This window comes from Hyaena hyaena, unplaced genomic scaffold (assembly GCF_003009895.1).
Source record: "Hyaena hyaena isolate Hyena2069 unplaced genomic scaffold, ASM300989v1 scaffold_1132, whole genome shotgun sequence".
Classification (NCBI taxonomy): Eukaryota; Metazoa; Chordata; class Mammalia; order Carnivora; family Hyaenidae; genus Hyaena; species Hyaena hyaena.
Window position 1 is genome coordinate 125,621 of NW_024081763.1, and position 72,089 is coordinate 197,709.

The following is a 72,089-nucleotide window of genomic DNA, read 5'->3' on the forward strand; positions in this document are numbered from 1 at the left end:
GGTGTCCATCAGAACGCACATACTAACATCGCGCAGTAGGGGTGGTGATGTACTTTCTCGTTGCTGGGTCACCTTGCATGAAGAGCCAGCCCCAGAGAAGCAGATGATTTCCTTCCGTAGAGCCGCAGAAGGCCCCATATCCTCTCGGGCAGAGTCCCCGGCGTCCTGTCTCATGCACAAGTGAACAATTGCTCAGGGCGTATGCTGGAAGCAGAGGCGCAACGGAGGTTGAAGCGGAGGTTATGGGGGAAGCTCCAGGGGCTTTGCTCCTTGGCCAACCTTGTTCCCACCAACGGATTCCAGTGGATTCCTCCCTTCCTTCAGCAGCTCATCATCTCCACGAAGCAGGTGCCCGAGATGTTCAGCCAGCTGCCCGGTGACCCTGCATGCCGCAGCCACGTTAAGTCAGGTGCGGACACAGGCACGGGAGGGTCCTGGGGGACGTGCCCACCCTGCTTTCCGGAGCCTTCCGGGGAACCTCTCACGCTCCCCACAACCCCTTGCATCCAGAACCTGCTTGTAGCCTGGGTTCTGCCTTCCCACCCTTCGAGGGTGCTAAGGAGAGGTGAGAAGGGCCTCTATTTTGCTGGTGTGGGTCCAGACAGCTGCCATGGAAACTTCTGGAATCAGCAGGCGCCTCCCCAACCGTGCAGCTTCCTCATCATCACAGGGTGGGGCCCTCCTGCTGACCTGAGTCCCTGTGGCTCTGGGAGTTTTTCCTGCAATTTGCCTCCCGGAATCTGAATCTTCACTCTTCCCGGAGATTCCGTGAGCATTTAATAATTTATAAAAATTCCGTTTGTGCATCATGAGTGTACTGGGTTGAATGTCCCTCTCCCCGAAAGTCCCCCACCCTCATCACCTGTGGGTGTGGCTATTTGGTAAGAGGTCTTTGCAGGTGTGATGAAGGATGTTGAGATGAGGGGGTCATCCTGGATTCTCAGGTGGGCCCTACACCCGTGGAGCGTCCTTATAAGAGGAGAGGAGGCACGGACACAGAAGACGAGGCATGTGTGGACCAAGGCAGAGATGGCAGCCACGTGGCTACAAGCCACAGAAAGCCAGGGGGCCCTGGAGGCCGGAAAGGGCGAGGAAGGAAGGACACTGTGGAGACTGGAGGAAGCGCAGCCCGTTGCTCTTGGACTTGCACCTCCAGAACTGTGGTGGTTAGTGGGACAGCTTCTGGAAGCTAACACAAGGCCTCTGCTGTGGAGACCTGGCAGGCACAGACCGCGTCCCGGCCTCACAGAGGCAGCCAGCCCAGGCTGCGGCAACAACACCCTCAGCCAATGGCCTGGGGAGAGGCCAGCGCCGAGGGATTCGGTGCTGGCTTTCCCAGGTCACTGTTCCTGGGAGCCGTGGGTCAAAGCCCAGCACCGGCTCAGCACTAACGACCCGTGTGGGCCCCACAGCAGCCGCTGGTGCATTGTAGCACCCAGCACACAGCAGACCGGGCGCCTGTGACAAGGTGTCTCCGTGGACGGTGTCTTCTCTTGCCCGTGCAGCCCAAGGAAGCAGAGAGAACTAAATCTTGCCATCAAACAATGTCCTCAGGAACGTTCTGCATCCCTGTCCGTACAAACTGACTCCCTGCCTTCCAGAGTTGGATCTGGGACTGACCATCACCGCCTGCGTTCGGTGGCTCCCACAGAACCCCACAAACCGGGTCCCAGAGGCCGGAAGGGTCAGCAGACCCAGGGGCTGGTGAGGGCCCCCTCTGTCTTCCTCGTGCCCGGGCATGGGGACAGTGCCCTCATCTCTTCTTGTAGGGGCACCAGTGGCTTCATAAATACTCCCCCTGCCCCAGTGAGTAATCACCCTCAAACACCGCACTGGACATTAGGCTTCAGCTCATGGGTTTGAGGATGAGTGTGAGGAGGACTCAGGACTCAAACACGCAGCCTGTAGAACTTACATAAGCAAAAGGATGGCTGGGGTTTGCCTCAGTTATGCAAAAAGTAACAGCACCCCACCCCCCAAAGGCCCAGCCTTTCCACCAAAGATGCCTCCCATTGCTTCCTTAAAGCCATAAGCAACACTCAGGCAACTTAAAAAAAAAATAGTACTTTTCCACTCAAGTGCATTTTAGTTCTTCAAGGTTTTACAAGGACAAGGTTTCCCAGGGTGCTGGCTCTGCTTTCTGCTCCCCCAGTCCCACCCTCACCCGGGACCCCCCCAGGCTAGAACCCCCAACCCCACCCCTTGCTGTAGCCAGGTGACCCTCCCCGGCCCCTTCCCCCTATTCCTCGTCTTCCCACCCAAGCCTTTTGCCCGAAGTCCTTCTATACAGCAAGTTAATGAGTGCCCCAGGTTTGATCATATTTGAAAAAAGAAATTTCCAGAAGATCCTCAAGTGTCTTAAAATGTGTGATGTTTTGCTTAGATCTGGGGGGGGGGGGGCAAGCCCTTGATCTTTCCTCGAGAATTCCATCTTTAACAGCAGACACTGAAGTTTGTGAGGTTTCTCTCTCTGGTGAGCAGGGTCTGTACACAGCCTGATCACGCTCCGTCAGCCCAAACCACCGAAGGCCACGCCAGCCATTTCCACTGACCTGATCCGCTTTATCAGTTGGCGGTATGCCGCCTGGTACGACTCGCGTCTGAGGGTGGCGAGCATCCTCAGGCGGGCCGGCAGCAGGCAGTGGACGAGCCTGGCGAGGCCTGGCTCCAGCGTTCTGTCCCTTTGGGCTTGTGTTTTGTTTGCATCAAGAAACTGAGAAGACCCCCCCCCCCACCCCGATCAAGGCTCAGCGGTTCTCAGGAGGCGTAGTCACCTGTGGGGACAGACCCAGTGAGGGGAGAAGAGCAGATCACCTTCCCCGCGCTGGGTACAAGAGAGAACAGGACCCAGGGGGCGTCCTGGGCGCAGAGGTGTTGGGGGACTGGTCTGAGGAGGGGAGACAAGCCCCTCCGCTTTCTGGACTTTCTTCCCTGCCTGTCCTCAAACCCACGTTGGCCATCAAGACAGATGTTCTGGAAGACAGAGGCTCAGTGCTTGCTGGGGTGAGGCGTGGCTAGCGGGCTCCACAAAGAGCATCAGTGCCTGGGGGGTGATGCGCAGTGGGCTGGGGGCAGGATCAGGAACAAGCTCAGGTGTCGGGCTCGGGAAGAAGGTAGTTGTCCTCAGAGCCTGCCCAGAGCCGCCTGCCTGGAGAGCAATCCCGTAATAATCGTGGTATCCATTCATCCAATGTTTACATACGGGCCAGCCACGCGCTGAGCACTCCCCTGAGCACTTCATACCTGTAACCCCCCTGGTGCTCTGCAGTCCCAAGGGGCATGTGTGCTTAGCCCTCCATTTTGCAGATGGGGCAACTGAGGCCCACGGAAAGGGTGAGTACTTGTGGGCTGCTGAGCCTGTACTGACCTAGGCAGTCTGACTCTGGAGTCTGTCTCCACCATGACGCTGGTGCTTCGAGACTGCAGGGGACTGTCCCGGGGCTCAGGGTTCCCGGTGACCGTCCTGGGGCTCAGGGCTGCAGGGGACCGTTCCGGGGCTCAGGGACCATCCCGAGGCTCTTCTGCCGGCCCTGCCTTTGCTCAGCGCCGCCCAGATGAGCAGGACCCCATCCGTCACGTCCTGACGTTGATAAAGGTGCTGGTGTCCGCTGGAGGGAGCGGGGGGCCCAGCCGGGGAGGTACAGAACCACGTCTCTGGGGCGCGCTGGCCGGGGGGAGGCCGGAGCCTGCGGACACCTCCTCTCCCTTCGGGCCCCTGGGCGTGGCCCCGAGGCCCGCTGCCGAGTCCAGTCGGTCCAGCGGGGCCCTGGGTGGCTGCGCCCCTGCGGGGAGGTGGGATGAGCACCGTGCGGTGCCACCTCGGGGAGCCTGCCCTCTCTCCTGGCCTCTCCTTCCTTGTCTACACTCTAACCATCCAGTTTTGACTCCCTGAGGCCAGTGGTGCTTCTGGTTGGCCTCGGTTCTGTTTCCCAGGAAACCTGGAGTCTCTAACTCCAAGTGTCTCCTTTTCTCGGCTTGTCAAACTTGGTCCCTGCTTCCAGAGCCCGCGACCCCCTGTGGACACGTCCTCCCTGCTCCAGCGGCCACGTGGCTGGGCCGGAGCACCGGTTTTATTTTTAGGGGTGGCCACTGCCAGTAGTTTGAGGCTCCTCACCACACTCCTGGCCACTTGCTCTAAGCGCCTACCTCTCCTGCTTGCCCGCTGCGGCTGTGGGTTCTCCACCTGCCTGGCCAATCGCCCTGCTCCTCCAACATCCCTTCCTGCCTCCCCAGGCTCGGGGAACAAACCCAGAGAATGTCACGAGGACCCTCCCGGTCTGCCTGGCCGACCTCTGCGGACCTGCCCCACATACACTTGAACACGTCCCGCCATTTACCCGCCGGGATTCCTGACGCTTCCTGCGTGCGGGCCCTCGGGTGAGACCCAGGATAGCGAGGCCAGCAAAAAGGGCAGTGCATCAGGTGTCTGGAGCTGTCCTGACACGTGACCCTGAACTCGGTGGCTTAAAACAATATAAATGTGTTCTCTCACCCTTCTGGAGGCCAGAAGTCCAAGATCAAGGTGTGGGCAGCGTTGGTTGGTTGTTTCCGGAGGCCTCCAGGAAGAATACCTTCTCCCCGGCTCTGGGTGGCTGCCAGCCACCCCCCACTCGCCCGGGGTCCCTGGCTGGTGGCTGTGTCCCTGTGTCTCTGTCTCCACGTGGCCGCCTCCTGTGTCTCTGTGTGTGCACTGTCCCTCTCCTTCCTCCTGCCCGGACACAGGCCCCTGGAGTTAGGACCCACCCTAAATCCAGGAGAAGCCTCTCCCGGGATTATCTTTCATTTTGTTACATTTGCAAAGACCCTATTTCCTCATCAGATCATATTCACACCCACCGGACATTAGGACTTGGGCTTATCTGTTTCGGGGGGACACAATTCAACTCTCTGCAAGCGGAGTATGACTTTCGATTCTCGTGCGGGCTCCTGGTGGGGAGGGGTGTGGCTGTGCTGTTCCCTTCTCTGCTCCCCCTCACCCCCCCATGGCAGGGCACTGTCATCCCCTGCGGTGTTCAAGGCACAGGTCACATAGTGCCCCCTCTACGAAGGCCTGCCTCCCGTGTCGCCCCCTCCTCACCTAGCGGACAGTGAGGGTGCACCAGAACACCTGAGATGTCAGCCCTGTGACTTGCTCCGAGACGAGGGTGTCTGTGACACAGTGTGTTGTGAGCTCCATGAATGCTGAATGGAAGGGGTCTCTGTGCTTGGGCATGATTCTCTTTGAAGTTCTTCCTGCAGATTTTTTCCCCCTAAAAATGAAGTTTAGATGTTGGTTAAAAATAGTCGCATGGATGATACTCACTGTCTTAACCCTGAAGCATTTGGAGAAAGATAAAGATATATGGTAGCTTGTTCCTAAGTAACAGGTTATGTTTCCATTTTAAAGCTAATACATCTTTGCTCTTAAATCCAGCGATTCAACTTTATCCGGGAGAAACATCTTGAATGCAGTGCATTTTAAATGTTTCTTCTTTATTCAGCTTAATAATGTTGATGAAGAAAACCCCCAAAGGGAATACAAATGAAAATATATTCTGGTTCATGCTTCTCCCTGCCCGGTTTCTATTTATTTAAAGTAACCATCTGCAGGTGTAATGACCTGCATGTTATCATGATGTGCAAACATAAGCAGCAGTTAATCCCATATATATTTTTTTTATATTGAGAAAGTTTCCTGCCATCTTGAAAGCTACATCTGTTGCTACAAATTTTACTGAAGCATTGGTTGCTTATTTCATGGGTTACTAAGTCCTTGGCCTGGTTAGGATGGCCGTGAGGGTTTATGGGTAGTTCCCCGGGTGCCTCTATCTGCAGAAGCGGTCAGAGGTCACCCTTCCTCACATTTGTCCACTAGGTGTTGGTGTCCTGCTAGGTGTGTGTCTCCTATCTGGCCCCCAGACAAGCAGAAGGTTCGCATGACCTTATGTGATCGCTCTTCCTGGAAGAGATGGAAGGGAAAGTATTTCCACCTTCTTGTCTCTGGTTTCAGGAATAGACACATATTGTCTTTCAGTGGTTACTACATACACATAGGACGGCGTATCGGTGTCTGGATTCTCCCCTGTACTAATGGAGATAGTCTGTCTCACAACTAAGTTGTGTGACAACACAACATAGGATTCAGACGTTACTGTGTTCTCTCACAATCCATCTTGAGGCTTTTCTAATCTCTATTCCAGTCTAGAACTGCCACAAGTGCCTTTGACACCTGCCTGGATCTCTAAGCAGGAATATTCCTCCATTTATTTAACACGTACATACTGAAGACCATTTGGTTATGAAACTTTTGTTGATACTAATGAGTGCATCCCTACTAGACAAATGCCCTGTCTCCCATATACGTGAATGTTTCTGTAGGGTAGAGTCTAAGAAATGGATTTGGGGAGTCAGAGTTGATGCGCAACTCAAATTTTAGACCACACTGCCGATCACTCCCCGAAGAATTTGCACTAGTTGATTCTCCCGTCGGCAAACGATGGTGCCTGTTTAATTACGTGGTCACCAGCACAGTGCTTTACCAAACGGTTCATAGAGAAAAAGTCACATATCTGAAATTTTAAAAAAAATTTAATGTTTTTATTTTTAAGAAAGAGACAGACAGAGCATGAGTGGTGGAGAGGCAGAGAGAGAAGGAGACACTGGATCTGAAACAGGCTCCAGGCTCCAAGTTGTCACCACAGAGCCTGATGTAGGTCTTGAATCCACCAACTGTGAGATCATGACCTGAGCCAAAGTCGGACCCTTAGCCACCCAGGCGCCCCTTCACTGAAATTTTAATTTGCAGCTCTCTCTGGGTGAGGCTTGTTCATTTATTTACCAGTTCGTTAATGTCAGTTGGGCACCGACTGTGTGTGGGTGCTGTTCTAGGTGCTAGCGACCCAGCCCTGGACACAGCAAGCCCCACACCCTGGGGTCCTCATGGAGCAGGTGTTTTAGTCAGAGAAACAGGCAAAAGGAAAGTAAGGAAGCAAACAACATGCCTCTAAGATGGTGCAGCTTCTGTTGAAGACACAGAAAGCAGGGAAGGGAGTGAAACAGTGAGGGGCTGGAAGGCTAGAGTTTTAAAAGGGAGGGGGCTGGGCCCCCGAGCAGTGGACAGGTGTGCAAAGCCCCGCTGGGGGGAGGGACGAGGCATGCAGGTGCCGGGAAGGATACCCGGGCGGTGCAGCATGCGCACGGGCTCTGGGACGTGCTGCACTTGCGTGGCTGTGTAACAACCCCAGACGCAGCAGAGGGAAGCGGCCGTCCCTGTGATATGCTCGTGGATCCGGGCAGTCAGGAGTTCAGACAGGCTCTGCGCAGGCGCTCCTGCTGTCTGGGGGCTCAACTGTGAAGGGCTGAGTAGCTGGGCTTACTTGGTTGGGGGTGAAGTTCATCCACAGGCTTCTGCTCACACGCGGGCACCTGGGCTGAGGGAGAGCATTCCGAGAGCAGGTGTCCCCAGAGCACCAGGTGGGGGCTGCAGGCTCTTCATGACCTAATCTTAGAAATCTACGCTGTTGATGAAGGGAGGGGAGGGACACACTTGGGGGAGGGGCATGAATACTACCTCTTCATGGGAGGGGGGAGAAGGTCACATGGTTATGTGATGCATTAGGGTTCTCCAGAGAAACAGAACCGAAAGGATGTGTGGATTTGTGTCTGTCTGTCTGTCTATCTATCTATCTATCCATCTATCTGTCTATCTCTATCTATCTATCTCTATTTCTTCTATCTATCCATATATCTATCCTCTATCTATCTATCTATCTCTATTTTTCTATCTATCCATATATCTATCCTCTATCTATCTATCTATCTATATTTCTTCTATCTATCTATCTATCTATCTATCTATCTATCTATATTTCTTCTATCTATCCAGATATCTATCCTCTATCTATCTATCTATCTATCTATCTATCTATCTCTATTTCTTCTATCTATCCATATATCTATCCTCTATCTATCTATCTCTATTTCTTCTATCTATCCATGTATCTATCCTCTGACTGTCTATCTATCTACCTACCTACCTATCTATCTATCTATCTATCATCTATCTTTATCTCTCTATATATCAATCTTTACCTCTCTCTATCATCTATCTTTCTTTATATCTATCATCTATCTATCAGTCTCTATTTCATCTATCTATCTATCTATCTATCTATCTATCTGTCTATCTATCATCTCTATTTCTTTTATCTATCCATATATCTATCGTCTATCTATCTATCTATCATCTATCTTTATCTCTCTCTATCATCTATCTATCTTTATCTCTCTATATATCTATCTTTACCTCTCTCTATCGTCTTTCTTTATATCTATCATCTATCTATCAGTCTCTATTTCATCTATCTATGTATCTATCTATGTATCTATCTATTATCTGTCTATTGTGAGAGAGAGGGGGAGAGACAAATTTGGTTTAAGGAATTGGCTCACACAATTTTGAGATTGGGAAGTCTGAAATCCAGAGGACAGGCTGCCAGGCTAGAAACCAAGGAAAGAGCTAATACTTTAGCTCAAATCTAAAGGCAGTCTGAAAGCAGATTTCCTTCTTCCTTAGGAGAACCTCAGTCTTCTGCCTGTGAAGGACCTCAACTGATTGGACAAGGCTGACTCACGAATAGAGGATAATCTGCTTTCCTCAACGTCCACTGATTTAAATGTTCATCTCACCTGAAAAATACGTTCACAGCAACATGCAGACAGATGTTTCCATGAATATCTGGGTGCCGTGGCCTAGTCAGGTTGACACATTAAATTAACCTCCCCGGGCGATATGGTTGCTGTCATCTTTGGGAAATACAATCTTCCACATGGTCTTGAGAGAGAACAAGAGGCCAGGGTTGCTAGAGTCGGGGGTGAGGAGGGGATGTGACAAGAAGGGAAGATGAAGAGGCTTTGGGGACCAGATGCCCGGACGTTGGAAGCCAGTGGGCTCCGGTTTGACTCTGAGGAGGGAAGCCGATGTGAGGGTTACATCTGGAAAGGATCATTCCAGAGACCCCGTGGGGAGCAGTAGAGAAGCAAGCACAGGAGGGGCTCAGGGAGGCATGGCAACAATCCAAGCTGGCGGTGACCATCGTGAGCAGGGGGTGGGGGGCTGGGCCTTCCAGAAGACAGCTTGCAGGATGCACTGACATGTTAGATGCACGAGGACAGAGAAGGATCAGGAAGAGTCCATGTTTCAGGAGAGAAATGGAGGGACCAAAGCAAGCGTCTTTTCATATGTTTTGGCACCATTTTAACTTCTCGTTCTGCAAAATCCCTTATTACCTGCTGTGCCCACTTTTCTCTCTTGCTCTGTTGGCCTGTTTCTTTTTTTTTTTTTTTTAATGTTTTATTTATTTCTAGGAGAGAGAGAGAGAGACAGCGTGAGCAGGGGAGGGTCAGAGAGAGAGGGAGTCACAGACTGAAACAGGCTCCAGGCTCTGAGCTGGCAGTCAGCACAGAGCCCGACGCGGGGCTCGAACCCACGAACCGCGAGATCATGACCAAAGCGAAAGTCGGACGCTAAACCGACTAAGCCACCCAGGCGCCCCAAAGTTGGCCTGTTTCTTAAAGATTTATTGGAGCTCATTACATGTTAAGAAAATAAACCCTTCTCGGTGAAATGAGTTGCAAACATTTTTTCTAGTTCTCCATTTGTTTTATAACTTTGGACTTTTTTCTTTTTTTTTTTACTTCTTAGAATTAATTTTTTTGCCCTCTGCAGTCTGATTTATTCATCTTCCTTTTATGTTTTCTGGGGTGAGATTCTCCCATCCTTTATGGGAATGAACAAGTAAACAAGATAGGAGGCCAATTTCCTTGCATAAGAATGTTTTCTTTTTCCGGTAGGCTTGGAAAACAAGCCAGGATCTAGGAGTAATAATGATTTTTAAATCACAAGGTTTTAAGCACAATTTAAACCGGCATCTTCACCATGTCTTCTGAAGCCCCATGAACAGAAACAGCTCTGTATTTCTCAAAATTAAATGAATTTTGATTCCTAAGTTTCCTTTGGACTCTTGGTTCTGATAGTGATTTTGGCCAGTAAATGACGCAGGCCACAGAGAGGTCGGGTGACAGAGAAGGCACTCTGTAGGTGTTTGATTGGTTCTTGAACAATTACGTTGAAATCGCTTTTATGTCTCCATATTGGCATTCTCCATATTTGAACCTTTCACTCCCATAGTATTTTGAACTGTAGTTAATTACACTTGACATACCCCCCGCCCCCCATTGAGTATTGATGAATTCAGCCTTATGAGACATATAAAGTATTCATTTGGGAGTGTACACTTTTCAAGCACAAATACTGCACAGGATTTTACCTTTTCAGACCCAGATACTATTTACGTGTTGCTTACTTGTTTCTCTCTGGCTTGGAATTGTATTAAAAAAGTGTATAAAAGCAGATCTTTATTTTTAAAATCAGTTTGGGAAGAATTAAGTTCCACTTTTACTCCTAATATGTTAAATTCAGGGTTTCCATTCACAACCTGAAGGCCCATGATCAGGTCATGGAAGCTGGGAAACGCCTCTTGCTTTGTACTGACAGGGCTTGGATTCGATCGCGGTTTCCAGTCTGCTGGGTGGTAAACGCACGCTTATCTGCACCTGGTTCTACCTGCAGGTCCTGACGCTAGATCCACGGTCCGTCTCGGCCATTCCCCAGGGTGAGGGGACTCTTCCCGCTCTTTCAACATCAGGGCTGGCACTACAGCTTCTCACACCAATTCCTAGTTCCTCCTGGACTGGCCTCTGGGGGGAAGACTGGATTCCCAAGAGACTGTGACTTCTGTCTCTCTCCCCCTGCCTCTTCTGGCTTTTGGTGCTTGCTGTGAAGAAGCCAGCCGTCGCTGTGAGCTTCCCACTGCGATGCCTGTCCCCCAGGCCTGACGCCAGCCTCTGATCAATGCCCCACAAGGGAATGAATCATGCCAACAGTCATGGGAGGAAAGGCCCCCTTCACTCTTGACCCCTCGGCCGCAGCCTGTGAGACCCTGCCCAATGGGACTAAGCAAGGCTGCACCTGACATCTGACCCATAAAAAGTGGGAGATAGTAAATGCCTGTGGCTTTAAGTTGCTAAGTTTGGGGCGATTTGTTATGTGCAGCAATAGGCACCTAACACACCTCTGGCACCCAGCGTATGGCTCAGGCATCCTGCTGTGGACAACTCTCCCTATGCTCCCTAAAGCACAGGCTAGCCCTTACCTCCTCAGGGGGCTTCGTGTTGGAGACTTGGTTAGATGTGAATCTCCATGCTCCCCGCACCCTGGCTGAGCGCTTTGGGATGGGAGTCATGGTGCTAGAAGATGTCTGCTTATTAAGAAAATACAACCTCTATGCTTTGGGTTCATAGCTGTGTTCTAAGATGTAGCAGTGAAGCTGGGGTAGGAAAGAGGCTCTCGTGATGTACCTTCTCCAAACACAAGACTTCCCACCGGGGTTCTCGGGAAGCATGCGAACATTGAAATGTTGTTGAGGCCGCCATTCAGTGACCTTAGGGGAGTAATGGGAAATACCCTGTAGAAACACCAATGGTTAGTTTCAGGAAGGTGTCTAAGGCTGGCCCTTTCCAACCTCCTGTGTGTTCGGCCCCAACCCCCACTGGTGCAGGCTCTGTGTCCACTTCCACCAGACCCCACCTTCCAGCCACAGGGTCCACCCTGGGTCTGTGATGTATGATCCTGGCCTCCAGCCACGGCTGACTTATTAGAGCCAGACAACAGTGCTAGTGCACTTCTCTCAAGAGGGAACTTGTCATTGCAGAGGTAGAGGCTCAGGGAATTGGAGGCCCTGGGGCTGGGTCGGTGTGTGATATTGACACAGGGCACGGCCCCACTTTCAGCTGAAATGTAGAGCTGAATCTGCTACGTTCTTCTACAAGAAGCAATTTCTAGGGATTTGGGAATGAGAATATGCTAGAGACGTTTGTAAGGACAAACATAGCCGAGAATATGCATAGGACCTAAGCTTTGTGTCAAACTCTACTCTTGAGCCGAACAATGCCAGAAATGAATAAATCCACCTGCGGTGTTGACACATTGATTAAGCCTAGAGCATGGTTTCCGCTACTGGAAATCTTTGGAACCCCTTACACCTCGTCTGTCTGCTTCTGTGGGATTTTCTTGGCTACTGTGAGCCTCTCTATATTCTCTGCCCTGCTACACTTTTATCATCCCTCCGAGAGGTAAGGTATTCGTTTGGTGTTTATTTGGTAGCAGGTGGATTTCCTGGACCCTTTCCATCTGGATGGGGCAATTCTCTCTCCTAATTGGATGGATGCTTATTCTGGATTTGAAATTCATTCTCTGCTCAGTCTGGCTCAGTTAGCGTGACTGCAGGGGCATTAGTAAATGCCTCTGTGTGACCACGTAAGTTTACGAGGTATCTATCAGATGCTGCTTTGGCTGCATGAGGCAGACAGCTGAGTACAACAGCTTGACCAGAGGTTTATATTTTCTTCATGTAACAACAAGCCTCGAAGGAAGCAGTCCAGGCTGGTGCTAAGCACCATGGGACCAAGCGCTGTTCCCAGTGCTTTCTGTGGCTCTGTTCCTCCATCCTTAGCATGTAGCTTTTTTTCTGATCTCAGATGACATTACAGCCATATTCCAGGCCAGGAGAAAGGAGAAAGGCAGAAGGCATTTGCCAGCCAAGTCTGTCCTTCTTGTTAGGAAAACAGCTGGATTTCTTGGATGTTCTTGGTTTACACGATTATTCAGTGATGTCCGTGTCCCCTGCAGGAAGATCTGAGACATGGGAGAAGGGACACTGTGTGCTCAGTGCCTACTAGAGTTGCTGGGGTGCAGAAGGCACTGATACAGGCATTAAGGGATGAGAGGTCAGTAGGTCTTCACCTTAGGGTTGTGGTCGATGCCAGAGCCTTGGGCTGGGCGTCTTGAGTCCACGAATTCATTCTCATGCAGCCAATCGCTGAAAACTCCCTGCTTCCAGTGTGTGTGTGTGTGTGTGTGTGTGTGTGTGTACGCACACATGTGCATGAGTGTGTACATATGCAAGCATGTGTATATGTGAAGGTGTAAGCATACGTGTGTGTGCATGTGAGTATGTGGATTTATGTGAGCATATGTGTGTTCACCTGTGTCGGTGTCTGAGTGCGAGTGTGTCTGGGCATGTGTGTGGTGAGTAAGCACGTGTATGAATGTGAGTGTGTGCGTGACTCTGCCTGACTTGGAGCTGATGGTCGGCTCACGCCCCTTGCAGCGCTCACAGGGGAAGCCTTATTTGTCAGGAGGAGAACGGAAAACCTGGCACCGGATCATGGGGTGCTGCCCCCCTTGGTGGTGTGGGCCGAGCTCCGGAGGCTGCATGCCGAGCTGCCTCTCTCCCTGACCCTGCGCCCTCCGTGGCCAGTGTCGCCCCTGCACCGGGCCCTGCTGACCTTGGCTGCAGGCAGATGTGGCCACCAGGGGACCTGCCCCACTCGACACACTGCTCTTTGCTGGGCTGTGAGGCTGGCTCGGCGCTTTGGCCTGAGCCGAGCTGACCCACTTCGTCTTCTTCTTCTTCTTCTTCTTTTTTTATGTTTATTTATTTATGTTTTGAGAGAGAGAGAGAGAGAGGGAGAGAGAGAGAGAAATCCCAAGCAGGCTCCGTGATTTCAGTACAGAGCCTGACACGGGAGTCAAACCCACAAACTGCGAGATCATGACCTGAGCGGAAACCAAGAGTCAGATGCTTATCTGACTGAGCCCCCCAGGTGCCCCTGAACTGATCCACGTCTGAGCGTGGTCTCCAGGGCAGGCCCGGCTGGGCCCCCCGCCTACACCGCTTGCCCCTTACTCTTGTCTGGAAACGCAAGGGCGGCCGCATGCAGTCCTGGCCTGAATCAGACTGCGTGGGGTGTGTGTGTGTGTGTGTATGTGTGTGTGTGTGTGTGTGTGTGACTACTGTTTTACTGCAGGCGCCCTGCTGCCACCTGCTTGTGACCCGCCAGGGCCCATGGAGCATGGCTGTCTGTCCTTCCACAGCCTCATGACCGCCGGTCCCTGGTCCTGGTACCACGGCTCGCGGCAGTGGGGAGGGGGCTCTGCCCGTGGGCAGTGGAGGAGGGGCCCCCAGAGTGACCGGGACACGGGGACTTGGTGGCTCTGCAGAAGGTCGCCGGGGTCTCATGGTCACTCATTTATCCAGGGCCGGGAGACCCCTGGCTTGTCGCTGTCTGGTTCCTGCCAAGAGCTTATTTTGTGTCTTATTTTGAAAAAAAAAATTGGTGACCTGTTTTGAAGAAACGGTTCAGGGCGCTACAACCAGAAGACGCCCTTTGTGCCTTCCAAGCCACCTGTTGGTCAAGCAAGCATCTGGGATGTTTGTGTTGACGTGGACCTGAGGGGAGAGGTTTTGCTCCCTTCCCCGTATCAGTTTTATGCTTCACGTAGAGTATTTGCAGTGTTTTCCTTGGATAAGGCCATGAAATATGATTAAAAAAACACATAAAAATAGAGTGTCTACCTCAAGTGGGAGATAAAGCAAGACAGTGTGGAACTCTCTGGAATGGTGCTGGGTTGGAGCAGACACACTGACCCCTTTCTCTGTGCTCCTGTGACCACAGCCGACCCAAGTCACAGGACCTGAAATGCCTGGGTGACAAGTCTGACCTTCTTTTTTTTTTATGTTTTATTTATTTCTGAGAGAGAGAGAGAGAGAGAGGGAGAAAGAGAGAGTGTGAGCAAGGGAGGGTCAGAGAGAGAGGGAGACACAGAATCTGAAGCAGCTCAAGGCTCCGAGCTGTCGGCACAGAGCCCGACGCGGGGCTCGAACCCACCAACCATGAGATCATGACCTGAGCTGAGGTCAGACACTCAACTGACTGAGCCCCGCAGGAGCCCCAAGTCTGACCTTCTGAAGTGACTCTAGTCCCTCAGACGCCCCTCTCTGGGGGTGGGGGTAGGCCCTCCAGCAAGATGACAAGTCTGGGTTCCAACGCAGACACTGGTGCCCACTGGGAACTGGAGACATGAGTGTCACAACCAGCTCAGGGACTTCCCCTGCCTCCGACCACTGCGGCCAGTGGCGCCCATTTGCTTGACCCCAAGATGCTTTCTGTGTTCACGGTCACAGGGTCACCGGGGCCTCTCTCTCTTCTTCCCCCGCACCCAGCTGGCAATAAATGTCTCTCTTCTCAGCTCCCTGGCACGGTCCCCTTTCGGTCAGCCTGCCCCCACCCTGTTCTCAGCCACCAAGCCCTGGACCTCCAGAGACCTCCCTTCCTGGAAGGCTCAGGGTGCTCGAATTCTGTTAGATTCTTCCGTAGGCTTCTATCTCAAGCAGCAGCTTCACTTTTGTAGAAACCCATTAAGTTCTTAGCGTGACACTAGAACTTTCCACATCATTTAGAACCCCTCCCCTGTGGGCCCGGTATTTTTATTGAAGCTGAGTGGGTAGTGGAGCCAGGTAGTGGGAGGCAGAGCAGTGGGCTGAGCGCCCCCCAGAAGCCAGGGCTGTGCCCCCTCCCCTCAGTGGCCTGCCTGCTCTTCTTTTGTTTAAAGTTTTTTTGTTTGTTTGTTTGTTTATAGAGAGCACAAGTGGGGGAGGGGCAGAGAGATGGAGAGACAGAATCCCAAGCAGGCTCGCACCTTCAGCCCAGGGCCCTATGCGGGACTCGAACTCATGAACTGTGAGGTCATGACCTGAGCTGAGACCGAGTTGGACCCTTAACCAACCAAGAGTTTGTCCCAGCCACCCCCTGCCTGCTCTTTCTGATGGCAAATCAGTGCTTCGTATATGCAATACTCCGGATGCAAGGTTCACTGGCTTCAATCTGTCCTGATGATCTTGGAGTTTGTCTCTGCGGGGAAAATGATCTCATTTTAAAACTTTAGAAGAAGTTGGCTTCTTTTGCAATAAAGTTAGACTTTGGTAAAATATTTACATCATAAAATGCTACAGATGTGAGGGGCTCCTGGGTGGCTCAGTCGGTTAAGCATCTGACTCCGGCTCAGGTCATGAGCTCGTGGTCTGTGAGTTCAAACACCACTTCACCACTTCAGGCTCTGTACTGACAGCTCAGAGCCTGGAGCCTGCTTCAGGCTTTGTGTCCCCCAGTCTCTCTCTGCATCTCCCCTGCTTGCTCTCTGTCTGTCTGTCTCAAAAATAAATAAACATTTTTTAAAAATGTTACAGATGTGAGTTAGGAATAAAAGAATGCAACTTCTTCACAGAAATTGGGTTGCCTGTGTGGATATTTGGACACTGCCTATTCAAAGTGTTTCATATGTGTGCCTTTCCTCTGCTTAAAAATTTTTTTTAGTGTTTATTTATTTATTATTATTTTTTTTTTATTTCTAGGAGAGAGAGAGAGAGAGAGAGACAGCGTGAGCAGGGGAGGGTCAGAGAGAGAGGGAGTCACAGACTGAAACAGGCTCCAGGCTCTGAGCTGGCAGTCAGCACAGAGCCCGACGCGGGGCTCGAACCCGCGAACCGCGAGATCATGACCTAAGCGAAAGTCGGACGCTTAACCGACTAAGCCACCCAGGCGCCCCTAGTGTTTATTTATTTTTGAGAGAGACAGAGACAGAGACAGACAGAGAGGGGGAGACACAGAATCCAAAGCAGGCTCCAGGCTCTGAGCTGTCAGCACAGAGCCCAAGGTGGGGCTCGAACTCACAGACGATGAGATCATGACCTGAGCTGAAGTCAGACACTCAACCGACTGAGCCACCCAAGTGACCCCCTTGATTCCTTTCACTGGAGAAAGATACTAGAAACCAAGATGTGGGTTTCAGTGTGTGGTCTTTTTCAGAGGCAATTTTTGATGACAGATATTTTGTATCTTTTCTCCAGCTGATTTTAACAATTTAAAAAAAATTTTTTTGGAAAACCATCATTTTTCCCCCTGACATTTTAAATTTAGAAGATTTCCTTGTATGAAATATTTTAAAATTATTTTTACAATGTTATTTCCAGCTGTTTTAAAATTGAGATTTTGGATTATTTTAGCTCTTCACTGATTTCTTCCTTTCAGCTCATTAACTTCTGATGTGATCTTGACTATTTCATCCCTCCAGCTTCCTTGGAACTGTGCTTTTCCAAATTTTAAAGTTTGTCACTTAAACATTTTTTTATTATATTTTAAAATATTTTAATGTTTATTTACTTTTGAGAGAGAGAGAGACATAGCAGAGAGGGGCAGAGAGAGAGGGAGACACGGAATCCGAGCAGGCTCCAGGCTCTGAGCTGTCAGCACAGAGCCCGACACGGGGCTCGAACCCACCAACCGTGAGATCATGCCCTGAGCCGGAAGTCGGACACTTAACCAACTGAGCCACCCAGGTACCCCTAAAGTTTGTAACTTTTGTGAGCAAATGCATAGTTCCCATAGATTTTATTCTTTCTCTTTTAACAGTGAAAACATTTAAAGAAGTAAAGTTGTTTTTGAATACAACTTTGACTACATGCCCTAAAGGTTGGGTGTGCTACGGCCCTAATGAAAATGACAGACAGTTTTAATGTGTACTTTTGTTTAGCCTTCAGTCAAAAGTTATTTGTGAGGATGTTTTAAAATCTCTGGAAGGAAGTGTTTTATTTAAGCTGTTATTAATATGTAACTTCTTCCTATCTTTAGATGAGATCATGTTTTTGGTACTAATTCTGTGGATGCGTATATGCTGATTATCCTCTCCCGGGAGTCCACAGAATAGAGCATATTAATAAATTCGCAGGGATATTGTGTATATTTTCTGTGTCCTGGCTTCAATGCACTTGGTGTGTTTTATACCACGTTTCGTGTCCTACTCTAGTTTTGGTGTTTTTAGCCACATGTTCTTTTTTATTTCAATCTCCTCGTACAGAGTTTGAGGATATGCTATGTGTCTCTTGAGGATTTCATGATTTTTCTCCTTCTATAATGAATTATCACCTAAATCGATGTAAGTGCTCCTCATAGTCACATGGAATTCATTTTGTCTTGAATTCTACTTGCTCTGGAACTAATTGTGCTCTCATTTCTTTTTTGTAAGTGTTTTCCTGACTGATCTACATTCATCTTCTTATTTGTAATTATCTGCCTTATTTTATTTTTTGTCTGTCTTTTGCAAGCAAAAGTGATCGTGTTTATTAACCCGATCTGAGAGGGTTTTGTCCTTTATTTAGGTGGGGGTGGGGGTTGCCTGAAATATATCGTCATTAAGAATATGAAGAATGTCTTCTGCTCCTCCTTCTTCTCCTTCTCCCTTGAAAGAGGAAGTCCTGCCCCAAAAGAAAGGTGACAGTGAGGTCCATATTTTCTGTTCCAGCTCCCAGGGGAGATGCCAGGAAAGCACATGTGCCCAGGATGCAGGACACAGGACCTGGGCCTGCTGATCGGCTCTGCCTGGACGACTTTGTGTCTGAGGAAGTGGGGACCTTAGGAAGGCACTTTCTGGAAGGGGAGCAGCCACGCTTGCTGGTTTGGGCAGTGACGGTGGTGGAGGACAGCGTCTGAAGTGCTTGTGGTCACCAGCACGGGGTCTGTGCCCTGGGCCCAGGGTGTGGGGGGAGGGCAGCACTGGGATCTTCACAGGGCCTGACCCTGGCTGTCAAGTCCAGGCTTGACTGGCTAGCTGGACCCCCGGTGGCCTTTCTCAAATTCCTTTCTGGCTTCAGCTGCCTAGTGGGGGGGAGGGAGGTTTCCTACAAGTAAGACCCGTCACCCAACTGCCTAGTGGGGGGGGGTTCCTATAAGTAAGACCCGTCATCCAGTCTTAACAAGGAGTTAAAGCTCTAAAGCCTGTAATGCGCACCTGTGCCTGTCAGCGGAGTGGGGGGGGGACGACTGTGGGGGCCCCACCCGCGGGGTGTCGCAAGGTCCCCCGGCATCAGCAGGCGACAGGTGTGAGGGTGCGGGTGCCTTTGTTTCGGGCGCCTGGAGCCAAGTCACAGGGTCTTGTTTTCCTGGCTTATCTGGTGCATCCACGACTCCCGCCAGACCGCCCCCAGGCCACCCACCCATCCGTCCGAAGTAGAACACAAAACGACAATGACACATCTACATTTTACTTTTTATTTATTTTTTTAAATTTATTTGAGAGAGTGAGCGAGCACAGGGGAGAGAGGCAGAGGGAGAGCAAGAGAGAGAATCGTAAGCAGGCTCCAGCTCCCCTGACCCTGGGTCACCACCCCAGCCGAGGTGGCTGGACCCACGGAGACAGCCAGGCGCCCGCACAGCTACATCTTAAATGTGACCTTCAGGTCGAGCTGCACCAGCCTGTGTCTCACCTCAGACCTGCGCGGCTGCTGAGTGAGGGCTGAAGGTCAGTGTCCCTCCACAGTGTCAGGGTGGGGAGCAGAACGCCTTCCTGCCCCTGGGGCACCGGGGCGACCGCGGGGGGTGGCCGCCCATTTCCCGGTGGCGAAGGGCCTGCGCTCCGGAGCAGGGCAGGCGACACTCGGGATCCCTGCCTTGTTCTGTCCAGAGGGCGGTCTGCGCGTGTTCTCTGAGACTATCCGGTGAGATCCCTGCCCGCACTGGCCGCAGGCAGAGGACATTTCCCCAGGTCAACATGTGGTTAGGGTGCCGGGCCAGTTTTGGTCTCTGTGTTCCTGGATCCACAACAGTGCACAGTTCTAAGGGGCATTCTTGTCCTTTGAGTCGGTCCCCAAGGACGTGCTAGCAAATGACCACAGATGCAGTGTCTTCGAGCAACACATTTTTATCTTAAGTTGTGCAGGTCAGAGGTCTGAGGTGGGTCTCACTGCACTAAAACCTGGGTGTTGGCTGGACTGTGTCTCTTTCTTTCTTTCTTTCTTTCTTTCTTTCTTTCTTTCTTTCTTTCTTTCTTTCTTTCTTTCTTTCTTTCTTTCTCTTCCTTCCTTCCTTCCTTCCTTCCTTCCTTCCTTCCTTCCTTCCTTCCAACTTAAGGGAGAGAGCAAGTGGGAGAGGGGAGAAGGAGAGAGACAGAGAGAGGAAGAGAGAGAGCAAGCCAGGGAGAGGCATTGAGAGAGAGAGAGAGAGAGAGAGAGAATCTCAGCACAGAGCTTGACAGAGGGCTTGATCCCACGACCCTGGGATCATGACCTGAGTCAAAATCAAGAGTCAGACACTCAACCCACTGAGCCACCCAGGTGCCCCAGGACTGTGTTCCTTTCTGAAAAATCCTTGCCTAACATGGCAAGCTTCCCCATGTTCTGGGGTCAAGGCTACTCCTTCATCTTCAAAGCTGGGAACCTTGGAATGAGTCCTTCTTACTTGGCCGCCCATCTGCTTCTGTCTTCCGATTTCCTTTTCCATTTTTGACCTTTGTGGTTACATTGGCTCTGCCTGGATAATGCATGATGATCTCAGCTTGAAGTCTGCTGATTAGCAACCTTGCTTTCATCTGCAACCCAGATTCCCCTTTTCCGTATAATTGAACATATGCAGAAGTTGTGGGTGTCGGGACATAAACAGCCTTGGTTGGGGGCATCATTCTCCCTACCAGACACTTGGTGCTTAATGCAGGCGTGAATCATGGCGGCTCTGCTAATGGTGGGAGGAGCTATCAGGATCTTGGCGAGCATGTTACTATATGAATGCAGGGCTTCCCAATTTGATTTTGAAGGGGAAAGCACACTTGGCACTACCGCCTGCCCATAACTGCAGTGCTCCAGGCTCCTAGCTGCGGTGGTATTTGCGTGAGAGTGGACTTCATGTAGAAGGCTCCATCATGGACCCAAATGAGATGCTTTAAGAGCAGTAGGGCCAGAAGTATCTGCAATTCTCAGGGACAAACAGTTCACTTCACACCCGTCTTTTGTTTAATTTTTGAATTTAAAATAACTTGACACTTACAGAAAAGTTGCCAAGATAGTAAGAGTTCCCATATAACTTTCGCCAGCATCCTGTCTTGCAGAACTGTAGCACACTTACGAAATTGAAGAAACTAGCGCTGGCCCATTACTATGGGCCAGATTGTAGACTGCCAGATTTCATCAGCTTTTCCGCTGGTGTCCTGTTCTGTCCCAGGATTGAACCCAGGATCCGTGCTGCATTTGGCTATCGTATCTCCTTGGTCTATTCAATCCGTGACTGAGGAAAGATCCTCAGTCTTTCCATGTCTTTAAAAAAAATTTTTTTAATGTTTATTTATTATTGAGACAGAGAGAAACAGAGTATGAATGGGGAAGGGTCAGAGAGAGAGGGAGACACAGAATCTGAAACAGGCTCCAGGCTCTGAGCTGTCAGCACAGAGCCACGTGGGGCTCGAACTCACAAACAGTGAGATCATGACCTGAGCCAAAGTCGGACGCTTAACCGACTGAGCCACCCAGGTGCCCCCCTCTCACCCCCCGCATTTTTTTTTTTTCTTTAGTCTTTCTGTGTCTTTATGCTCCTGGCGTGTTCCGAAAGTCGTGGTCAGGAATTTTGTAGAACGTCCCTTGAACTGGGTTTGTCTGGTATTTTCTTGTCATTCGGTGGAAGGTGTGCGCTTTGAAGAAGGCCGTACCTTTCGATCTGAATGCTGTGAATAGACAGGTGTTGGCCTAGCCTTTGTTACAATCACCCACAAATTACACGTTCCTTTGGATTATCTCCCAGCCTTTTGCCTCCGGCAGAACCTGACTGTTTATAATCCTCCAGCTCAGACGGCCCTTCCCTCCAGTGCACTCGCTGGCGCGCACGCACGGCGTGGCCACAGCCCGAAACCTCACATCTCAGACCACAGCGTCAGGGGGCACCTTTTTCCCAATAAAACCTCCTGCACTGCTGCTTCTGTGCTTTGACTCCTTCTATGCTTGGTGGCCCCCCGCCCCCCAATTCTGGACCTCTGGTTTCATGCCTTCCCATTTTCTGAGCCTAGAAAGTGACCCCAGGATGGGAGTTATCATCGGTGATGCCGGCCTCTCTCTGGCTTTACCGGTTTCCTCTGGGCTGGTTCACCAATCACCTGCAACGCATGCTGTCGCTGGCAAAGGCTTGGCCTTCTGGCTGCCAGCCTCGCTTCCCCTGGGGGAATTCAGTCATCCTTGTTCATAGGATGCCAAAATAAATAATAACCTTGCTAACCGGCCCTGCTGAAATCAGAAACAAATGATCTTTCTCGGTTGCGATATGATACTTGTAACTTTCATCTGTTCCCGTTCAGGTCGCTTTTAATTCCGAATGCTTTGCCCTTGCTCGGGTCTGTACGTGGATCTCAGCTACACAACCCATCAGGTTGTGTAGGGTCAGCCAGCACCTTCGACTCGCTCTCAAAGCCCTTCCTCTCCTGCCCTGGGTGTACTTGGGGCCTGGCGCACGCTTCCTTCCTCCTCCCTGACCTGAAGAGCAGGTCTGTCCTTCTCTCCGCCACCACCGCCTCCGGCCAGGCGCTCTGCCCCTCTCTGCCCCCTTCCTCGGGGCCCAGCCTGAATCAGTGATCCCTTCCTCTGTCCCTTGCGAGTCTTTCTCTGCTTTCCTGCAGACTTCTACTCAACAACAAAGATGCTCACACCCATTCTGTTCTAGAGAACGTCTCCAGCCCGCTGTAACCCCCCCTTCTCACTGGGGTCTCCAAATCACGAAAGTATGTGGGCCTCCAGGATCCCACTCTATTTATGCCCCGTATTAAAATCTGATTCGTTCCCTCCATGCCTGCAGAGCTCTTCAACCCAGTCGCTACACGCAATGAATCTTTTCAGTCTTGCTTGGGACGCCCATGACGCCCGCTACCTACTCCAGCTCTGCTTCCGCCGCTGGCTCAATCGCTCTGCAGATGCCGGAAGAGAGATTTCTAAGCATCCCTGCCAGGTCCCTCCTCTGACTCAACGCTTTCGGCCTGGGCTCCCCATCTCCTTCAGGGTGAAATCTTAAGAGTCTTAACGTGGAGCGGGTTACTTAGCTACTGCCACACGAATGCTTCAGGACACAATGTCACAAAGCATGGAGGCTTTCACCTGTGTCCTGGGGGAAATCTCCGCTGGTCGCTCGCAATCCAGATCTGTCTTTCTCTGGCCTCGATATTCTTCCTCCACACCGGATCCTGTTCTCCAGACAACACCTGAATCCTGGATAAGTCGCCTGCTCTCTTTCTTCTGTGCTTTGCACGTACCCTTTCTTCTGCGGGAGGCTTTTCTCCTGGGGGTGCTCTGCTCACCTCTGAAAGCACCCCTACCTTCCAGGCTGTGGTAGGTGCTCATACCCCACGTTCCCATCAGGCCACTTTTCCCCACTCTCTGAGCACTTTTATTGGCGAATATTTATTTATTCTTATTCTATCTCTTCCAGCAGGTTGCAAGCTCCTTAAATTCAAGATGCTTGTTCTCAACTCCTCGTAGAGAAATAAGTTCGTCCTAGAGGCTCAGTACGTACTTGTTGAATAAATGAACAGATGTGTGGATGGATGACAGTTTCTGAGCAGCCATTTCATTATCCAGCTCATGTTATGAAATTCTAGAACATTACATAATCATATTTTAATAACTATTAAAAAATCACGCACATTCACAACCATTTACACAGCAATGATTTTTCTCTGGCCGCCTTTTATGACCATCCTTTGCTTCCTTTAATAGCTATGCTGATTTAGATAAAGTATGGTATTTCCCCTCACATTTTGGATCAACTTGATTTATTTTCTTTCAACAACATCTATAGTGGGTGACAATTACATGGAGGCTTTGTTATTTTTGGGTTTTTGCCTCAGGCACAGAGCAACTACATTTCACCTATAAAAGATGAGCTCAAAATAAATTCCTTATTGCAATCCCCAAATTAATTCAAATACCACCCAGTTTTGACTTAGCATACTTCAGAACCTGTGTGAATTATTTTATCATTCTGAAAAACGAAGTGTAGACAATTCTTTAAGCTGATCCCAGCTGGTGCTAAACTAATCACATACAGTTGGATGTATCAAACTCCGACATTTGTTTATGCCCAGATGAAGGACTTTGGGGATGTGAAATTAACAAATCATAGGCTAGAACAAATACATGGGCTTTGAATGTGACCGGAAGTCTGAGTGGCATTAGCCATTTTTAAATTCATGTTAAACTAGAAATTTAAATTTGTATTTCTCAAATATGGAATAACTACATTACAGTTTAGGGTGTTTTTTTTTTTCCCTTACACTGCATCCATTCCACACACGCTTTTGTAGTATTGGCTGGATGTTGGCATGAAAGCCAAATCCTGTAAGCCCTTCCTCATACGCTTGTATGGAGATGCCCTATGGTTGTCTGTACTGTGGGTTCTGTCTCATCGCAATGAATAATAAACTCAACTTCTTCAGCTACGGGTGTGTTCCTAGGGGCTCTTAACTGGAGGATATTGGCAGCATTTAACAGAAAACCCCAAGTAATAGTGACTTAAACTGTAAGGGTTTATTTCTCTGGAGAAGTTGGGGGTGGCAGTCCAGGCTGCTGTGACAGTATCTGCATTTCATCAGGGACCAGTCTCCTACTTGCTTACTGTCAGCATGTGGCTCCTATTACCATGTACAACTCATGGTCCCAGAGGCTGCTGGAGCTCCTGCCATCACATCTGCATCCTATGCAGCAGGAATGGGAATAGGGAGGAGGGAGAAGAGAGTTCCCCTTCTACTTGTGTCAACCTCTTTTAAGAAGACTTCCCGGAAATCTTCCACACACATTCGCTTATATTTTTTGGCACAGCTTAGTCACATGACCACACGTTATTGCCAGGCAGATGGGACATGTCGTCTTTCAGCTGGACAAATTGTCACCCCAAATAGCGTTAGGATTCTGTTCCTAAGGGAAAAGGGAGGAGCAGACACTGGGAGGACGGCAGCCATCTCCGCCACCGAGTGTTTCTGCTTTTTATGGGCAAAGCACCTTCTTTGACTAAAACTGTACCTGGCTTCTAATTGCTCCGAGGGGTTAGGTGTCCACTGTTCTCAAATGGCCGCACGAGGATCCTGTGTCGCCAGGCGCAGGTCAGAATGCTCTTTCCAGGCTGGCTTTCTTGCCCCGGGGCTTGGACACCTGCTGCCTGGTGGGCACCCCACCCCCGCGCTTCTTCCTCTCTGCATGTCCCACTGATTGTCCTGGGCCCAGGGCCCCACTGTCTGCCTGGTGGGTGGGGCTCCAGGGGGCAGGGAGAGCTCTGAGCACCGGGGCTGGAGCCCGGGAGAGGCCCAGTCCTTGCTCCTCTGCCCTGAGTAGCATGGAGACACAGGAAAAAACCTCCCTTTCATGTGCGGGGGGTGGGGGAGGGGGGTGAGCCCGGGAAAAGTGAGGTTGGAGGTGTAAGGAATCTATAGGGCCAGGGGGGACCTTCTGCAGGAGTATACGGACCCTGCGGTTGGCGTGGAATTGCACTATGGCCAGATCCCGGCCCCTCTGCGCCTCCGGACCTGATGTCCCCTTTCATCCAATCTTTTCTTGCTCGTCTGAGCAAGGAAGGCGGGACAGAGGATCATGAGGTGGGGGGTCAGTTTCAGACAAAGTATCTGTGGAAAGCCTATGGAGAAAGTGGCATTTGAGTGTGAGCCTGAAGAAAGGAAAGGAAAGAGCCTTGTGCATGACGGGAAGAGTATTCCAGGCTGAGTGAACAGCTGTGCAAAGGCCCTGAGGTCTGCACTTGATTGACATATCCAGGAAACAGGAAGGAGACAGGAGTGGCAGGGAGTTCAAGAGAGTGAGGAGTGGGAGATGAGTTCTGGGGGTGGGGGTGGGGGTCAGCTCACATGGGGCCTCGGGGCTCTAGGTATAAGGACCTTAGATGAGATGGGAGAACTTGGGAGGGGCGTGTGTGTGCACGCACGTGCGTGTGTAATCAGTTTGTACCTTTTTCTGTCTTTCTTTAGCAGAGCTCCTGCGAGATGGAAATGTTTGTTAAACCCCAAATTAAATTTGGGGATTGGTTTGTATTTTCTCGATTATTGATGAAGGGTTGATTTTGGTGATCCCAGAACAGAGTACGTTGTTTCTTGTAGAAGACTTATTTTTCTTCACTCAGCCTTCGAGAGCACGAGGGCATGTTGCTTGGAAGGCTGACTCCAAGTGACGATTCCCGTGTAGAGACCCCGGGCCTCCACGTGTGGACACGAAGGACGAGACTGATCTCGCCGTGAGGTTCAGGTCCGTGGACCCATTCTGGATTCGCACTTTTCTGCTCCCTGTCCTTTGCGTTTGGGTCTTTGACCCAGGTCACCCTCGCCTCCTCTCCTTCCCGTCCCCCCAACAGAGACTCAAAAGAAAGCCGCAGGTGGAGAATAGAGCAGAGGAGGGGAGATGGCACTTCTCCACACAGCACCCCATCGGGTCGCAGCCTGCTTCTGCCCGGCAGCTCTGAGCCGGATTTAGCGGCTGCCAGCACAGCCTGCCCTTTGGGCCCCCTAAGTGAGGGCTGTCACCGAGGGCTGTCACCGGAGGCCGGGTGGTCTTGGGCTCAGGGCTTCGGCAGCAGAAGGCCGGGTGGGGGGGGGGGTGCCCAGAACACCTGGCCCCGCTGCAGGGAGGGCGGCCGGCTGCAGACAGAAGCAGGACTCGGGTCTGACAGCAGTCAAGTGACCCAGAGCGGTCGCTTGGGCCTTGGGCCCATTACGTTGAAATAATGACAATTAGTGTGGAGGAGGTAAGTTAGGACAGCGACCGCGCTGATTGGGGAGCAAATGGAAAGGCTCAGAAAGAAAGCATTTTCTCTGCACGGCTCAAAGAATTCCGCCGTTTGATCATGAACCCTCCCGGCGCGCCACCCCGAAACTACCTCCCCCCCACCCCCTGCGCATCGGAGCCCCTCGCCCGGTACTGTGGGCAGGGGGCTGTGCGATACACAGTCAGTAAATCTTAGGACTTGCTTTAAAAATTCATATCCACATATAACCTTCTGATTAAGATAAAAACAACCATTTGTCAAACGGGTGAGGTTTTCAAGAAGGTGCCATTCTTTTTTTCTTTTTTACTTTTTTTAACATCTATTCATTTTTGAGAGAGAGAGAGTGCACGTAGGGGAGAGAGCCCGATGTGGGGCTCGATCCGATGAGTGGTGAGATCATGACCTGAGCCGAAGTTGGACGCTTAACTGACTGAGCCACCCAGGCGCCCCAGGAAGGTGCCATTCTTGATGATTTCAGACATGGGACTGTTTCACCGAAGGAGTCTGTGACACAGGGCACACGCCACATGGTAAATGTCTCCGTAGGTATCTCCCGGGATTGGTGTTGATGAGTGACGATGGCCAGGACGGCCGCAGCTCTTGGTGTGTGAGCCTCCATGGTGAGATGTCACCAAGAGCCAGAGCAGGGACCGGACATATGCAGTTGGCATAGTCATCTTGGTGTGAAGAAGGTGAGCAGTTCGCCCATCTGCAAAGAGCCTGGGTCACGCGTCTGGCCTGGTATTCTGCAGCTTTCATACGCCCCAAGGACACGCACTAGTGGAGCGGGGCTGACCTCTTATCAGGGCTCTGGGGACTGTGTTCTATAGTTCTGATTTCTGTTAAAAGCCAAAATTGACATGCTGCTTGCTTCCTGAAAACATAAGCAAGATGGTAAGATTTATCTGGATTTGAGGAATTATACCAATTTTTTAAATGTTTATTTATTTTTGAGAGGGAGAGAGAGAGATGTAGGACTCGAACTCATGAACTGTGAGATCAAGACCTGAGCTGAAGTGGGGCGCCTGGGTGGCTCAGTCGGTTAAGCCTCTGACTTCGGCTCAGGTCATGATCTCATGGTTCGTGGGTTCAAGCCCCATGTCGGGCTCTGTGCTGACTGACAGCTCCGAGCCTGAAGCTGCTTCGGATTCTGTGTCTCCCTCTCTCTCTGCCCCTCCCCTGTTCATGCTGTCTCTCTCTCTCTTAGAAATAAATAAAACATTAAAAAAAAAAAAAAAAAGACCTGAGCTGAAGTTGGAGACTTTACCGACTGAGCCCCCTTGGTGCCCTGGAAATACAACAAATTTAAATTGTATATGCATTTAAAATAATATGTGAATTATGCATATGTAAAGTCTTAATCCTTATATATACTGCATTACCACAAACTTTGGGCCTTACAACAATACCCCAGGGGCACCTGGCTAGCTCAGGAGGAGCATGTGACACTTGATCTTGGAGTTGTGAGCTTGAGCCCCATGTTGAGTATAGAGATGACAATAAACTAATTAAATTAAGTTAAATAAAAGACCCCAATATCCCATTATTATGTCGCAGTTTCCTAGCTCAGAAATCGAGGCAGGCTGGGCTGCGTTCTCTGCTCCATGACTAGCAGGCTGAAATCAAGGAGCTGGCCAACCTAGACGCTGATCTGTGGCCTGGTGGGAAAGGAGACCTTTCCAGGCTCTATTGGGTGTTGGCCAAGTTCAGCACCTGTGGCCGTAGGCCTGAAGTCCCCATTCCCTTGCTGGGTGCTGGCCAGGAGTTGCCATCTGCTCCTGGGGTCCTCTCAGCTGCATTCTGGTTCTTGTACATGTGTTTTAAAACACAGTATATTAATAGAAAATTTGAAGTTCAGTTAAGCCATCAGATCAGGAGATAATTCCTGTTGAAGAGACACTTTGTAGCTCATAGCCCCCTAGAGGCAGTGGCGTGCCGCTGCACCCGCACCTCGCAGGCCAGGCACCAGGGTTCCCCAGGAGGCAGAGGGAGGCAGGGAAAGTTCCAACAACAGCCTTTATCCTGGCTTCCAAGGGAAGGGAAGAGAGAGGTCGGGTAAGCATGCTCAGGATTGGCTAGTTTGAATCATTTCAGGACTCTGGGGCATAGGGGCTGCCAGTAGTTGTTGGTTATCTGGCCCAGGGGTGATTGGGGCAGGTGGACAGAATGTGAGAACCTGATGGAAGAAGTTGGGGTGTGGGCTCTGGATGGGTTGGTTTGCATTTAGAAGGCACTCTTCGGATGAGGTGTTCAACATCTTTAGGAATTATCTAATTCTGGAAGGGTGGTCCCTTCAGGGCCAGCAAGGCATCAACACACTGAAAATAAGACATAGTTAATACAGCCCTTCCATCGTCCCGGCCAGTAGCCAGTATGGCACTCTCTCATGTTCAGTTCTTTCCGACCTTCCCTTGTGTCACTGCCAGAGAAAACTCTCTGATCTCCGGGGCTCACCTATTAAAGTGGATCTGCCGGGATAACCTCCCTTCTGATTAACTCAAAGTCAACTGATTAGGAATGTTAATTACATTTCAACATCCCTTTTGCCACATAACCGCACAATCATGGACACCATACCTCACAGTCCTGGGGATGAGGGTGGGAAATTGGAGGGGGGCATCTTAGAATTCTCCCACATATATAAATTATGAAAGTAATGTCTCCTCTTTGAAGAAAACTTGGAAAACCAGAAAACTACACAGAGGAAAGAAACTAAGCATCACTCATGATTTTTTTTACTAATGTATTTCCTTTGAGTTATTTTTTACTGCCCATATTTTCACAGTTAAAAATATAATATTCTCACAGCTGTATGTCCTTTGAATTTCATAAAGTCTCCATATTATGATAAATTCTTTACAATAATAATTGTCAGCAACCACAAAGTCAACATGTACTAACTAACCCATTAATGTTGGATATTTAGGTGATCTCAAAGGTTAATATTTAGGACTATTTCCCTAGGAGAAGTTCCTAGATATAGTATTACTGGATCAGAAGGCATAAACATTTTAAATCTTTTGATACATTCCCAACAGCAGAATATGTTCCCTATCAATATCCATCCATCAATCTTTCTTTCTTTCTTTCTTTCTTTCTTTCTTTCTTTCTTTCTTTCTTTCTTTCTTTCTTTCTTTCATTCATTCATTCCTTCCTTCCTGTCTCCCTCTTTTTCTTCTCTTCTATCTTTCAATATTTATGTTTTCAATACATTATATAAAAGTAGGAAATATATTCTAGTTTCACTTCTCTTACCTAAGAAGAGATAAAAACTCATCCTTCATCATTTGCACAAAACCATGTAGTTATGAAATTCCTTGGAAACCTGTTGGAATACTTATCATCAACTGACTTATTATAGGATCATCAGAGATGGAACCCATTTAAATGACTGGGTTTATAGCGGTCCAAGGAAGGGTTAGGGCACTGGGTTTGCTTCTAATATCCCTATATCTGGTTCCTGGGATCCCTCTGCTTCCTGTACATCCAGCAAGGTTCGCTGTGGAATCTCACACAAGTCAGCTCTGACAGCAATATCCCTACTTTAGTTTGATTAACACCCAGCTCAGTATTGTTTGTTCCTTCACCAGCCAGCTTGTAATTATCCAAGGTAACCGACAGGTGAATTAAGAAATCTTTATCCAAACAGGCATGCAGATAAGAATTATCTTCTCCCCCTAATTCTGGCAGCATATAATTGTAGTAGGAGTGTTGTCACGAAGCCAGAAGTTTACTCCACACAAAGGATTTAATGTTTGCTATTTCAACTCTATTTGGACAGGATTTTAGTGGGAGAGCTCTTTAAATCAGTGATCTACAGACTCCTAGGATCAGAAAAGACAGTAAAGGTGGTCTTTGAACTTTTTAACAGATATTTTCACATTTTCTTGGAGAGGAGTATGTGAAGTTTCTTTTTTTTTAAAAGTCTATTTATTTGAGAGAGAGTGTGTGGGAGGGGCAGAGAGAGAGAGAAAGAACTCCAAGAAGGTCTGGAATGTCGGTGCAGAGCACAATGCAGGGCTTGATCTCACAAACTGAGATCATGACCTGAGCTGAAATCAAGAGTCAGATGCTTAACTGACTGAGACACCCAGGCGCCCTGTAAAATATGAAGTTTTACTGCTGACTAGAATTAGAGCATTTTAACCTACTTAAACAGGTTTTTCTAAATAGACTGACAACCATTTATCTATGATACTTATAGGATATTTGTCTATGATAATTACAAGTGGTAAACAATTTCTCATTATAAAGTTTTGCTCAAAGTCCTAAACTGGTGGATATGTAACTTCCTAGAAGGTAATAATGTCGGCTCTGATGTGGGAAGTCCCCTCTGCACAGAACCAGCCTGAGAAGTTCCAGAAAAACCTTCTTAGAAAACATCCTCACTGTATGGAATCTCTAACCTTCTAAAGACTTCATTATGTGGAAGCTGCAAGGTTTAGCTAGAAGTGAAAGCCTTGATGAAAGCCTAGAAAATTCACAGTAATAACTAGCAGTACATGATTTCTGGTCCTTCCCACTTCAATTGCCAACTGTTTCCATGTGCCTTTTTCAGAAACTTCCATGGTTCATGACTCTTATTAGCTCTCTCAGCAAAGACGGTGCTTTGAATTCACCACGTATGTCTGAATAGCAGATATATATATATATTTTTACTCTCTAGAAGGAGTTCAGTCCCATTAACCATTGAGAACCATTGATAGTTCTCTTCAAGGCACCAACTGTTATTTATGCTAAAATTGATCAGTGCTCTATCATGGAGGAATGAATGGACACACATTTTATCGATTTAAGGTTTCTATAGCTTAGCCTGTTTCATGTATTACCATGGAAACTTCCTTAACCTAAGGCTCTTTGAGACATATACTCCACGCTGGCCCAAGGCAGGTTGTACCTGAATGAATATAGGACATTTCTTGCTTACTCCTTCATGGGTCTTGTACTTAAACCCACTAATTTTGTCCCTGCCACACATAATTTTTATATTGTTCTAGATTGTATCATAGTAAACTATTTTAGGTTGAAGGCTTAGAGGATCAGTATTTACATTCTATGTCTCTCCTTGCTGAATTAGGAACAAGCCGGAAACAAGTGTCCAACCACTGGGGACCAAACTTTGTTACCAACAACCTTTTTGAGTTTTTTATGAATTACACTTTTTTGAAGATGGACTATTTTAGAGGATTTTGCAAATGGTATCATCGTACCTGGTGTAAATTTACAGTGTGTCCCTTTCTTCAAACTGGACTAAATCAAATCAAGTTTCATGTGATGGAATAATGCAAAGCTGTTTCTGAGTCTTTGAAGTCACTATATTGTTTTTCTTTTTAGTTTTTGGTATCTTACAGTTTTTTTTAAGTTTTAATTTTTAATTATTTTTTTATACAATGTAATTAGATCTGTGAGTGAGTGGACTTGCTTTCACACTCCTCGATTCTACTTATCCACTCATCTGGTCACTAAGTTTTCCTCACTTGAGGGGACACCTTACAGTGTGTTAGAGAATGGATCAGATCACACACTTTTGCGCAGGTGGGCAGAAAGTAGACAAAGGAGAAAAAAAGGGCCTTCTTAGGCCATCCAGTCTCTTCTCTAAATTCACCAAGGAGAGAAACCATTTCACCTCCCCTGGGACTCGATGAGGGCAGGGTGGCTCTGGACAGGACTGACACTCCCACCGAACTCCTTTTATATTTAAGCACAAGGACAGGAGAAGCAAAGGTCTTCCTGACAGTTGGAAGGGGGTTTATGGATCAGAGAGTTACTGGAATGTTTTCAGGAAAGCAACATTGGAGGTTTTTGTCTATAAACACAGCTTTCACGAAAAGCTGACTTAGTCCATGAATTCTCTGAGATCTTAGCATTTCCTTTTTCTCTTTTTCCTGTAAGCCTTGTGGATATATTTTACTCCTTGTTGGTCACACCAGCACATGAGAGAGTGAGGTCAGGCTTTGCTGTGATAATGTTGTGTAGCAGGGAAACTTGAATATCAATGGCTTCCTGGAGCAAATCCTTTGTCTTGGTTAAGGAAGCCTGGGTGGCTAACATTCCCAGGGCTTGACTGCATGTGGCTCCAGTCAATGCTGGGTTCCATTCTGCACCAGGTGTTTTCTCCTTCTGGACCAGTGACCTCCTGGGATGTGTTTTTTCATGGTGGAAGACAGGATCTCAAGAGCTAAGCAAAGTCATGAGGTGTCATATCAAGCTCCCAACTGCATGGTGCCTGCTCATCTTCCATCACCAAAACAACCTGTGTGTCCATGCCCAATATTCCCCTCACCTTCCGTCATCCAAAATGACCCGTGTGTTCATGCCCAAGATCCCGCTCACCTTCTGTCACCCAAAACGACCCGCATGTACATCCCCAAGGTCCTGTTCATCTTCCGTTATCCAAAACGACCTGTGTGTCCATGCCCAAGGTGGAGAGGGGACAGGAGAATGAATATTTGCATGAATGAATTTATAACAAGGCAATCAGCCACACCAAAAATAGAGCTTCGGCTGGCCAAAAAGGAAGCAGGCGGGAGTGTGTTTGGTGACCACTTCCGTTGGTTGGCTCTCTCCTCTCTTGCTCTGGAGTCAGATAGAACTGTGTGTAAATCCGGGCTGCAGACCTGTGAGAAGGACAAGGTGACTCTTGAGCTGTAACTCAAATAAAGTCACAGGGGAAGTGAATGCCTTTATGCAGACAAGGCCATGCCTTTGGGATAGCACAGGTGCACCAGCTCAAGGAAGGAGAGGAGCCCGAGAAACAAGGGAGAGAGCTGTGCATGCATGGATGCCTGGGTCTATTCTCATTAGAAGAAACAGCTTGTTTATTAACTTATGTAACAGACCCCAGAAGAGGGGGACGTTCAGGCACTGAGGAGAGCAAGCGACTGCACATAGATTTGCTGTCCCCTCATCCTTGTGGAACCCCCCACCCCCAAGGAGACTATGACTGGTAGAGAGACAGGGAAAGAAATGGAAAGAGGTTTCTGAGTGAAGGGGGAAGGGAAAGCGTCCAGGTGCCAGGCTGGGAATTGCTCTTGGAATGTGAAGTGAAGAGGGGGAGGGGAGGAGAGGTCAAAGCAGGTAACAGAGAGGGACATGCTGTTTGAGACAAAGATGATGACTTTCCTGTGACCCCAGTGTCCATACCCGGGCACCCCCATGCCCTCCCCTGTACTGGCCTGCAATGTAGAAGCTGGAAGGGTGGACAACAGGCTTAGCGGGTCCCAGGAGCATAGGGGGAATGTGTGGTCTGGACAGTCCTGAGCTGGGTGCTGGAGGCAGGAAGCCAGAGAGAGCAGCTGCAGGAGGGTAGGGGACTTTAGCAGCTGCCCAGGCTCTGCACTGAACCCCCCATCTGTGCTGAAGGCCAGCCACGGTGCCTCACTCCATCTCTCAGCTTCTCCTCTTCAGGGACTGCTACATAGTGTGCCAGGCTCAGTAAAATTGGGAGGCAGGACCACTTGTTCAAAGATAAAGACAGTCAAGACGACAGCAGAACATGACACCAAGGACAGGGGCGTCTATGCCCCAGGCCCGGTGGCTGCAGAGGTCAGGTGCCCAAGAAGCCGGCTGTGTCCCCACTCTGTGTCTCCACACTCCGATCTCAGACTACGCACTTGCCACGCCTTCAGGTCCCTCTGCCTTCTGCAAAAGCCTCTTCTTACCTTCTGTGTTGTTCCTGGCTAGCTTCCATTCCAGAATCAAAATCCATTTCTAAGCCAACTCTTTCTGCTTTCTCAGGACTCTCTTCCATTTTCTGGGAGTACTCTTATCTTTTCATGTTTAGACTATACATTATGTAAGGTTGTTGAGTGAATAAATGAACAAAGAAATAAACAATGAGCCTTGAAGAGTCAAATCCAATGAAATCGCTCCCAGGAGTCCTGCCCCCCAGGACACTCGAGTGGGTGCTCGCCTCTTTCCCAGAATCAGGGGCGCATCCACATCTCGTCTCCTGTTGGCGAAAGCAGCACAGCTTGGATGTGGCTGTATGGCTGGTGGTTGGTTCATTCATTAACTCATTCGTGCCAGACACATGGGGCAAAATTAACAATTTATTTTTCAATCTTGAAAAAGGAAGTGACTTGATATTTACTTTTAAATTTTCCAAAAATTTTCCCTTTGGTTTCCTTCTGAAAAATCTTGGGTCTGTTTATAAGAAGAGATGAATGAAGCCGAGTCATTCAGACGAGATGAACACAGCAAGAGTGGAAAAGTGAGGATACTGCAAATACCGGCTCATAGCGCTTCTGTTGGATTTGGCTCAGAACTTCTTGGTAGCAAAAGCAAAGCCAGGGGTGGCACTGTTTTATGGATTTCTAATTGTCAGGTCATGTTCAGATCAGTGCAGACGGGTGCCCCATACAGTTCCCATGGATGGACGCAGCTTTCCTAATCTTGTCTCGACTACCCAGGCCTCTCCACAAGGATTCCAAGGGAAGCATGAACACCCGCACAGGGCTTGGCTTTTCTTCTTTGATACTTCAGCCCCACACTACCAACTGGAATTCCTGAGAGCCAGTTGGGCCCATCGAGGCCATGTGGGCACCACAGCCCAGGACCACGGACAGCGTCTGCTCATCAAGAGCCGATTCCTGACTCTTCCCCTCCTGGCTTCCAGTTGGGAAGACAAGGCCAACCTGGGGGACAGGCAGAGCAGGAGAGAACTTGCCTGTAGGGTGGGTCTACATCATCCATGAGGTCCTTTTCTGGTTGAAGCCCTGGTAAGTCACATTGGCCAATCTCACCTCACTAGTTTTAGGTAGATGGGCAATGGGAGAGGGAGTCTGGCCCATGAGAGGCACTGCCTGTTTTTTAATTAATAAAAGCTGAGAGTATATTACTCAACTGTAGTCTGCAGTCTGCAGTCTGCGAGGCTTGTCTCTGGGGGGATGAGCTCATGTCGTCTGGCTATGCTGCTTCCCGGCCTTCGGGGTCAGCATAGAGCCAAAGCTTTCAGAGCCCTCGTGGCACAAGTGGGCAGCATGTCCCCATGCACCCCTCTGTCTTCCTCTGTCTTCGCATCGGCAGGCGACAGACACAGTGAGGCTTTGTGAGGAGTTGGGCGGTGGCTAATTTAGAAGCTCTGAGGGGAGATGTTCTGAGTTGTCAATTGAAGGGCATCCAAGGGCTTGGATTTCAGAAGTGTAAGTACTGGTGTTTTATTGTTATATAAATTAAACAGACCCATCTATCCTCCCCACGGAGGGTCAGTCCACTAGATATACTTGCTGGTTTGAGGAAAGTGGGTGGGCAAAGCAGGTAAGACCCCTAATGGATGAAAATGAAGCTATTTTCATGTTATGTACACCCAGGACAGTTAAAAGCTTTCCTTTCAAATACAGAGAATGACCTAGAATGAAATAAAGATCTAAGCAAAGATATATATATACACACACACACACACACACACACACACACACACACTTTGAAAAAAGTCTGTGGTTAATAATCCAATTGTTTATGACTGAAGCAAAACAGAATAAATAAGTGAAAAATCTCAGCAGGTTTTTATGAAAAAATACACATAAGGGGCTCTTCCTTAATCAATTTGAAACAACTGAAAATAAAAATAATATATTTATGTATAATATAAAATAAATAGCAACATGATACAATCTATAATACATATTATATATGACATTTTATCAGATCATTATAATGTCATATTATAATATCTAATGTAATATTTAAAAAATACCTTTAGGAAGTAAAGCCCTAGTGGATTTGAAAAACCCAAAGTAAATCATAGAAGGTTCAAGAACTTGCAGGCAGGTGTAATCTGCCAGGTAACACTCTTCGCCACCAGGCAACACAGACCAGTGGTGGACAGCACTTCCAAGTTAGCATGGCTGCGTTTCCCCCAAATACTAGCCTGATGACCTTGAGCAGATGACTTCACTGTGCCCTGTCACTGTTATGGGTGAAGTGAGGATCAAAAATGTCACCTACCTAACAGGACTGGTGTGAAAATCCAGGGTGAACCGTACCTGGCATGTCGTCAGCTCCCTGGAATGAAAGCTGCCGAAGCTATATTTAAACCTGTTCCAGAATTTGTCTACACGCTTAGAGACAAGGTTGTCTGAGGAATCCACTTACTTAAAATGCATCTCTGCTTTATAATCTTCTGGCTGGAAGCACATCATTGCATTTGAATTTCGAGCTATACCTTGAAATAAGCATTGTCTTCCTTCATATAACTGAACGGAGTATGGTGTTTGCTAACAAATGGTGGAGAATTATTATATATGCACATTTAGGAAGAAACGTCCTGGGTCTACTTTGGTATAATTAGGTAAAAAAATCAGGAAATAAAATATCAAGTGTTGCCCTGACTGCTTTTGAAGTCCAGGACTCAGCACTGAAGGTGGTAAGCCTGAGCTGAAGGAGCCACTAGAAATGACGTTTTTATCCAATGCTGAGCATTATATGATTATTTTGAGGCTAGAGAATAAGTGATCAATCAAACTGGAAATAAAATTCAGTGCAATTTAATAAGCTCACATCTTACTGCTGTTGATTTTCTTCTTTTTGTTTGTTTTTCCATAAAAAAAAGTACTCTTTGCAGCTGGCCATCGCCATCTGTTTGGGGCAGTTTGAGAGATGCTAATTAAGAGGAAAAAGATTTGTCATCTTAAGGAATACTGACAACTCTTATGATTCTCAGCGGAACAAAACCTGGTTAGAAAATGGTCTCTTTTTTATTCCTGTTTGTTTGATGTCTAATTTTTTCTTTTTTTTTTTTGATGTGCAAGCAAGGTACTGGCTTGTTCTCATAAAGGGTGCATACCTTTCTCAGAAGGGAGCAACTTGGTTCTAAGAGTTTTTATTTTTTCACTTCTTGTAAGTTTCTCATTTTGCTCAGTAGCCTGACCTATTGCTGTGGTCTAGTTTTTAAGAACATTTTTATTGTAGTTATGTTTATATATATAATTCATATATAATCATATATAATAAATATAATTATATGTCATACTTGTATATGATATATAATAATGTAAAATACTATATATGTATATATAATTTACATATTATACATAATCATATATCTATGATAGATAATATTATTGTTTCTGTATTCTATTATATATAAATTATACATTCTATACAATATATAATATATATAATTTCATTTTGGTTTTATATATATGATTTGCCATCATAACCAGTGTTAAGTGTACAATTCAGTGGTGGAAATTCCATCCACCCTGTGGTACAAACATGACCATAATCTGTTTCAGAAACTTTTTTTTACCACCCCAGCCATGGCCTGTTTTGGTAGGAGATGGAATTCACCGTGATTCAGTGCACTGGGCTGCCTCCGAGTGTTTTCCATGTAGAGTAACCAACGGGAAGTGGAAGATGAGGTCCTTATCCTGAAAGAGCTGGATAGCAACACAAACAAGTAAACAACAGGGCTGGGCAGAGAGAGCCAAGGGCAGAGGGTCCCTCAGATGTCAGCCTTTGGCAGTGCTCTGAGCCAGTCTGCAAGGCAAGGGCCTTGTGGGAAATAGTGGGTTTCCTCCCTTAAGTTTTCAGAAAACCAAGTCAGCTTTCTGCCCTACAATCCCCTTTTCTCATGTCATATGCCCCCTTGCCCCACAACAGCCGAACAGGTGAAAGCAGACACTTGCCCTTGCTGCTTTGGCAGCCGGCCACAGGCTGTGAACCTCTTCTCCAGCCGTGTCCTCCTGGGGACCACGGAGGGGGCTCCCGCCTGGGCACTGCGTCTTTTTCACGGTGTCAGGGAGGAGACTGAACAAAGAGGCCTTGCTCTTTAAGGCCGATTGTTTGCTTTTTATCCAATGTGGTTAAATTATAACCTAGCCCTTCCTCAGGGAGCTCCATGAAGTTTCTAACAGAAACCATAGGAGACCATCTGCCTTTTATTTCATCAGTAAACAAACCTATTAAAAGTGCATTTCCCCCCTCAGGCCTATGGCATTTGAAACGAAACTAAATCAGTTAAAATCTAAATTATTTAGAAAGTAATTTAACCTTCTTTGGACTATTTGAATTCATTTAGTTCATTTAAAAATAAGGCTTCAGTAAGTATTCTGATATAACTGATGTTCAAATATAATAAGGTCAGTTGATACTAGTAAGGACAGAGCCAATATTATTCTCTTGGTAAGAGTCTTTTCACCCCAGAAATTGTCTGCATTTAGAAATTTTATATTACATAATATATTATATATAATTAATACACAATTATACATCATATTAAATTTTATATTATTACTATTACTGTATCATTGCTAATAAATTATTAATATGTTAGTGCTATTTGCTTAACCCAATCTTATTAAATTTTGTAAAAGAAAACAACTGAGAGAGATTTTCTGCTCACAGAGAACTGATTTTCTGGGTTCCACATATCAGCTTGGGTAAATATCTGCGGCATAACTCCAGGGAGAAACTTACCATGGACATGAGTCTGTGGAGCTGATATACATGAGCTATTATTACTAGGGTGCTAAATTAGAAATGACTGGTAAACTTTAGATAAATTTCAGATCCATAAACTCTAAAGAGAAGAAGTTAGACATGAAATGATGATTATGCTGTATTGTTTAGGCTTCTGTTGTTATTTTTGTGCCTTCTTTCCTATATCACTAGGATGGGCAGAGGGGTTGGGGGTGTTGAGAAGTGTGTTTTGGACACAGACATCTAGGGAAGATACTGATAGCGACAGGAGCAAAACAGAAGCAAAGAGGCACAAAGGCATGGGGACCTGGCACGCCAGGAATGGGAAGGGAGAAGTCCAGCACCCAGGAGGAGTCATCATCCGTAGAGGGGCCCTTGAGTGGTGTCAGTCATATTAACAATCCCCAGACACGACCACACCACCGCTTGTGGACAAAGACCACCATGCTGGGCTCTTCAGCTCCTTCTCTGGCTGATTCGTGGTCATGAGCTCTCCTGTCTATCACCTGACGCAGGTGATGAGGAAACGGAAAGGACTCAGGTGGATCTATGCCCAGGGCAATAGTAGGGCAGAGACACCAAAACTTGAAACAGAACTTTTCTTCCAAGAATACTATATTTGGCTTTAAAAAATCGATGATATTTTTATTATTGAAGGAATCAATCAGTATTGGTCTTTAGCTCATGGTTTAGTACTATTTTTATCACTGCATGTGTGAGTCAAAATAAAAATAACACTCAGTCATGAGTTAAAGGAAACCACAATGATTACCATCCTGACGACAGTGCCTCAGGGGTCTGCGGGCTGTAACTTGGCACTAGAAGGACCAGTCAGTGCCAGGCTGATCTTCATGTTTTCTGAAGTGCAGTGTTTGATGCAATGCAATGTTATGCAATGTTATGACTGTTCCGTCTGCCAATATGGCCAATCAGCTGGCCCTGAGAGATTCTCTTTGCTTGTCTCTCTTTAGCAGTGATGGGGGATATTGGCAGTGCCACTCTGTTAAATGGCCACTCCCAAGAGTGCATGGTGCCTTTGTCAGTGGCTGTGGTGGCCTGCTGTCGGGGCTCATCTATGCTGTCACAAGGCACACTGTGATGGTGTGAAAACTAACACAGCATCAGGCTTCAGCACAGGGAGGTGGCTGAGGACTGTGGGGTCTGCATGGCTGTCATTGCTTGGGTTCTTTGGAAGCCAACCTTGTGCTAACACTGGCAGCTGAAGGTGCCAGAGAGCAGAGGTTGTGCGGTGTTGGCGGGACTGGAAGGGCTGCCAACAAGAGACGAGGAGTGTTCCAGATTTCTCTAGAAGTTCCAATAATGTGTGGTTATTTTGTGATTGTCTCCATTGTCCATTGACCACATCGCCGCTGGCATGGCCTGGGTGCATCAACGGGGAACAAAGTGTATCCTAAGGCTGAGATTCTCTAAGGCTTGTCCAGATTTACAATGTTGTTTTTCATATGAAGTCATTCAGAGAGATACGTACTTAATTTTTCAAAACACCCAAATAAGAAGCTCTCAGTGTCTTTATTGATCCCATTAGAGCTCCTAGATTTTCTTAGCTATAGCGTGCATTATACCAAAATGGAATGTGTTAGTCAGGTTGTAACAACACAACATCTTTGCTAACAAAGACATACAAAATTGGCCAGAGACCTCTTTCTGTTGCTACAGAAGAAACATTTCCCTACAGAAGTCAAATTTCAGTGAGTAGGCTTGATGGCTCCAGGCATTTGGGCATACTTCCATGTGTGGTGTGTTTGTGCGTGATGGGTAGTGCACAGTCTGGGGAGTGGGGGTTTACTAGGGGGCTTATAATTGACAATAACTTACAAAGTTATTCCCACAAACCCCTGCACTTAATATTTTTGGGTCCAGTGAGTAAGCAGACTCATGCCCAAAGCCTTAAAGGAAGAAAGTGGGATAAAAATGAACAGCAACAATAGTCACCTTTTTCGGAAGCCTTCCCAGCTGTCAAAGAAAATAGTCCAACAAAAAGACATTAAAGAAATATAAAGCTAACATTTCATAACTGAAAGTGACAGATTGAATCGATTCAATTTCTTCTAACAGAATTCAGTGGGAATTTAATAGTTGTTGGATTTAAACCACTGCGTGGTTGCTAAGTGTAACAGACTCATTCCTCCGTCCACCCCATTCTGTACCACTGTCTTCAGTTGGATGTTGCCAAGTTGGGTCACAGACTTATGGGAGCTGGTCAACAGAGGGTTCTGGAGGTTCATTTTTGACAGATGCTAGGCCATTTTGTCTTGGCTTTCATTTAATTTCTGTGTCTGGACTTTGCCTTCTAACTAGGATGGTGTCTTAGGGGAGCACCCTGGATAGCCTGTGGGTGACATGACCCTCAGCACCCTGATTGGCCCACTGAGGGAGAAGGGGGTGGTCTGTCCCATCACAGTGCTGACTCCAGGCAGACCATGTGTCCTGGCCTTCAGAGCTCATGGACCACACGAGGTCCTTTCTGGAATGAGCCAGGAGGCAAGTCATAGGTGCTCAGAGTGCCAGTTGCAGAGACTGCAATGTACCATTTTTGTCTACTGGATTTTGCAGAGAGGGTGCCCTCTATGTCAGGAAGGGCTATCCTTTGTGTGATGTAGAGAGCAGCTATCCTGGTGAGCACAGCAAGGGAATCATGGTGCTTCTGGAATGTGTCCAGACAGCTGTGCAGAATGGCTCAGGGACTGAGGTCATGTGATGACCCACAGAAGCACCATTGGAGCCTGTCCCACGGGCAGTTTGCTGCTGCCTCTCATAGTACGATGAACCCACACTCCACGAAAGATCCACAGCCATGGCAACAGAGAGAAGCAGATCCTGTTGTCCAAGGAAACCCATCACTGTCTGGGGCCATGGACCTCCACATTCTCATCTCTCACTTCTGGTTGACAGCCACACCCCACACAGGGGCAAGTGGCTTGGATAAGCTGTGACTCAATGGGACCAGTCTTCTCTTGAACCACACGTTTCCATGCCAGAGCATGTCCTCGGTTGTTTTAGGACCTCCCACTGTCTATAGCTTGGTAGCTATTTGGGGGGACACGTTGTCAAAGCTGCACAGATATCCTACACTAGCTGGCTCAGGAAGGTAAAGAACAAGGAAATCACCATTACCCTCCTCCTGAGACGACAACAGCCACAACCACTGAGTAATAATAGCCAAGGTCTGCTGAAGATTCCCACATGCTGAGCACTTCCCAAGGATGGCCTCTATCCATCCTCATGGCGCCCTCAGGAGAGTCTCTACTGATGTTCTTGCTTCTAGGAGAGGCTATGGGGGCTGGAGAGGTGGTGGCTTCCCTGAATTCAGCTCGTGGAGAACAGGATGAGGGTGCACCTGAAGTCAGCTCTCTGCTTGTCAGCTGCTCACATTTTTCTCCGTGACCAAAACACCTTGAATGCTGGGGAGCCTACAGTAGACAGCTGAAGGGATTTTGCCATACTTTTGCAGGGAATCTATTTCTCCAGACCATTTCCAGATTGTCTATACCTCCCTGCCCCCTCCCCCAAGTTTCCCTTTACGAAAATATTTAGGAATACTGTCTATAAAGGAGATGCTTCTTCAAGACTCCATATCTCCTCCTCAGAAACAAAGTTTGTCTTTCTGTCCCAAGTTACAGTTCTGCTCCATGCCCATTTTCTTTCTTGTAAGAAATGATGACATTTTTGCTCTGTGTTACAAATATTCATTTCAGTGTCTGTGTCTGCTCACACAGAGAGGGTGGTATTATGTTTGGCTTTATCTTCTGTGGTGACACGAGTGTGCCTTTGACAAAGTGCTGAACTGAACCAAGTCACCAGCTTACACGTTGGAGTGTTTCCTACTATATCTGAAGCTTACGAGTTCCATCATGTGGAGAAGTCCTTAATGATCTCTTGTCATGATCTGGATTTTCATATAGTTGAGGTTGTACTGTATTTGCTCCTACTGGGCTCTGAAAAGTACCAAAACTAAGGAAATTTTGAATATCTTTGAATCAAATGGAGTGTGAATCAAAAGGCATGTGGCACCGCTCCTGGTTCAGGTAGTATGGACATCCAAGCTTCCATCTCACTCTCGAACACTTTTGGAAGATGCCAGGACACCACTATCTAGGTCAGGTAGGAGAAGGTGAAGGTAACCATGTCCTGGTGAGTTAACCTTGATCTCAAGGGATTTGTCTTGAGGAGACTTCTCACTCACCAGTTCAGGCAGGTGACTCGGTAGGGTGTGGGAAAGGCTACAAAGAGAGAGAGCAGATGATCATGAAGGCAGCTGGCTTTCCCTACATAACTGCATCTTGAGGGCATCCACCTTGCATGCACGCATGGACGTACAGGGTGGGTAGGAGGTGACACCTCACAAATTCTCTACTGGATTCTTCTGGGTGGTTTCCTTGGACAAGCAATTTTGGGCTTTTAGGGCTCAGTTAAGCAAATGCCCCATTCTGTTAGGTCCAGGGACACTTCTTTAGAACTTCTTCTCCAACTTGCCAAACAACACTTGGGAAGGCAGCAGTGCTGGGGACCCCATGGGTGCCTCCTGCTTTGTGACTCAGTCTCCACTCCTCTCAGACTGGGGAGAAGCTTGCTCTTTAAGAGGCTCCGGGGTGCCTGGAAGCTCTGTCCTTGTCACGCAGTTGTGTCTTAACGCCTCTGCCTTGGTCTGTGGGAGAAACTTAACCATGCGTAATCTTGCTCCATCTTCCAAATGAATTGTAAGTTTTGCTAGTTTCCTCTTTTCCTTTTATTTTTTCCCTCTTTTTAAAATGACAAACAGGAGGGAGCAATTTAGAAGGCCCATGAAAAATGCTTTTCAATCTAAGTCATTCAAGAGCAGAAACGTGTTCAAAATACATGGTTTTATAAAAACGTTTATATAAAAAGGAAGAAAATACATTGCATCTGGAACCAGGCATGGGCATTGATTAGAACTTGGCTGAAAACTGAAGATCTGGGTCAAGGAGAGACATGCAGCAAATACATAGCCACCTCTCTGGCTGTATTAATTTACCTGCAGTATTTCCTAGCTGCATGAAATGCAGAGAGGCACTGGGCCCTGTGGTGAGCTGGCAGCGGGAAGTCTGGATTAGTGTCCTCTGGTTTCCAGCTGCCACACGGAAGGGTCCTCCCATGACGCTGGCCTCTCTGGCCTGCAGATCCTGTCCCACACTCATCTCCCAGAGCCTGACCTCACTCTGAGAAGGATCATGCTCGCTGTTTTTGCTAGTGTGCCTAATCCTAGTTTGGTATTTTAGAAACTTCTCACGATCAACATTGCCTTTAGAGCAATCATTCTTAGAGTGTTTTTGGAGCATGACACATCTGAAAATGTCATGAAGCCTGGACACCTTGTGCCCAGAGGAAGGGCACAAACATCCAAATGGTGGGCACAAACCCTGCTTGAGATGAAGGGGTCTGTAGGGGTCCCCAGTCTGCAGAGGTCCCCAGTCTGGGATACTGTGGGGAATGTCAAGATGCTCCTGAAAGTCAGTGTGAGGCTGAATTCAGGAGTCAAAGCCCTGGAGCACTCAGGCCTGGGTCTTGGGTCTGGGCCCCAGACTGAGCTCACTCTTTCTCAGGGAAGTTTTGTTATAGGGCTTCCTGCTCTTCCTCCTACTGGGCCATGTTTGGAACTTGTCTGGTTCACTCTGCTTGTTAAGTCAAATTTAGGGGAGCAGATGTTGGGTACATAGTGCCCTCCTTACCAACGAGTTCTAGAGTTTTTATGCAAGTAACTCAGCAATTTGTGGATGAATAACTCTGCCTCCCACAGAGTGAGGTGCTAAGTCACTAATGAAAAGGTTGGATTATCCATAGCCATTCCTTAGGAGGATGAATTCTTATTCATTAGACATTTGTCCAACTAAGGCTACTTAAAGACTCAAAAGAGGCAACATGATAAAGATCTACTTCTCTTCAACAACAAAAATGTCCTTGCTTCCCCGGAAGTGGTGGGTGGGCATTTGCATTGTCAAATCACCATGATTAGGCATGCTGGGTTTAAATAATGAGAATTATTAAAATACCACAGTGAACCCCTCTCTGTGTAGCATGATTTAGTAGACTCTGGTAAGTAGCATGCTGTGTTTCACACACTATTTTAACCCTGTATTGCATGGAAGTCTTTTTGGGTTATGGAAAAATAAAGATGAGTATGTTCTTGAGGGGAAGGTTAACATTTTTGGGCATATGACATTTTATTTGGCTCTTTGGATGCAGCCATTTTTCTGTGTTTGCCTTTTGTAGCTGTTTTGACTCAGATTAGAAAGCATCTCATTGAACTTCTAGAATCTTTAAACCATAATGTGATGTGTGAACCCAGAATCATCTTCTCTCTGCAGAACTAGATCACTAGCTTGATGGATGTTGGGAATGGCATGGTGCTTGAGATGAGGGATGGGAGAGGCGCGCTCTGGTGGATCAATTGCATAAAACCCAAAGTAAAGTTTCCACATTTGTTCATCTTAGATGGTGCCATCCATCATTCTAAGCAATGTCTAAGGATTTGGAAAGTGTTGGATGAGCAACAGCTCACACACTCAGGTTTTGCCTGCAGAGTTACAATGGCCAGACTTGTTCCTTTCCCCCTCAGCAACAAGCACCTGCTGTCTATAAAATCTTTGTAATGCTCACCTTTGCCAGGTCTCTCCAGGACCCTGATTCTTCTTGGAACTGTTCTGGAATTGAACAGCTTGCTAATTGTGTAAAGTCCCTGATTCAAATGGAGTGTATCATACTGTGGATCATTTCTCTTCTAGAAAACACTTTATTCCATCCAAATATCCGTTACTCTCAGAACAGCAGACGCTTTCCAGAGCTCAGAGAAGTTGTGTGTTTTTAAAGACTTTGTGTGGGAAATTGAAGAACATGAGTGTGATAAGAAAATTGTGGTAAATCTTATGGCGTGCCTGAGATGGGGTTCTAGTTTGGGGGATAGGGCATCGGGAAAAAGCCAAATCAGTACTTAATTGTTTCAAGCAAGAGACACTTGGTTTAATTCATTTGCTGAACATTCACCAAGTATTTGCCACTTGCCTCATGTGATGCTAATCCCTAGAGTCAAACAAGACACAGATTGTGCTTTTGAAAACACGTGGATGTGAAGGAGCTGACCAGCTCAGAGACAATCAGAATGCAGGGGAGAACATGGGAATGCTGTGAGAGAGGAGGGGAATACTGATGGCAGTCACAGTGGGGAGATAAACCGGGTGAATATCTGAGGCGGTCTCCGCATAAGGGTCTTTGGAAATAGACAGTGGTCACCAGGTCAGATTTTGAAAAACAGATTTGCAGAGAGACGTTGCAGCCAGAGAGAAGGTTTTGAGGCCAGTTCTGAGGAAAGGCAGTGAGGGATGTTCAGGAGGTAGTGAATGGTCTGGTTCTGTTTCAGGAGAAAGGTTTACCTGGGAGACCCTAGGAGAGAATCTAGAAGGCCAAGCTGCCAGCTCAGTGGCCATATGCCTGCTTTGCCCTCACTTGCACTTATTATCCCAACACATTTATTCATCATCTAATCTTTTTCTCAGAAATACTTCCCTTTTCTCTGAAATATCTTGGTTCAGACAATAAATTATATGGATGGGCTGGCATTCTTTGGCTACTATTGTCAAATGGCCATTTCCTCCCATCCTAAAAAGACAATTTTCTTAATAATTCCTGATTAACTGTGACATGTATTTTTCCGGCCATTTCATGTTAATGGGGCAGAGTAGAAAATTTTCTGTGATATGACTTGAAATTTTGAAAGTGGCCCAAGATCCAAAAATCTCTCCTGCAGAAATGTCTGAAATTCAATAGTAATAAGAATAATCATAATGATAGCTAGCGAGTACAGATAATTTGATGAACGAGGCGCTATACTGTTTTTTTTCAAATCATTGAAATCTCAATGATTTCATCTTGGCAACAGCCCAAGAAATAGAGAATGTTATTTTATCTCCATCTTATCGATGGAGAAACTGAGGCTCCTGGGTTGACTAATTTCCTAAAATAGTAGAGTTACTGAGTAACAGGAGTTGAGCCCAGGAAAACTTACTCTAGAACCATGCCAAGTACAGTTAAAAAATCAGACTACTCTTGGGACTATAACTCTTTGGATACATTGATTATTATGATTATTAAGAAAATGACAAAGCCTTTCAATTTACTAATTACTTTTACATAATTTCTTGTTTTTTACTCACAACAAACCTGTGCTTTCGGTAGACGTTTTTCCCTATAGAAACTCAGAGAAGTTAAATGTCTTCAAAAGGTTCACACAGGTGAGCAACTATTGAACTGGCTACTGAGTTCAGATCATTGGGTTCACATTCCTACTCTGTCTCCACATGGTCTCCACAATGGCCTCAGTTGTGGGTTCATTGAGCAAATAAGTTAAATAGATAGTTCAAGAATCAATAACCATTGGCTGCAGTGAATCAGTGTCAAAAGTAGAAAGTGTTTTCAGTGTGTATAAAGTTGCCATAATGGGGCACCTGGGTGGCTCAGTCAGTTAAGCGTCCGACTTCGGCTCAGGTCATGATCTCATGGTCCGTGGGTTCAAGCCCCGCATCGGGCTCTGTGCTGACAGCCAGCACAGAGCCTGGTGCCTGTTTCAGATTCTGTATCTCCCTCTCTCTATGACCCTCCCCAGCTCATGCTGTCCCTCTCAGAAAATTTTTTTTTTTTTAAGTTGCCATAATAGAAATTCTAGAGATGTTCTGGACACATAGCACCTATAGTTAATAGTATTGTGCACTTTAAAACATGTTAGGAAGGTAATTTCGTGTTAAATGTTCTTACAAAAACAAAAAAAGACAAAGAAGAACAGAAGGAAGTTTTAGGAAGTGATGAATAATATGTTTAGTACCTTGGTTGTGATGACATTATCAGGGATGAATGCACATCTCTACACTTTTCAAGATGCATACATTAAATATGTAAAAATTTTTGGTATATCAATTATACCTCAATAAAGCTAAAAGATTCAACGTTGTTATGAATATTTGTATAAAAATAAGAAAGGGAGAAAGGTGGGGAGATGGAAGGGGCCAAAGAAGGAGCAAATGGGGATGGTTGGAGACCTCACTTAACACATTTTCCCAAGACTGGCTGAGACTGTTGATATGGAAATCAATTCCATAGTAGAGCTTTAATATAGATAAACTGATGGTTGGGAAGTAGGAAAATTTCAGTATTTGGGAGAAAAACCTCGGTGGGTCTCAAGTCCAGATTTTAAGATTTTATTTATTTGTTTGCTTATTTATTTAATTTTATTTTAGAGATAGAGAGCACACATGTGAGTGGGGGAAAGGCAGGGGAGAGAGAGACAAAGAGAGAGAGAGAGAGAGAGAGAGAGAGAGAGAGAGAATCTTAAGTGGTTCTATGCTCAGTACAGAGCCTGACATGTGGCTCGATCCCTCAACCTTGAGATTATAACCTGAGCTGAAATCGAGTTGGACATTCAATGGATGGAGCCACCCAGGCACCACTAGATATTAATGATTTAAAAAATACAGTAAACAAAGCATGCCAGTGCTGCTTTTTATATCCACATATTCCTAAAATTTGGAGGATATGTTGTTTTGGAGAAATTCACATGTGCTATGGTGTTTTCTATTTAAAAGTTATACAGTATTAAAACAAAGACAGTCATCATTATCTTTATAATGAATGCCATCATTCTTCCCATAGCACATCTCCTCTGTGGGTGTTGAATGCTTCTCTAGGCTCAGGTAGGTCCCTTTTTCTTTCTAGGAGGCAGCCTCATCATCATCTCCCAACTGAGTGCATTTTTGTTTCTAAATCATTCCTTCTTCTGGAATTGTGAAAAGACACAAGAGTCAAGAGAATTCAGATAGATTTTTTTTTTCTTAAATAGTTTATTGTTAAGTTGGCTTCCATATCCCCACAAGTGCCCTCCTCCATGTCCATCACCCCTCTTTCCCCCCCCACCCCCATCAGTACTCAGTTTGTTCTCAGCATTCAAGAGTCTCTCATGGATTGCCTCCCTCCCTCTCCCCCACTATTTTTCCCCTTCTCCCCCATGGTCCTCCGTCAAGTTCCTCCTAATCTTCCTATACATGCAAACGTATGGTATCTGTCCTTCTCTACCTGACTCATTTCACTCAGCATAACACCCTCAAGTTCCATCCATGTTGCTACACATGGCCAGATTTCATTCTTTCTCATTGTCATGGAGTATTTATTCCATTGTATAGATAAACCACATCTTGATCCATTCGTCCGTTGATGGACACTTAGGTTCTTTCCATGATTTGGCTATTGTTGAGAGTGCTGCTATGAACATTGGGGTACATGTGCCCCCTATGCATCATCACTCCTGTACCCTTTGGGTAAATTCCTAGCAGTGCTATTGCTGGGTCTTAGGGGAGTTCTTTTTTTTTTTTTTTTATGTTTTTATTTATTTCTAGGAGAGAGAGACAGCGCGAGCAAGGGAGGGTCAGAGAGAGAGGGAGTCACAGACTGAAACAGGCTCCAGGCTCTGAGCTGGCTGTCAGCACAGAGCCCGACGCGGGGCTCGAACCCACAAACTGCGAGATCATGACCTAAGTGAAAGTCGGATGCTTAACCGACTAAGCCACCCAGGTGCCCCTTAGGGGAGTTCTATTGTTAATTTTTTGAGGAACATCCACACTATTCTCCAGAGGGGCAGTACCAGTTTGCATTCCCACCAACAGTGTAGGAGGGTGCCCATTTCTCCCCATCCTCGCCAGCGTCTATAGTCTCCTGATTTGTTCATTTTAGCCACTCTGACCAGCATGAGGTGGTGTCTCATTGTGGTTTTGATTTGTATTTCCCTGATGAGGAGGGACGCTGAGAATCATTTCATGTGTCTGTTGGCCATCTGGATGTCCTCTTTGGAGAAGTGGCTGTTCATGTCTGCTGCCCATTTCTTTGCTGGATTATTTGTTTTTTGGGTGTGGAGTTTGGTGAGTTCCTTATAGATTTTGGATACTAGCCCTTTATCTGATATATCATTTGCAACCATCTTTTCCCATTCCGTCAGTTGCCTATTAGTTTTATGGATGTTTCCTTTGCTGTGCAGAAGCTTTTTATCTTGATGAGGTCCCAATAGTTCATTTTTGCTCTTGATTCCCTTGCCTTTGGGGATGTGTCAAGTAAGAAATTCCTGCGGTTGAGGTCAAGGAGGTTGTTTCCAGCTTTCTTCTCTAGGGTTTTGATGGTTTCCTGTCTCCCATTCAGTCTTTTATCCATTTTGAGTTTATTTTTGTATATGGTGTGAGAAAATGATCTAGTTTCATTCTTCTGCATGTTGCTGTCCAGTTCTCCCAGCACCATCTCAAACAGATTTTTTAAGGGAGTTTTATTTTAATATAACAAGAGAAATGGAAAAAAAAGCAAAAAAAAAAAAAAAAAAAACCAGCAAAAACAAGAGAAATGAGCTCCTTGGAGGTAGGTCTCTTGGAAGGACACTGGAAATCCTTTTGGTGTTGGCATTTGTGAAGGTTAGATTACAGAGGATTTTAAAACTTTTTTTTTTTGAAATGTCTTTGCTTCAAATTCCAGCTAAGGTCAAGAAGGGAATCAGACATCTGATCTGAATTCATATTTTTGAAACAGGATGCAGTGATATGACCCGTTGGGTCAACTCTTACAGAAGCATCTATAGAGGCTCCAGTAGAGAAAATTCTGCTTCGGTATCTCTTTCTGTTTCTGACTAAGGCTGGAATCACGATTTCCAGCTCTGAGAAGTGGTTACCAGTCCATTTTGTACCTATTAATTTGTTGGAAGTTATAAGTGAGTGTGATGACTAATTTTGATGAAATGCCATTGAACCTATTCCCAATACATTGCCACTGACAGTAAATTGGTAAGTCTATAGAAGGAAACTGGGCAGTTTAACAAAAACCTGCCTGTAGATACTTAGGGAGTAATTCAAGGAAAAAGAAAAAAATCATCTCTTTTAAAAAGTAATCCTTAAAATGCTATTAAAATGGTACAAACAAAATATATATGAAATGGTGGAGTAGAAAATGAAATGTAGTACCTTAACGTGATAGAAAATGAAACAAGTTTGAAAAAGATAATTGTGAAGTCTAAGTACTGATACATGTGAAAATATTTTATTTTGTGATATAATAGTAAGTGAAGAAAGATGAAGAATTCTATCTCTGCTGTATTCATGGCTATAGAAGTTATTACTTCAATAATGTTATTACTATAATGTTTATGCTGCAAACAATTATAGTAACAGTGGAGTAAGAGGTGAAAGGTATTCATGCTTTTGTGTAGAGAAGAAATAGTTGTGAAGAACAGGATATAATTTCCACAGAAGCAACACATGGAGGATGAGTCCCTTTCCCACTTCCCCACATGAGCCTAGGTGAGTGTGCGGTAGGAGTTACAATCCAGGAAGGCAAAGTTTGGTCTAGCCTAGGAGATGCCTTCACTTTTAACTTGACAATTTAGCAGATGTCCTATAGCTAGGTGGGCAACCCCCTGACACACAATCCTTCATCTACTCACCCATGAATTTCCATCCACTTTCCAGAAGATGGATTGCCCACCAATGGTTGTGGTCAGGTTGGAAAACAATTATGCCAGCCAAGGGAGAGAGTAATGTTCAGGTGGCGACCTGGGGAGGGGAGGGGACTAAAAGCAATGAGTGGAGGTGGAAGGTCCCCTTTATGTGTATACTGCATTCCACCTTTGCCTTACCAGGCATCCTGAGAAATGACAACAGAGTGGCCACTCTTGAACAACAACAATAAAAAATATCTCAGTGGAGAATAATGGGACTAGAAGATGCATTGTGAGGTAGGCATGCCTTATTAGGGTGAGATTTAGGACTGATTCTCTCTGTTTTGAGGAGTGCTCCTCCTACTTCTCAAGCTCACCAAGAAAACCAAGGCTCTTGGCCTTTCTCCCAAATCAATAACACTAGCTGAAGAAGTGGACCATGCCAAGAAATAAAGATGAACTCACAGGGAAAATTATGAGACAAATGCCAAACAAGCAACCATTGGAACAACATTTAAGAGGTAAAACAAAACTAATTTAACACTAAGAACATAAATTTAAAATAAGCATAATAGCTATCCTTGGAGAGATGAGGGAGAATATTGGCAACCTTTAATTATCTGCACCTAAATTTTAAATAATACCAATACGTTAGTCAGGGGTAGTTGAGATAGGACATCTGGAGGAGAATGAGTGCATTTTAGGGTTCTTTTCTTGTATGAGAGAAGGTATGGACTTTGATGATCTTTAGATATTTGTATAGGGAATAACTAAGTATGGTTTCAGTTATTTAGGGGTAATCACCAGAATAATAGAGAATTTTGAAACCAGCAGAAGATAAATTTATATATCAAAAGGAAGGTAAGATAAGAAATAAAAATAAGAATGATAAATGGAAAACATAAAATAAGATGGCTAAAATCAGTCTTACTATATCCATACTTACAATAAATGTAAATGGATTAAATAGTCTACCCCAAAGGTGTGCAAATTGAATTTTGAAAAAGATTTCAGTTTATATTTATAAGCAATTTCAGTTTATTTTCATATAGAGACACAGGATACCCAAAAAAAGAATATAGAAAGATTACAAATAAGTGAATGAAAAAAATGTACATTAGAACTAAATGAAAGTGAGTGTGGCAATTACAAAATCAGACAATGGTAAAAATTTTAAGTAAAATACATCTTGAAGGAAAGATGAGATTTTGCAGTTGAATTAAGGAACTACTCAAAACTGATATTTGTTCTCACTTGATGTAAAAAATCAAGAAGATTAAAATCATGAACATATTGAAACCTAATAAGGCCTTGGCATATACAAAAACAGATGTAGTGATAGGGAGAAATAGATAACAATACAATGTAGTTAGACCTAACACATTCTATTTTAACTCAGGAAATCAATGTCATAAGGTAAGCCATACCATAAATCTCTCATAACTAAATAAATTTAAAAACCAATCCAAGGAACAAAAAACAAACAAAAAATACTTGAGCTGAAAAACAAAATCAAAAACTGGTTCTTTGAAAGGATTTCACATAGACAAAACTCTGGCAAAACTAATCAAAGAATAAAGAGCAGACAAATTTTTGAAAGTAGAGAATGAATAAAGGGAAATAATTTCCAAAGATGTGCTGGTGAGCAGTGGCAAAAATGGGGGCTCTCCTGCTCATCTGCTAGAAGTAAACACTATCAAAGCCATTGCTTTGAAAAGCAATCTGGCAGAGCCTAGTAAAAATGAGTATACAGATATCATACAACTCAGTAACTCTACTACTCTTTTTGTATTCTTCAAGAAATCTGCCCAAATATCCAAGGAGATATGGTCATTGTAGAGAAGAATCAGAGGCAACCTAGGAGTTCAAAGGTAGGAGAATGGATAAATAGGGTGTGCTGTGTGTATAGGATGCAGTGCAATGCAGAGACAGAAGGAGGAAGTACATCTTTGGCTGACAGTGGGAACAAATGTTGCTGTGAAAAGAGCAATACACAGATGAGATTTACTGCAAAATGAGCATGTCAATAAAACACACACAACCAACAATACTATATATATAGATGAATGCATGGAGATATCACTTTATGACATGTGAGTTGCAAAGACGTTTAGCAAATGGCAATGGATTCCATGGTGAAGAGATCAGGGAATGGGATTGGGGATTGTGTCAAAAAGGCGAACATTTATGCTAAAAAGATAAGCATCATCTCCACTGATGCTAATGTTCAAGGATCAGGGCATATGATCAACTCAATTCTTGCTTCTCAGGACCACCGTCAAAAGAAAAGAAGGGGAAGAAGAAGGAGAAGAAAAAGGAGAAGGAGAAAGGAAAAAACCCTCCTTCCCTCAAATTTGTAACTTGTTCTGCCTCACTGCCACACTTAGGTTCAACAATATCAAAATATCAAATAGGAGAAATGTCATCTCTCTGATTTTTCCTCCCTACATATTGATTAATAAAATCCCCTTACTAAGAATTAGCATTTGTACAGTGCTCCTCATTTTAAAAAGAAAGCCACATAGATTATGTCATTAGATCTATGCAATAACTTTGCAAGGCAGGCAAGCCGGCATTACTGGTAGGCTCGTTGGTTTTCAGGGGGGTTAGGGACTTATCCAAATGCACACAACTGGCTTTAAACTGCACTATCCCTCTTGTTTTTCTGCACTACCTCCGTGTATCCTGGTAGGTTGGGGCCATAAGCAGATTCAATCTTTGTACTTTGACTTGTCCAAGATTTGAGACTTCAGTTCTTTGCTGCAGCTGAGCTCTCATTTTTATACTACATTCCTCCCCATTCACCTCCTATATATTTATTTGCAAAATATTTACCTGTAAATTGCATTTTTGAGCTGTATTCAAAGGGGAATTGCTCAAGAAATGACTTCCTGTGTGACAATTTGCAAGTCAGTGAATCCTCTGGGACTCAATCTTCATCTGCAAGATAAGCTTTGCGCTCTGTGAAAATGCCTCTCATCATACTTTGAATCCATGAACCCAGGAATGTAATCTTAAAGTTGTGCTAAATTCAGTCTCTTGATTTTCTAGCTTGCAAACTTCTTCAGAGTTCTCCAGTCCCCATTGCTTTGGTGTCATTACCATTTAATGTAAAAACAGTAAGAACAAAAAGCCCCATGCCCTGAAAAGAATCCTCAAATTGTATTGCAATTTTCTCTTACTCACACAATTCCTCTCACAAGTACCTTCGATGCCTGGAGACTGATAGACACAACTATATAAATGACAGTGAGGCACTTTGTACGAGTTTGGAGGTAGCACTTCCTTCCCTGCTCCTAGGCTCAAGGAGCTGGAATGTAGGTACATTGGCGCAGGACCCCCACCTGGCCTCACTGCTGGCTCTGTGGGACATTGGACAGCACCTGCTGCTTTGGGATGTGTGCCATTTCTTTTTCTCAGTTTAACTGAAAATTCTGCCTGAGAGTGAGAATAAAACAAAATTATAGATCAATCTCCACTTCCACCCCAGTCACAATGTTTATTTGTTTGGTGATTTTCAGCACAAGGGAATATCCATATGGAAATATGTGAGGTATGCTTTAAAGGGAAGCTCGTATTTTTGAAGTAAAAAACAAATAATAACAATATGTAATAAATAAGCTTCTATTTATGCCAACCCAGAAGCAACTCATGTCAGATTGGCACATATTTTCCCATTCAACCTAGAGGATAGTCTATCTGTCTAGTGAGACATGATTTAGCATTTAGCAAGGAATTCTGGTGCCACCAAGGAAAATTTAGGAACATCAGCAAAAGTCAAGCTCTTATAGGAAGCAGATAGTTGTAGTCGATGGGGGGTTTAGATGGTGCCAGAAAGAGCTTGGATCCTTGCCATGCCACTTATTGGCTGTGTGACCTTGGGCAAGTCAATGACCTTTCTTTCCTTGGATTTTCTCATCTAAAACTGAGGATAATCACAAGACCTACTTCACGGAGACATTGTGAAGATTAAGTGAGTGAGTATATATAAAGCATTTAGAACACTCGGCAGATGGTAAGCACTTGATTAATATGAGCCATGACCCTTTGTCACTATTATTTTTATTATTATTCACTAAGAGACGTCAGCCTATGTTTTGGCAGAGATGGGTGAACGTGGAATTAGTTATAGGAAACATGCTACATTCCCATTTAGATGCATATATCAGCTTGTTCTTTTTTATTGTTGTATGGTATTCCATTGTATGAATGCACCAGAGTTTGCTTGTCCATTCACTAGTTGCAAGATATTGAAGTTCTTTTCATTTTCCACAATTATGAATCAAGCCTCTCATTTCAGGGTTTATACAACGACTAACCAAGAATGTTTGTAAATTTCCCTATGGAAAAAAAGTCACTAGGAGCTGTTGAACTGGACCTTGACACAAGCATTTCCTTAGCTATGTTCTCCATCTTGGTCAACCCTTTGCGAAATTCAACTCTGTTCTTACATCCATCCATGCTGATATCAGTATTCAATATTTAATATTTTATGAGTAACTTGAAAAGTGATCCAGTTTTTTTTTTCCTGCAGTTTCTCTATGTTCATCTAAATGGAAATAAGGACAAAAAGGAAAAACAATGGATTAGACTATAGCAGTACAATTTCTTGGGTTTTCAATTAATAATGAATATTTACTAAGATTTCTGTTCTTTTGCTTCATAGTCTCATTTTGCTAAACTTCAGGACCTGTGTGATTATAAGGTGTCTTCGCCATTTTCATTTGTAATGTAGATTCTAAAATTCTATAATATTCTCCAGTTTTATATAATCACGCTCTTTTGTGAGTGTTTTAGTAAGCGGTTCCTTTTCAAATTTATTTTACAAAGATAGGCTTTTGCTTTCTCATTAACATGAATAGACTTTTGGTGCAAAAGCCATCCATTATGTATAGAATTGCCAGTTTTCTGTGTATAGACTGAGAGATTTTAGTCTTATTAAAATGTTCAATATAAAATGTTGGGTCTTTTTCCTTATCCATGAGAATTCAACTAGACCTTAACAGACTGTTCTATTTCTGTGCTCAAGCCTTCAGTGGGATTTTAAGACATGTACCGAATAAATGTGTGGACATTCTGATCACCAGAGGACAAAGCTGACAGGGGAGCAGGGAGGGTGGAGTCATTAAAGAGGCACTTGCTTTCTTCACAAGGAAACTTCCCTGGGCTTCCTTTCACAGTTACTGAGATTTTTAGGAATCTGACATCAATTCGAGGCATCTTTGTGTCTCCTTCATAGGTACTATTTGACATGTGCACCCTTCCAGCTTCTCAGGAGTGTATGTAGTTCAAGCCAATTTAAAGAGGAAGTTCAGAGGAAGAATTTAGGCTCTTGCTAGAATGCACCAGTCGCAGTTACCCAAGCGCCCTGTGAATCTCTGGCTGGTTCGTCTCCTAAGGGTTGGAAGTTCCCTGTGGAGTTCTCCGGACCAGATAGCAGACGGGGCAGCTCGCCAAAGGTTGTCCACCTCTTGAGTGGTTTTATTTAACTGGGCAAACCCCCTGAGGGGACTGTGCTGTGGGAATGATGTTCTCCATAGACCTGGCTCCCAGGGGCCAGCCCACAAGCTACAGTATCTATTGAATTGAATTGACTTAAGCTTCTTATTAATAGGACCAGCACAAATGTTATAGAATCTGGTTAATTCACTTCCTTCCCTCAATTTACTGAGGAATCTTTGCTCCTATCACCACAGACTCTCCAGCAATGGTTTCAAAACACAGGGCACCCTAATGAGATCTTATAATCTTTAGTGTCTTTTTTTTATTGGACCACAGAGGGAGTACTCCCTCCCCCCACACCTGTGTCTTTAGGGTATGTCTGTCTCAGCCTTTCTCATGGAAATGAGACCTTTCATCTGTGATTTCCTGCCTTTGAACTCTGTCTCTCCCTAGATGAATTAACTACACTTTTCATGTTTCTTTGTGCATTGACACTCAGATGTGAGAATGTGTATTCCTTTGGCTATAAGAATTAAAAGAAAACTCTCAAGTAGTTTTTAATTAAATAGGCGATTGAGACATAGTTTATACGCAGTAAAAGTTACCCTCTTTAATGTACGATTCTGCCCATCAACTTTTACAGTCATGCAGTCACCAACATGATTATGACAGCAGATAGTCCCATGACCCAAAAAATCTTTCTGATACTAGTTTGTAGCCAACCCTTCCACCCAGCCCCACCCTTGACATCACACATCTGTGTTCTTCCCTATAATTTTTCCTTACACATCATATAAACTGAGTTACATAGCATTAGTCTTTTGAGTCTTCTTTTTTTTTTTTTAACTTTTTCATTGTTTTTGTTATGCACCACATTAACACATGTTGCATGCTACATAATACACTAAACAACCTTCTAGTGGGAGTAGATGAGTGTAACTCAGTTATTTTTCACAGCAGCACTCTCAACAATAGCCAAAACATGGAAAGAGCCTAAGTGTCCATCAACGGACGAATGGATCAAGAAGATGTGGTTTAACTACACAATGGAATACCACATGGCAATGAGAAAGAATGAAATCTGGCCTGTGTAGCAACGTGGATGGAACTCGAGGGTGTTATGCTGAGTGAAATAAGTCAGGCAGAGAAGGACAGATACCATGTGTTTTCACTTATAAGTGGAACAGGTGAAACTTAACGGAGGACCATGGGGGAGAAGAAGGGGGGAAATAGAGGGGGAGAGGGAGGCAAACCATGAGAGACTCTTGAATGTTGAGGACAAACTGAGTACTGATGGGGATGGGGGGAAGGGGACGGGGATGATGGGCATGGAGGAGGGCATTTGTGGGGATGAGCACTGGGTGTTATATGGAAACCAACCTGACAATAAACTATTTTAAAAAAAAGAAATCTTTGCCGAAATGAAAGTCAGAAGTATTTTTCCTGGTTTTCCTTTTTTTAAAAAAATGTTTTATTTATTTCTGATAGAGAGAGAGAGCGTGAGCAGGGGAGGGTCAGAGAGAGAGAGGGAGACACAGAATCTGAAGCAGGCTCCAGACTCCGAGCTGTCAGCACAGAGCCCAACAGGGGGCTCAAACCCACGAACTGTGAGATCATGACCTGAGCCAAAGTCGGACGCTTAACCGACTGAGCCACCCAGGTACCCCTCCTGTGTTTCTGAGAAAGGTTACAGTTTTAGGTTTAGGTTGAGAGTTAGTGTTTGTAAATGGTGCAAGGTCTGGGGCAGCTTTATTTATTTGTTTGCACACAGATGTCCAATGGTACCAACACTATTTGTTGAAAAGACTAGCCTTTCCCTTATTCAGTTACTGTGACAACTTTTTGTTGGGAATAATATGATTATTTACATGTAAGTCTATCTGGGTGCTCCCTATTCTGGTCAATTGATCTATGTGTCTACCCTTTTCATCAATACCAGATTATCCTGATTTTTAGAGCTTTATAAAAAGTCTTGAAATCATGTCATGCTAAGACCTTAAATTTGGTTCTTCTTTTTGAAATTGTTTTGATTCCTCTTGTTTCATTGCATGTTTTCATGTAAATACAAGCAACTTACCAATTTCAACAAACAATTTTGCTGGGATTTTGATTAGGACCACATTATATCTATAGATCAATTTGGGGGAAATTGTGAATATTGAACCTTCCAATCAACGAGTACTGTGTGTCCCTCTACTTATTCAGATTTTTCCTCATATTTTTCCTCAGTTTTTGTGGTTTGAAGCATAGAAATCTTGCATATCTCTGTTATATTTGAACCTAAGCATTTCATTGTTTTGCTGCTCTGATAAATAATAGGCTTTTAGGTTAATCAAATTATTTCATCATTTTCTATTATAACCATTGTGTCCTGAATTCTTTTCCTTTCCTTTTCTACTTTACCTTTATATTTATTTCCCTCTTCCTCCATCCCTCCCTCCCTCTCATCTTCATTAGAATCATGTGTGCAAACTATTTTATAAGCTTTTCCCTACAACCTTCATTTTTAAAGCCTACCTCCTCTGTAACCAAGTCACCATTTATTTATGCAGGACATTTAAGTTTACCAGTGAACATATGTATGCATATGGCTTTTTGAAGAGGGAATATCTTTGTTTAAAATTCTCCATCCCTGGGGCGCCTGGGTGGCTCAGTCAGTTAAGTGTCTGACTATGGCTCAGGTCATGATCTCGTGGTTTGTGGGTTCGAGTCCTGTAATGGACTCTGTGCTGACAGCTCAGAGCCCGGAGCCTGCTTTGGATTCTATGTCTCCCTCTCTCTCTCTGCCCCTCCCCTGCTCACACCCTGTCTCTCTCTTTCTCTCTCTAAATAAACATTTAAAAAGTATTTTAATTCTCCATTCATTATTGAAGAATTTGATGGCAAATCAACTAAAGGGAAAGATCGTGATTATCTGCCCAATCACAAATATATAGCAATATTAAGACTTCAAAAACGTTGAACTATATTAGAAGACGATTAAGTTAGTGAAATATACTGAAGTATAAGTGATCCGTGTTCATGGACAGTGTTGCTAAGTCCTTCTGGCAACTAGATTAGAGTGGCACAGCATCTCCACAGGATTTTCCCATGTGATTTTTAAACTTGAGGCATAGATGCCGCACGGAGTTCCTTACACGACTATAATCTATTTAGCTCTTCTCCTTTCGGTGAACATATCGGCATGTGATTTGCTGCCATTCCAACCATCGGTCCTGCAGACACCTTTGTGCCTGTTCTTACGCGTAAGTGTGAAGACTTTTCCTCAGTACACTTTTTCATGCCCCGTATTTTGAAACTTTCTGTTTAAGTTTGTTGGCGGTGTCGTGGACGCAGCACATGGCTAATTTTTCAAGCCACCCTGATCATCCCTCAAGTGGGTGACTCCAGTTCCGTTACATGCTGCGGCAGATGCTGTTTGCTGCCCCTTTCCACCTCCCCTCTGCCCACATGAATTCTCCTGAGCTGAGGCTTGTCCCCGCAGGCTGACACCCTCACCTCGTGCGTCCACGTCTCCCTTCGCCTTTGCTTGAGGGCCTTCTCAGGGGCTGTAGACACTGCTCTGCCAGACACAGGCTCAGTGCTGAAACGATGAGAAGTCAAACCACAGGGAGGCAACTTTGGTAGACAGGCCGTGCCTCAGTGTCTCCCCTGTGTGACAGGTGATTCCGTCTCCAGGTTCTCAGGGTTTGGGAGGGTCCCCGTTGAGAATGAGCTCCGAGCACCCGAAGCACCACCAGCTGACCAGTGCACCTGTATTGGGTCTTCCACTTTTCCTTTCTCACATAGGCTTGCTGGAGTTTTCTCCCAGACAGCAAACCCTGTCCCAATCTTTGTAGCAGTCTCTGCTTTGCAGGAGTCCACACTGGGGCTGCTCTGTGATGAACACTATCCCCTTATCTTTATATTTTCTCTTTACTTTGCTCTTTATACTCTTCCTCTGTTTCTGTCTTTGGCTGCGTTGATCTAGGTTTTTGTTTTTGTTTTTGTTTCTGGGGGGCAGGAGCTCATGTTTTTCTTCCGGTCTGGGAACTACAGCTTACATTTCTATTTCTTCAATGGTTGCTTTAACTTTTTAAGATACGTACACAAATATTGATTTTCCAGTAATGTCTAAATTTATTCTTACTTCTTTTGTCCACCACAAAAAGAAAAGAACCTCAGCTTGCTTTCCCTTTCCCTTCCCTGTTTCTCTAATTATTTCTTCCCTCATTTCCCTTGTTGATTGCTGTCAATATTTTATCATTCTGATTTCTGTCAATACTCAATAGTTGATGAAGTTAGGGGCGCCTGGGTGGCTTAGTCGGTTAAGCGTCCGACTTTCACTTGGGTCATGATCTCGCGGTTCGTGGGTTCGAGCCCCGCGTCCGGCTCTGTGCTGACTGCCAGCTCGGAGCCTGGAGCCTGTTTCTGAGTCTGTGACTCCCTCTCTCTCTGACCCTCCCCTGCTCACGCTGTCTCTCTCTCTCCTAGAAATAAATAAAACATTTAAAAAAAAATAGTTGATGAAGTTAATCAATGCGTTTCATCAATTTCTGTGCTCACCATTGTTTCTAAAGTACCATGCATTTACCCCAGGTTTACTTTCTGCTTTTTAAATACATACTTTAATATGGACTATTATGCAGAAAACGGTCCTGGAGTGGTGGTAAACTCTCTTATTTTTAGGCTCTGAGATGTCTTTTATTCTCTTGTTTCTTTAGAAGGATAGTTTTTCATCTGATATTATACTTTCCCCTGAGTTCTTGGAAGATATTATTGTCTTCTGGCATCAGTTGTCATTTGTTGTCATTGATGAAATATTAGTTTTCCAACTAGTTGCTGGTTTCTCTGTGGATAGTACTTTCAGTCTGGCAGTTTTCCAGATTCTCTTCATACTACTTATGTTTTATCATTATGTAATGATGTGTGCAGATATTCTCTGTGTCTTTTTAATATTTTATTTTATTTATTTTTTAATAGTTCATTGTCACGTTGGTTTCCATATAACACCCAGTGCTCATCCCCACAAGTGTCGTCCTCCATGCCCATCATCTTTTGTATATTTTAAATGTCTTCTTTCTGTCTTCTGCATGGTATACATTTCAGAAATATTATCTAATTCTTTAATTTTTAAAAATTTACTTCCCAAGGGTTTTTTTAAGTATCACAGTTTTTTAAAGATCACAGTTATGCAGGACACAAATCTCCATCAGTTTACAAATGTCTTAGTAAATCACAAGAAAAAGGCAATCTTATTGATAGCCTAGCCTCCAGAAACCTATAGACTCAGTTTCCTGGAGCTCTACATCACCCTCCCTTCCATAGTGATGTGGGGAACAAAGGCAAGAAGAAAATGTAAATAACGTTAAATTTCTTTATAACCTGCAGCCCATTGACAAATACTTGAGGCAAATACAGAGTGTAATGTTTCTCCAGGAACACCTTACCATCTTAATGTTATTGCCCTACTAGAGAAAAAACAACCTTAGCTTGACAGTAGCTAGACCTCCAGCTTAGCCAGGCCTCATATCTTATGAGACGTCTTTAGAATGTGAAAGTCCTTCTGAAGGGCTCCATTTTGCTTTTGCCTCCATAATATATAACCAGTCACTCCTCACAGCCCCAGCGCAGCTTTTTCTTCCTGTTAGTACTGCCCCAGTGCTTTAACAAAGTCACCTTTTTGCACCAAAGATGTCGCAAGAATTCTTCTCTGGCTGTCAGATCCAGCCAGACCCTCACCACCCCAAAACCCATTAGATGCACCCTCCCAGATGCTGTGTCTGCCCTCGGAGCTGGAGAACAGCAAGTTCAGGTCAGCCTCAATTTCTCTTTTCTGATTCTTTTCCTTTTCTGATGACGAAGATGTTTGTCCTCTGTCTCGACTCAGTTATGCTCTCCTAATCTTCTCAGTTGCATGTTGTTGCTTATTCCTGTGTGTTTGATGATGATGGTGGTGAGTGAAGGAAAGTTTGACATACAGACCATACCACCTGGGCCAGAAGTTCAGCTTTTCCTTCACCAAGAGTTCAAAGCTCCATTTTAATGGACATACATTTCAAGTGAGATAAGTACAAATTAATAAAAAAATACAGCATCAAAGTATAATGTTTTTAGAATGGTGTTTTCAAGACAGCTGATCTTTCATGGTCAATAACAGGATGAGAGGAAGTCCTTAGGGACTAATGAGGGTGCAGTATTCTTAGAAATTCATGGTCTGGCTTACTTGCCAAGGCACCAAATGGCTTCAGGGGAATTTACACTCTGATTAGTGTAGAACTTTGAAAGATAAATCTGTATTGGCTGCCGAGAAGCAACAAAATTAATGGCTGGCCATCTGGCTTGGTTTTATTAACCTATTTGTTTCAACTGTGCTTGTTGGCTTCTGTAGATACGGCAGATGAAGATGAACTAGCTACAAGAAATTTTTAAATCACTTCGGAGATTTTTCTCCCTCTTTTCATGAAAGAATTTGTGTAAGAATATAGTTTGGCATAGATGTTTATCCACTCAACGTATGTTGATGGCATCTATCATGTAGCAGCCCTGCAGAACATCAAACAGGAAACACATGAGAGAGGCATGGCCTTCGTGCCCAAGGACACCTTGGAGGCTGCTCTCCTTTGCATGCTGGTCATGCTCTGTGGTAGCTTGTTTGTTTTCAAATTCTTAACCATGTGTTGGGGATTTTGTAAGAATGAAACAAAAGTCTTTCCCAGGAACCTAGAGGGGTTTTTTTTTCTTTCTTCCTTCCTTCTCTCCCTTCCTTTTTTTTCTACATTTTCCTTCTCTTTTCTCTTTCCTCTCTTTTTCTTTGCCTTTCCATTCCTCTCTCTCTCTCCCTTCCCCTCTTCCTTTATAAGACACAAGACACACTTTCCTTTATGGTTTCTATGGTGAAAGAATTTAGGAAGGGGCTGCCTATCTAAATGCAGGGTCCCAAATGCAGGTCTGAGGCACCAAAAGGAAGGCATTGTGGCACACTTCAGCATCTCCCACCCTGCACTCTGATGATTTGGCCAGCTAGATGATTTTGAGGAAAAGGGAATCAACTAGTTGTAAAGATAAGAAGAGAAAGATGTGAAAGAAGAGAAGTAAGAAAACAAGGATAGAAAGTGGACTACGTCTGCCACTCTTCTCAAAAATTTGAAATTATTCCCCAAATAAGGCCTTTGAGAACTGATGCTTGATCCCAAAGGATGTCCATTAACACCCTCATCGCACTCTTGTTTTCAATGGCACCCTGGCTAGCCAGCGGGTGGAGAGCAGGAGGAATGGGAAGGGGTGATCAACAAGGACCCGGTAGCATTAAGAGATATGACAAGCATCAAGGGCCATGAGAGCCACCTGTAGATATTAAGGCCACAGGGCCAGGGTGTCCACAGCCCTGGGGTGTCCACAGCCCTGGGGTGTTGTGGGGAGCCCTGCATTTACATTTGGAAGTGCTAGATTTGAGTCTTCTTTCACTTGTCAAATGCCTGATGGGGTGAGTAACAACTGATTTGAGTCTGTTTTCCTGTACAACGTATGGAGTTATTTAACTTACAGCATTGTGTGTAGATTAAACACTTCAGGCTAAATGGAAGATCTTTGCAGGAAATGAAGACAATCCAGCCATGCAGATTTGGCCTCATAATTGTGACAGTTGACATCCAGGCCCCTGCAATCAGAAAACTCATTCCGAAGAATTCTTCATTTCTTTAGGAATGAGTGGTTTAGTGCCTTCCTTTCCATTGTCCTTCCTGCTTTTACTGTTGGACTCACACCTACTGATGTGGCCTGGGGGAAATATGGTGGCGCCATAGGCTTTATCTCTAGGACACTGGGAGCCAGATTTGGGTTTTTCTCTACACTTCTTCAGCTTGCTCTCCTTCTCTCTCTATTTCCTCCCTCTTTGAGAAGATGAACAAGAATGGAAGAAAGGTCTGGCAAGGACAAAGAAAGTTTAATAATCCCACAAGTATTTAATACTTAATTTGGCTCCTACTGTCTGTTAAGGATGTAGTGGTGGGGAAGACAATGGTTTCAGGGAAGGTGGGAAGGGGCAGAGAGACAGATGCGTAAGCCAGTCAGTAAACTGGGAGTTGCAAATGGCAGTGCCTGGCATGAAGGATATGGTAGCCAAGTGTTTTCCTTTCTCTACCACCTCCATTGCTGTACCTTGTTTGTTTCCCAAAAGATATGAATTGGTATAATGATAACAGTGACCACCTTCTGTACCATTCATAACATGTGCTGAGCACGGTACATTCCTTTGGTCCTTTACTTCTTAACATAATTCTACCAGGTAGGTGGAATCTTTATCCTCATGGAAACTGAAACATTAGTTAACTAACGTTAACAAAAATCAGTATACTGGGTGCATGAGGTTCTCCTGGGATGCTGTGATTGTGGGCAAGGTAGTTGCATCCATACATGAGGTTTCTGATAGGCACCCCAGAGGGATTTCAGTGCACATGATTCCAGGCCTCCTCTCGGGTCCCCACAAGTAACATTCCCTGTGCATATATGCCTTATATCATTGTTTTGGTCAATCATGCCTTTGGTTATAATGCTGGTGAGGAGGGCTTTAGAGTGACAGTCCTCAGTCCTGCCTCTGTATCATGACAGTCCTGTGTGTGTCTGTGGCTGCTGTGCTGGGCAGTAGCATTGGGGGGCTCAGGGATCACCCACTTCTCTGAGGCACAGACAGATGGGGGAAGAGTTCTCAGGTTTTGCTTTGACATGGATTTCCATATTTATGTGTGTGTCCCTGTGTGCGTATGTGTTTACTAGGTTTACATCAGCTGCTGGCCTCAAATAACCCTCTTCTTGGCTGTAATGAGGCCTCATTTTGTTTTCTCTGTGGATAAATGAGATCCTAAATTATCCAACATCTGCAGAGCTTGAGTTAACATGATGCTGCCTCCCCCTCCCTGTCCTTTCCAGAACAAACCCTAGCTTGCCATTTGCTCTCTGGATCCTTTTTGAAATGTTTATAGGAATGCTTTTTCCTAGAGGGTGAGTTTTATGCCTTATAGTATATTTTTTGTGAGCTTTTTAAGGGTTTTGACAAGAGCGATTGCATTCAATCCAGTTTAACCAGTGATTACTGGACTCCATTGGTGCAGGATGGCACAGAGCCAGTAAATGCTGGTGTGAGCTCCTCTTGGGGGCAGGTTCTACGGGGCCCTGCCTCTGTCCTAGGCTTCCTGAAAAAGGCCCCATATTCCTCCCTGTACTTACACCATTGACCAATCCCACAACATCTCTGGCTCCCAACTTTGCTCTCCATAAAATTAAAGTGTAGGCCATGGCAAACCATCTATAAAAGTTCTAGGATTCTGGATTTGTTTGTAAATCTTGTGTTGAATCTCTCGTGAACTAGATAAAAATTTCCCCTCCACCCCTTAATTCCATAAGCTTATGGTGCTTTTGAATGTGTATAACAATTGCACAACTGTTTAGAACACGTCAAGGCAGTGAATGTTGGTCCAAAAATATGCATATGACAAAATTTACCCAAAATTCTGGGGTAAAAAGTCACTTTCTGTATGACTGATGTCAGCTTTTTTTTCATGTGTATTTCAACTATTGTTTCCATATGCTATAAATGATGTCAGCCAATTTTTATAAGCTTTCAGTTAATGTTAACGTATATGGTTTATACCTAGAGGGTGATTACATTTAGAAGTTGATTGTTTTATGATTATGTTAAACTCAGGTGTCAAATTGGTCTCATTATCCTATAAAAGAAAGCCCAGTTAATTCATTAGAAAGCATAGACTTTTTCTTGATACTAAATCTGGGGAAGAATTACATTGTGATAGGAAATAATAAAAAATTTATTTAAACGTTCAAGTGAATTATACTTTGAGAAAATTCAACATATGAAGTAAGATAATATTAAACCAGCTTAATAAGATGTGAACAGCAGTATTACTCTGTATTTTAAATAAGCTTCTCCTAAAATATTTAAAGCACATTTGACTAAAATATTTTTTTGAGTTTTGAGATTTTCAGAAATGTTCCTCTATCTTTATTGAGATATAATTGACAAATAGAAATGATGTATCTTATTCTATTTAACTTCACAGGAAAGGAATGCAGTTTGTGACCAAAGGTAGACTTTACATTCTAGGTCAAGGCAGTCCTCTGAATTCTGCATTTCAAATTAGCACATTTTTACAGAGAACATACCCATTCCTTCACAAATCCCATGAAAGCATGTTAAGGGCTTATTGTATTAAAACAGCTCCAATGTATCCAGACCTTTTGTTTCTTCAGAGTAGTGAGGGTAATACTGGCCTTGCATTGATTTTCTCAAGACTCCCTAGCATGAAAGTAATCTGCAGGATCTCATTCCAGACCCACCAGACCAGACTCTCCAGAGGAGGATGGGGAGCTAAACATATGGCAAGAATTCCAGTGAAGGCAATCACCCAGAAAGTTCAGAAACATGGTTTTTGCTGCTGTCTGGGCTGCAGATGAGCTGTAACCTGCAGACTTACCCCCTGGCTTAGTTCTGATTGTAGGTGAGTCAACCTAATTTCATGTTGACCCTAAGGAGGGATGATAAAGTCAGTTAGGACATTTGAGAGCATACAGTATCCAGGGGTTTCAAATGACTCCTTCTTTTCAACCCTGCCTTGAAAACTCAGAACACCTGCCTGATAAGAATAGAAGACAACATACACAACAATGATACAAATGGGGCACTAGTGCTGGACACCATTCATGATAAGTGTCCGAGACCAGATACTACAGGCAGGATTTCTAATCCCCTGAAGAACTCTATGTGACCAAGGGAGCAAGATGGTCTAAGTAACTCATGCACAATTATCCACTATCTGAGAAAGATGGAATGAGAGCCCTTCTTGGGTTAACTCCAATTTCCGCAATATCCACTACAATAAAAATGTTCCTAATAATGGGTGCTTTATAATCTGCAGACAGTGTCACAAGCACAACCTCATCGGACATCTAGCAAGATGTCTCTCTTCCAACCCACAAGGAAGTCATGGCCATTCTTCAGAACAGTCATGCTGTTCTCCCCTGGAAACCTCCCTGTCTCTGTTCATCCAAATTCTGCTTCTCAGATCTCGATCAGGTCTTACTTCCTTGCACTCTTCCCTACCCATCCTATTTCTGACCTCCGAATCATGACAGCAGTGCTGGTAAGTTACCTGCACCATAACACATGAGTTTTTCTGTGATCTATGCTATAGCTTTTTCTGTGATTATTTTAATCTATTTCATTCATTCATTTATTTCATCTGATTATAACCATTCCAGCATCTCACACTGATGTCATGAGCTGTTTTAGAATCACTCTCATTTTCACAAAGCATCTGTGTCCTTCATAGTACCTTGAACAGGCTGGACAAGTACTTACTCTCTCTTTTGATTGAGGGTAAATCAGTAAGTCAGTGTCAGTCTGCAGAAACTGAGCGTCCCAATTTTTATACTGGGAATGACTCCTGCATTTATTTCGCCTTTGGAGCTGCTAGAACCCCAAACCTATATGCTTCTGCTTTCAGCATATTTATGCTAATATAATGGACGAATATAACTTTCAACGGGCACCTTGAATGCAAAAAAAAATAAAAAATAAAAATGGTTGAGGAGCACTGTGACAGCCAGATGACCAAATGCATTCCTGGTCTTTACTCAAACAGGCCATGAATATATGGAGAAACTCAGAGGGAGCCTAAGAAGCTGATAAATCTATTTTAAAGAATCATGTCTCTTGTAAAGTACAAACTCCAACAGGATTGTGTTTAAGAGGTTGATATAAATAGCAAAACTAGAACATTCCGTAATAAGTCAGATGAGCCCAAGAAATGCCTGATGGCCACATTTTCTGCTAATGTAGAATTGATTACTAAGATAACTTTGTAAAGATACTGCTTTCTAAGCATAACGTCAATATTGATCATGAGCTTATAAGGAATGTCTCCTTATATTAAAGTTTTATGGAAATAGTTAGAAAGAAAACATAGGGTATGCACAAAGGAAATGTTCAACAGTGAATTATATTGGTCATTGGAAGTTTTCATATTAAATATGAGATAAGTCAGACTGATAGTGGTTTGACTAGGTGACTTCGTGGACATGAGGCTATGATCAATAGTAACTCAAAAGAATGGGGGGCAGTAGTATGGGGCAACTTTGTAGGTGCTCACATATTCCAGACTTATGAGGTCATATTTTTCATAACCCATCTGGATGGCTCACCTCATTTCTTGAGGAAAGAATCTGACACCACAGAGATAGAAGACTACTTCAAGGTTACACATCTGGTGAGATAGCAGAGTCAGATTTATCAACTTAAGTTCAAAGATCTTTCCATAAGCCCTTACTTTCTTCAAAACTGAGGGAGGATGTGGGCTGTCAGACCAAACCACGGGACATGGTTAAATTAGAAGTCCAAGTTCAAGGACAGCTAGAGTGTCGTGGGAGGGGGACTGGGCCATGTGGTAGGCATGGGACTCAAGTTCAGGACTTCATTTGCCAAATGTGTGATCTTGAATGAGCCACAAACAAACCTTTGCGTTTAAGGAGCTTAACACAATAAATGTTTGTTCCTTGCTCTTTTGAGATCTGATGCATTGTTTCTAATCTGAGGGAAGCTTCCCCCCAGTGCTGGTTCAGAGTTCCAAGGTCCATCCATATGTTGTCCTTTACTCCCAGCTGATGGATGAGGGAAGAAGAGGGCAAGCTGTTGCCTCCAGCAGAAGGGCTACCCACTGCATCCCTCACTTCCATTGGTAAAAGCTGCTCGCTTTGCTGGATACATAGGACCTTGTGGGAAAGCCATCTCTCGCTGACAGCTATCTACTATGGGAAAGGAAACCACAAGTTTTGCGGGATAGCCAGCTGTCTCTGCCACAAAGACATTTGCACCTAGATAGTTTTTTGTTTTGTTTTTGTTTTGTACCCAATTCAGACATCCAGGTGCTAACACTTCTTCACTCTCATAGTCTGATATCAGCCATAATCGCTGAGCCTGAGTCTAGGCCTGTTTCAACTAACTTACCTACAACCAGGCATCACTCTCTTGGTAGAGCCCCACCTTTTTATTGCCAGCTTCCCTTAGAGACTGTAGCCCTGTCCCAGTTCCCAGAGACTAGTCACTCACCAAAGACTGCTCTGAGCTGATACCTGCAGGTCTCTCTAAGTACTTGCCAAATGCCTTCTCCAGTACCCAGTTCTGCCACTGACTCTCCAGATCAGTGGCTCTTGCTGCTGATAGTGCTGTTGCCATTTGCAGGGGAAATTGTGCTTAGTTGAGTGGACATGACTTTCTTCAGCACCCGCTACCCCTGCCTCCTGGCCCCATCCAGCTGAATGAGATCTTCTAGGTTTTTCTACATTAGCGAGGTTGTTGGTCCAGGTCTCAGGTGTTATTGTGGAGCCTCTGTCTTGTTTTTAAGCATCAGGCTGCAGCCCAGGCCAGGATCTGGCAGTAAATCCTGGCAATAGTTAGTACTGAACATTAGATGTCTTGTCATCTTGATGACCCATATTACATCATGGCTCCTAATCCCATGGCTCTTGCTGTAGTTGGAAAAGAAGATGACTCTTGTCAAAAGATCTCTGTTTTAAGGCTGTGTTGTCAAAGAGCCATTACTCTAATCCAGCACGTTTCAGCGAAGAGAGCAAGAACACCATCTGCACAGTGCTGCTGTGTGGTCTATGCTCCAAGCTCTCAGGACATCCTGATGCACTGAGTCACCACCGACTGGATACAGCCAGATGGATTATGGAGGCTGTTTTCGCAATCACTACCCCACCCTCCAAAATGCCTTGATTTTCTTGTATCCCTCCAGTAACCTGATTGATGATTTCTGATTTCTAGTATTTCTTGGGTCATTTCCCTCTGCTAAAAGAGAGACAGTTCTCAAATAGAGTCATCTTGGGAGCTGACAAAATAGTGCATGTGGGAAATGCAAGTAAAAACTATTTTGCAAAATATGAGTGCCTTCGCATTTGAATTTAAATGATCTCCTATTATATTAGTATGGAAACTATTCAACTCTATGTACCAACAGTGACCGAGAAGGGCCATTATCTACACCGCCTGGACCAAAAAAGCCCAGAAATATGAATTTCCCAAATTTGGTTCCTCTGCTCCTCCTGACAGATGTTTCTCATTGCATTGCTGCCCATGATTGTAGAGAAGACAGCTGTAGTCCATAGATGATTTTTCTCTTCCCATCAGAAGCAGGAACAATGCTTCTCTTGGGTTGGGGTAGAGGTTGCTTCCTGTGGGCATATTGATTGATGACTGTGGCTCTTGGACCTTTCCCTTGAGGAGGCTAAAGGAGAGGCTGGTTCAGCTTGAGCTTCTAGCAGAGACATTGATGGACCAAGCGTGACTAAGTGCTCTTGCCTGCCTTGTGCAGCAAGATGCAAGAGGACTCCGCTTCCCTAGCCCTGGCTGTCTGGGCATTCTGGGGGAGCAGGTTCTTCCTCTGTGGGTTAGAAAAAAGCCAACACCCCTAGAATCTGCTGGTGACTTGCATTATTGGACTGAGCTATGGTTTCCCAAATTGGTTCATCCAGTTTTATGATGGATGTATTATGGGGATATATGTCTATTGCCAACCCATTTACAAAATTGCTCTCCCAGTGTGCCTGGCTGCCACTGTCTTGAATAAGGAAACTGATTTGGCTGCAAGTTTCCAGTGAGCAAACTTAACTCATTTCACAGATTTCAGGCCAGAAAGAGCTTTCAGAACAGCAGTCTGAAGTTTCAGAGAAGGCTTGTTTTTAGATAGTGACTTGTTATCATGAATTCACGGCAATGTGTACATATGATATTCATGGTGCCTAGATGGTGCCACAATAAATCTCTGTAGATTCTCTTGTTTCCAGGAAGTTTACAAGTTGAAGACAGGTAATAATAACAGGTAACATTTGATTCATCTCAATGTATTTGCCTATGTTTCTTCCCTCTCACTCACCTTTTGATGTTTATTTCCCCTCCATAACCCCACCATGAACAGAAACAAAGATGCACAGAACTTATAAGCCTAGGTGATGATTTTCCTCTGAGTGGGAGAAACACAAGAACCTTGTGACGAGCTCGAGACAGCCCACAGAAAGGGACTCAGGGGAGTAGTCTTTCTGCATAGACCGTTCTCCACCATGAGAGGGGGCCCTTGCTCTCTCTTTCTTCCTCTTCTCTGGTATTTCTACCCTCAAGGAGGTTGTACTCAAGACTTACCTCTTGTGCTTCAGTATCAAGATAACATCTCAAAATGTAAATCTTGTT